Raw genomic sequence first — 71526 nt, 5'->3', positions numbered from 1 at the left:
AAATGCAAATTTATGGGATTACTTTAAGTTTTTTTTAGTATTAGTGGTGGATAATTTAGTTGCAAATTTAGGTGGTTATTTAAAAATATTATTTATAATGGCATGGGTGGGTAATTTTGATGAAGATTTGGGGTTACTTTAGTTAATTTATATAATGGCAGAGGTGGGTAATTTAGATCTAGATTTAGGGGGTTACTTTAGCGTTATTTTTCTAATGGCATAGGTGGGTAATTTTTTAGAGAAAAATGAAGATTCGGGGTTACTTTAGTTAAATTTATATAATGGTAGAGGTGGGTAATTTAGATCTAGATTTAGGGGGTTACTTTAGCGCTGTTTTTCTAATGGCATAGGTGGGTAATTTTTTAGAGAAAAAAATAAATTCAATGGCTATGATGATTTGATTCTACATATTGATGGCGAGATGTTTTGCTTTTTGTGAGAATTTATAGGATTTCTCTCTTTTTCTAGAGTGTCCACCTAGGAATTCTAGGTGGCTTCACCTGAAGGCTTCAAAAGGAGCCTCCAATTAGTAATAGTAAGATGGTAGCGTGAGTTTAAAGAAGTAGCTCAACCGCCAAATATATAGAAAAAAATTGGATAATGCTCTACTCGGGTGACATACTCCCTCCTGTCCATAAATATAAGCCTTTTAGGGCATTGACACGATCTTCAACATGCTACTTATCTATAAAATAAATTATTTCAAATAGAAACCATTACATAATAGTTGTTTTCATGATGAATCTCATAACATCATTTACATGTTAGTAATGTTTATGAATTTTGTGCTATTGATAATCAAAGTTTAAAAAGTTTGACTTCTGAGAAATTCATAAATACTTATATTTATGGACAGAGGAAGTATGTGCATTTCTCTAACGGTGACTCGCTACCAACGCATCATCAAGGCATGCTCCCACATGGACTTGTAATTTTACAAGACATAACTAATAATTAAATGGCTTGTCTTACTCTTTCTCATCTCTCCCTTATTACATATTCTAACTGTTATCGTATAGACACACATACTTATCTTTATTTGGTTGTGGTAGGATTTAGTCAGCAATTGTGCTATATTTTATTATCCACATTTCATTTTTTAAAACTTTGCATCACACATTTATATCTATATATGTTTGACAACTGCCCATCAACCCTTTGTTTGAGCTAAATGTTTAATAAGGAAATTAAAATTCTCATCAATTTCTTGATACATGTTGTCTACTTGGTGAAACACATCATGCATTACAAGTTAGTATTTTTACTAACTATGGCTATCGTCGGTCTAGCATTTTCAGTCAAAATTTTGAGCGAGTCGATAAGCAAGCCTACCAAAAATGGTTAAAATCTTTGCCAAAAGTTTTAAAAAATTACTAAAACTTGAAAATATGAACAAACTATATCCGAACAAAAAACTGAAATTACTAGTATATATATTAGTGGTAACCGCTAGAAATGAAATTCACCAGGTGAATTTTGGCCAAAGTACCAAACATTGATAATAGTAGAAATAGATAATTTAGAATCCTATATTGCTCTATTTTAGTATATATTTGATAATGGTTGTTGTAGGTAAGATGTATAACATATGTTACATTGCATTCTAGAGAAATTTTAGAGTGCCTGAAAAAAATGAGAGCTATTCATCCGGCGAAATCGAACGGCGGAAACAAAGGAAGTACAATGAAGTACCTAAAGAGAAGTACCAAGAAGTACCAATTTGGTGGGACCATGTGCAAAATAGTGAGAAATTACTATGTGTAACAACTCTACCTAAATTAAGTGCTTTTAACTATAAACCAGTAGTTAATCCCTAATTAAAGAGGTGAAATGACCATTATAACCCTAAGAAGCTCTTTTTGGAGTTTGAAATAAAACTTGGAATTTTATATACAAACTTAAGTTTATGCCCAAATAAGAGTTGCAAAACTTTTTAATTCAAACAACTTTTGTTCAAGGCACTTTGACTAATTCGGAGTGGCAGGAAGTTAAAAACAACAATCAAAATCGGAATACTAAAGAACTCTAAAAACCTCTTAAGTCCTGGAGTTCGAGTTTTCCTCCAACTTTGCAAGCTTTTATCTCACGATTTCCTATCTAAACTCAAGTCAGGACCTTAATGAAAGTTGTAGTAACTCGAGTGTGTTCCAACTTTATTACACTGACCCAGGTCCAAATCGGGCCAGAACCTGTTCAAAACCTCGGTCAAAGTGAGGTAAAACAGTCAACTCACCCCTGATGCCTTAAAATCCTAAGTCTGGAAAACTAAGCAGAGTACACCTCTTGGCGAGGGTGTGTGGCGGATCCACTTCGGATTTGCTTGATTAGTCATGATTAAGCCGCTTGATACGTGACGCTCATGCCTTAACCAAGTAAACACGAAGTGCCGTCGGATTTCATCCGATTTAACCACTTGAACAGGACTGAATAGCAAACCCACACGAAGGTGTGCGATTCCAGAGAAAACAACAAGTCCACCGAGTTAACAAATTAACCATTTAGTTTGGCCATAAAACAACATCAGAGTTTACAAGGTTCAGAAGAAAAACAACAGAAGGTAAAACAACGCGCGGAAGCTACTTCATCGGGGTCGGATATCCCTGGTGAGGCCAACCGGGACATCAGTGATCCCTCTCCTCGCTGTCCGAGGAGGGATCCCACTCAACCGTCCAACCCGGAGGGAGTTAGGGCGGCCAAGTGCCAGTAGAGGGAGGCTCAGAGGAAGCAACTTCACCTGAAAAAGAAGAGCCACAACAAGGCTGAGCTACTAAGCTCAACAAGACTTAACCGACAGGGAGTACGCTACTCCACCACTTCTAGACATGCAAGGCTTTTTTGGCTGAGGGGTTTGTTTGCCAAAAGCGCTAGGCGTATCCCTACTTTCAAGTTTTAGCTCAGGTTCTAAGTTCATTATCCGGTCTAGGTTTGCAATCTACTCTAAACAGACATAGAACCAACCAAGGTATATACATCATCATCAAGACCATGTCATCATCAGATTCGTTTAATTACTCAGGGTGACATAGCGAGCAAGCAGTCTCAAACTGTGAGAGGCAGACGAATCAATTCGAGTTTCTTAACCATGCATGGCGAACCTAATCTCACGACATCCGCGCACCACAAGGGTCGCTTCCCGTGTCGGCCGTCCCCATCAATTCCCAGGCGCGTGTCAGGTCCAAACTTCCCTTGGCATGCAATGCTCCACAGTCCCGGTCTCTACCGTACTGTGACCGCACTTGCACCCACATGATGCACCATGGGAACCTCGTTCCAGGGACAGCAGGGGTATAAGCCACGCCCTAGTTCAATCAGGTACTAGGCTTCCCCATCCCATACTAGGTATGAGATTAGTACTTTCAAACACTTGATCACGAACACCACCACTGTCGGGCCTTAGCAAGTTTTGTAGACAGACGGGGCGATCAGCCGACCACCAAAGAGTTACCCAAAACCCTGCCCCGTCCATCGTCCTTATAGTTACAACAGAAGAGGAAACAACCAACTCCTACAACTCGCGAGTGACAGGGAATCACTCGGCTTTTACCATTTCCTAGTTAAGCAAGGCATCTACTCAGTCCAACAGCTAGTGATCAGATCAAGGGATCTAAGTTATGCATCTATGGTTCCAAACAACTCCTATACGTAAATGCACAAGCATGTTAAAGAAGGCATGCGCAAGTTTGGTAAAACATAGGGGATTCATGCATCCGGGGCTTGCCTTCGAGCAAGGAGGAGGGAAGCTGCTCGTCTGCTTGGGCGGCTTCGGCTTCTGGAGGCAGGAGCTCGGCTACACCTTCGTCTTCTGGCGCCGGGTGCAGCTCGTAGAAGCCGTCGGCGAGACGCAGCTCTACACGAATGCAATGCATTGGTTAGCATTTAGACGGTTATTTCAACAGCAACACTTGCAAGTTTGAGCCCAGAAACTTGCGGCAAGTTACAGGAGGGTGGGGAGGTTCGATTGAGTCGGTGGAGATCACGATATAAGGGTCGGATGGGGAGGAACTTATGATCTGACCCTTAATCTAGAGGAATAGATGTGCTAGGGGTCCTCAGACTCAACACTGAAAAGTCCCCAAGTTTTACACATACACCCTCGGTTCAAGGAAAAAGGTACAGCCGAGCCCTCGGGTGAGGTGGAGAAAGGTCGGCGGAACAGACAGGGTCGGGCGGATAGGAGGGGTCGGACGAGGCGAACAAAGGGTCGGTAGCTTACCTTCATCTTACAGATGAGGCTTGGGGTCGGGAAAGAACAGGCTTGGGTGGAAAGACTAAGGCTTGGGACAGCGGCGAGGATGTCCGGTGGTATTCCGGCGTCGGCGGTGCTTCTTGTGGATCACAAGCAAGCTCTTATGCAGCACGGGAAGCAGTGGTTGGTGGATTGGGGAAAGGTGGTGTTTGAGCGGGGAGGAGAGTTCCTCAGACTTAGGCGGTGGCGCTATGAGCACGAACAGGGAGCAAGAGGGAGGGCAGCGATGGCAAAGGGGGACTCCGGCGGGGCTCCGGCATTCCCTTTTTATAGCTGCGCGGAAGAGAGAAGGGGGAGCGGCACGAAGGCCGGGGAAGAGCGATGGAGTGCTCTGCCGGGGCGACGATTGAGCGACGAGGGCGGTGGAGCAGGACTTCGGGGATGACACCGGCGGTCATTGGGCACCGATGTCAGGGCGGCGCAGGCACGGGTTTGCCGGTGGTTGAGATTTGGCGGAGGTGGGCGTCGTCGTGCGGTGGATCTGATGGAAGTGACCGGGGAAATGGCGCTAGAAATGAGGGCGCACAGGTAAGAAGACAGGCGGCTGTGGTCGCGTGGGCGAGCGTGGAGCAACAGATTGTCGGGGCGGAGCTTCTGACAAGGCGGAAAAGGAGCTGTCGCTGCCGCGGTCTGGGTTGGCGGAGGAGGAATCGTCGCGTAGCGAGGACCGGGGCGGCACGACTGTGGAGGGGTGACGGAAAAGATGGGCGGCATCGGGCTCTGCAGCCGGGATCTGGTGATGTGATGATGGGCGCGGGCGGTGAGGTGCTGCAGAAAGGGTGGCAGAGGAGCTTCCGCCGTGATTGGGGAAGGGGGCGCGAGAATCCATCCGGTCGTGGCCGGCGACGAGGCGGAGCGGCGGGCGTCGGAGGAGTTGAGCCACACGGCTAGGGAACTCTGAAGCGGGCATGCAACTCGAGTGCGCCTGTCGCGGGAGATCTGGAAGAAAGATCTCGTGGGTCCACCGGTCAGTCTCGGTGGTCCACGGCTCAATTTGAAGGGAGGCGTTGTGGGAAGACTTAGAAAGATACGACGGTGGGTTGGGGGTCGGCGGGGTCGGAACTGGGGGAAACATGGTGAGGGGTCAGATCACGGGGGTCGGGAGATCTGGAGGTTGAGCACTTAGGCTTGGTAAACTGAGACAGGTGATCAGGGACTCGGATTAAGATTAACGCGAAGGATTTTAATCGAGGTCGTTACAGGGTGTTCCTCCAATTTTCTGAACTAAGCTCAAGAAATACCCTAAATAAAAGTTGAAGTCCTCAGTTTGTAGAGCAACTCTTTCAATAACACCTTGGTCTAATTCGACTTGTAAGCTGCCCAAAAATTGACTCAAACATAGCTAAGTCCCTGCAATCCTACCTCTCCGGCCAAATTCCAGATTTTTAGCAAACTTTGGCACAAGATATCTTCAAATTCTTTCACAATCTAAACTGACACATTAAACAAAGTTTGAAGAACGTCCAGAGTTGAGCAAGTTTGTTGAAAAGAGTTTTGGAAGTTGTGTTGAAAAATCTGGAGAAAGATCTTCCCAAAGCTGGTCGGGCTTGCTGCCCGAAGGGAGCCTCGACACCCACGCGTCGGAGCACGTTCGCTCGCGCGCCGCGCGCCGCGTGGCCACCGACCACCGGCAGCTCGCCGGCACCCTATCACCGGCGCGACAGCAACAGGGCGAGGGCCACGGCGCCCAACCCGCGCTTGCGACAAGACGGGGCGAACGCCGGGCTAGCCAACCGCCAGCCGCGCGCGTGTCGTCTTCCGTCTGCCACGGCTCTGCTCCGCCAACCCCGTTCCGCCCGTCTGCCGGAGAAGCTGCCACGCCCACGGCGTCCCGCACCTCCGCCTGCTCGCCCAACCCCCACGGTAGCCCTCCGCCTCGCCCGCCCGACAGACCGGAAGCCCCGGACGCGTGTCGCCCAAGGCCAATCGCCGCCGGAGACCACCCGGAGCTCCGCCTCCTCTGCCCAATGGTGCCGCTGGCCAATGGCCACCTTGCCCACGCACCCGCCGCTCCCGGCCTTATCCCTCCCCCACCGGAGCCCCGCCTCGACCCTCCGCTCCACCACGGCCCTATAAAAGGGGCCCCCTCACCGGCAACGCCACCCCTTTGCCACCGCCTGCACACGCGCCACTGCTTTCTCCTCTGCGCCGCCGCTGAGCTCCCATGGAGCTCACCCCTCCGCACCACCCCGCACTCCGGCGACTTCGCCGCCCGCTTCGTCACCTCTCCGCGCACGTCTCCGAGTAGTCCGTCGCCTTCCCGACGTCGCCGGTGCGCCGGAACGCCGCCCGCACCGCCGCCAGCCGAGCTCCGCTGCCTCCGCCGCATTACGCTTCCCACCAGCCATCTCCGTCACCCCAACCCTGCCAAACCGAGCTCAGGTGAGCCCCCGCGCCCTCCCGACCATTTGTTGCCCCATCATCGCCGGCGAACCGCCGGGAATTTTCCCACCGCCGCCGCGCGCGCCCCGGGGGACTGCATTGCTTCGTCCCCATTCTTTCTAGGGGCCTGGGCGCAAAACTCAGGGACCTCTGCGTAGTTTAACCTTAAACCCAGGGGCTAGCTTGCAAGTCTGCCACGACTTTTCTTTTAATAATAGGTAGAAAAAAGATTTAACTTTGGAAATGCCCAGTAAATCGTAGAAAAATCACAAAAATACCAAACCACTTTTGTTGGAATCCTTGATCTGTCTAGTTTCTAAGAGAAATAAGTTTGCACATGTTACTGTGGTAAATAATATCCTATTCTTTTAATCTGGGTTTAGGCCTTTTAAATCCTAGTAAATAGAAAAAAAGTATGAAAAATATGAAACCAACTCTGTGATGCTTGTTTATATGTGTAGAAGCTCAAAAAAATGGTTAGGGCTCTGATCTAACACTTTAAGTCACTGTTTTGACTTAAAATTGGTAATCTAAGTATAAATCTTCCTTTTTGCATATAATTGTTCCAAAGCTCAGAAAAATGTGAAACTAGTTGGGGTAATTTTGTTTTGCTGAGAAGTTTGCAAGAAAAATGTAAATTGTTATGCAAATCAGAAAGAAGAGCACCTTCCTCATTAAGCATGTGTAATTACAAAGGAAATAGACTAAATAGTTAATCTTCTCCAAAAATTTTGAAAAATTCACCAATGCTCCTGTAATCTAACCTTAATACACTGGTTAAGTTTCACCCCCTGTTGCACAGTAACTTTAAGGATAGAAAAAGATAAGTTCATTTTACCTTAAATAAAGAAATTCATATAACTCCTTTTTAAGTCGTCCGTTGGCCCCCAAACTTTTACGGTGACCTAGTGATGGCTTATAAGAGATACGGTAATTCTATCAATGTTTTTAACTACTGTTTGAATAGGATGTCATTTTTTGGTTAATTAATCGACCTAAAAGAATAAGAAGGAAAGCACACACTCTAATACGATAAATGAATGGAAACCGAAAGAGGTACATAAAAACATTCAGAAGTAAGTAACTATGCTAATGCACCCAAACCACCCAAATGCGACCCTTCACTCTCTTTATGCAACTCTAAAATGTGAGAAACTATATATGTACACAATCGCCATTCAACGCGAACTCAAGTTTAAAGCGACCACTTCCGTTGAAGTTAAAAGAAAGTAAACCTCGCCTTGTTATGGCTGTTGTAACTCTTGTTTTCAGCTTTGTCTTGTGTCATTGTTTAAACGCGCGAGTCCAACTAAATGTTTGCATGTGCATATCGTATAGAAGCAAATCTCGCCGACGGAACTTACGAGCTCCACCCGACACCGGAAGAAGACCCCGCTGCGGAGCTTCACCCCTTTGTAGGCGAGCCCGAACCGGAGCAAGACCCCGAGGACCCACTAACTTTTCCTGAAGGCAAGCCCCAGTGCATGAATTCCCTGTTTTACTCTTATGCCAATTGTGATGCTTATGATTATGCATTTACGTTTGTAGGAGTTGATTGAAACCATAGATGCATGAATTTAGTCCCTTGATCTGAATACTAGTTGCTAAAGTCGAGTAGTTGCAATGCTTAATAGGTTCTGGTAAAAGTCGAGTGATTTCCTGTTACTCGCGAGTTATAGGAGTTGAATGTTTTATTTATGTTGCAACTATAAGGTCGACGGACGGGGTCGGGCTTATGTTCGACGCTTGGTGGTTTCCCCCGTCTGTCTAAATGAAATTGATCTAAGGTCGAAACGTGTGGGCGTTCGTGATCAAGTGTTTGAAAGTACTAATCTCATACCTAGTATGGGATGGGGAAGCCTAGTATCTGATTGAACTGGGGCGTGGCATACCCTCCGGCTGTCCTTGGAACGTCGTTCCCATGGTGCATCATATGGGTGCAAGTGCGGTCATAGTACGGCAGAGGCCGGGATTATGGAGCATTGCATGCCAAAGGCAGTTGGCCCTGACACGAGCCTAAGGGATCGATGGGGACGGCTGACAAATGAAGCGACCCTTCGTGGTGCGCGGATGTTGTGAGATTAGGTTCGCCATGCATGGTTAATAAATTCGAATCGATTCGTCTGCCTCTCACAGTTTGGGACTACTTGATCGCTATTCTGCACTGAGTAACGATGAAACATGATTATGAGGGTAAGTTGATGCTTGTCATAAATTGCTTGGAAACTATGCTTGCTTAGAATAGTTGCTAATCTAGACTGGATAAAGAACGTAGAACATGAGCTAAAATATTGAAAGTAAGGACCGACTATAGACGCTTTTGACAAAGCAAACCCAAAGCCAGAAAGCCTTTCATGTCTAAGTTTTGGTGAAAATAGCTATCACCCGACGGGTCAGTCTTGCTGAGTATTAGTTGCTCAGCCTTGTTGTGGCTTAATCTTTTCAGGTGATGTCAATAGTTTGGTTGCTGGTACCACCTGGCCTACCCAGCTCCCTCCGGGCTGGACAGTCGAGTGGGATCCCTCCTCGGACGGCGAGGGAAGGGATTTTTCATGTCATGATCGGCTCCGTCGTGATGTCATGTATCGACGTTTAGCTTCCACTTGTTTTATTTGACTTTTCAAACCTTGCATCTTATTTTGAATTTCAGAACTCTGATGTAATAATTCGAGAGACTAAGTTATGTGATGGAATGTTGTAACCTCTGTGCTACTCACCTTCTCATGAGCGATGCTTCTCGATCCTGTTCATGTGGTTAATCGGATGAAATCCGACGGTCGACCAAGTTGACTTGCTTAAAGTGCATGTTAGGTGACTTCAATGCATTTTAGTCAGGTTAATTTGGGTGGTTCCGCCACACTATGATGCCCTTTTAATTATGTGTAAATCTATTTAATTCTTTTTTGGTAGGAAGGATAAGAAAGGAAAGTACCTGCAAGTACCGGTACTTTAAAAGCATTGTAACAAAGCTCTTATTTCTAATGTGGATAATTTAGATCCAATTTAAGATGTTATTTTAAATTATTTTTATAATTACATAAGTGGGTAATTTAGATGAAAATTGAGGGGTTACTTTAGGATATTTTCAATAATGGAAGGGATGAGTAATTTAGATAGGGATTTAAGATGTGAAAGTGCATCTAGGCTGCTAAGGGGGTTTTGGTGAGTTAAATAGCAAAGCAATAAAAGCAAAAACTTGTTTGGTAAAACTTTGACCATGAATTTAGTCAATTATTTGATGGGTCATATTGATATATGCAAGTAAGTGTGTGATTCCATAAAGCAAAATAATGAACGACAAGCAAATTAAATGACTATGAAAGAAAACATTATTATCATTTCATCTAGAGTAATATGTGTATTGGATGGTCATAATAGTGTAAATCCTTGTTGTTGATTCATGGGATATCAAATTGAAGATAATGACCTTAATTGAAGAAATGTGAGTTCCTATATGACAAAAGGAAGAAAAAGTAGCAAGCAAATATACATGGTCAAGAGACTTGGGTTCATGCTTTGTCGATGGTATCATAAATTGGAAGGTTTATTGACAAGTCATGAAATACTAAATTGCGAAGCAAAAAATCAAAAGATTGATCGAATAATGAAGTTATGGAATCCAGTGGATTTTTTTTATTATTGATGTCAAAGAAAGGTTTACTCAAGTTGGCAAGATTGGGTGAAGAAGTCAAACCAGGGATTAACGACGAGGTTCTAAGAAATGGTAGTTCAAGTGACGAATGCTTTACTGTACTTGGAGATACTAATGTAGTGAAGCAATGCAAAGCATGAAATCTTTGCGGGATCAAATGATGAAGTGGTTTATGTTATGGATGAAAACTGTGAACTGATCATATATGTTGGTAGATTCTAAGCATATATATAACAACAATCCACACCTGTGATTGAACCGGTGATGCTAGTGGTTCACCAGTTTACTGGTCTGACCATTTGGTCTACCGGTCAAATAGTTGTTCACTAAAAATTATAGTTCATGTATACCCTCGCCATTCACGTTTGGAATCTATACAATATTGGTACGAGAGCGGGATTCGGAGTAACCAGGCAGGGTCCAAACCCGATCGCTCCACCTTTCTCCTCATTTTCACTGAGCTTTCTAGTTAGAACCTTGTAGTTGCTCCATAGGGCCAGCTTTCAGCCCAATATGGCATATAATATGCCTTTTGGATCCAATTTTTTACTCGGAGCGAACCGGCAGAGTCGCCAGTGTTCACGGTTTTTCCAGTCCTCCCGGTGTCCCAGTTTGGTTTTTTTAACTATGGTTCTAAATCACTAGCTCAAGGTGGATATCAAGATATGCTCAGGTTTTATGCAATATTGAAATCCCTAAGGTTGAGAATGGTATGGTCAAGTATCGACATAAATGAAGTCATACAAGCACAAGTGGTCAAAGTGCTATTTTTATGTAATCTTAAGTATAGATATGCCATAATATTAAGAGGGATGCAACATTTGGATTACAAAACCAAAAGTGCCGATAGTCGACCTATGTGAGATAGTCATCAAGTAAACCCCTTCTTAGGAGACAAAATGTGGCTACTTGGCCAAAATTGGCGTGATCAGTTTCAGTAGGGTTTCTTGGGTAATTGCTAGTTGGTTTAAAAAACTAGCCTGGCCGGTTTGGGAAATTGGTGTGGCTAATTTTGTTGACTTCCAATGATTAGTTTGCTGTCTTGAAATACTCCTTGGTCCCTTCTTTGGTGGATGGGTGGTTGTTTTTGGTTCTTGCTCATCCTAGACTCTTTATAACACTAGTGGGGCTCTCCCAACCTCTCTGTGTGAGACTTATGTGATTTGAGTGAAATATTTGAGTTAGGCTGGGAGAGAGATTATGTTCTATAAAGCCTTGAGGTCTTGTGGTTGAAGACAAGCAACCCATTAAGCATTTTCACTCTTGGAGGTGAAGCCTCCTAGATGGCTAGACATCACCTAGCAAGCTCCCAAGCTTGTGGTAAGCCGTGGGCAAGTTTGTGAGGTATACGATCTTTCCTACACAAGGAAAAAAGGTCAACTAGTGGATTCAAGACATAGCTTGACCCTTGGTTCGTATAAGCTTCCTTAATGGAATTGTAAAGTTTGTGTAGTGTTCAATTTGGTTTGCCTTATTTGTTCATTTCTATTCATTACTCGAACTTTCGCTTCCATCTACTTGAGTATGCTTGTCTTGTGTATGCAAGGACCTAGTGAACCTACTAAAAAAACATGTACATAAGCTTATCTTTAAGTTTGTTTTGGGTTAAAACTCAGAAAGGGGCTTGTGCATATTTTGTTGGGTCTCCTGCACAAAACCATAAGTTTTTTAATTGCAGGAATTTTCCTATTCATCTCCTATAGGCGACATCTCAATCCTTAACATTATACCTACTAATTTACAGCGCTAAATTGTTGACCACTAGCCTCAAGCGCAAGGTTTGTGCCATAAACTCACCATAACTATTAGAGTGTGCAGCGGAATCCCGGCCCGACCCACTATACCCATGAGCTGGCGTCCCACCAGGCTTAGGTCCATCGGAGCTCACAACAACAAGGCCTGGGCCTAACTCAACCCAAAAGACTAGCCTAATGGGTGAGGGATGGCCCCACCTATATGTTGTGCTCCCCCACTATCAATTTTCGATGGGGGACTAAACCTAACAATCTCCTCCGTCACACATCGGGCCCACTCTTCCATCACATACAACCAATGTGATCTCCTGAAGAGGTTATCCCATGCCCCGAATCCAACTCTCCAATCACATCAACACCGTGTGACCCTTCAGAGATGTTCACGGGCTCCCCCGTCACCATGTGACCCCGGAGATGTTCCAGGTTTTCCAACCTTTGGCCTGGATGATTTTGGCCTAGCTCGCTATACCCATGAGCCGGCACCCCATCAGGCCGAGGTCCACCGGAGCCCACAACAACAAGGCCTTGGACCTAACTCAACCCAAAAGACTAGCCTGATGGGTAAGGGCTGCCCCCACTTATATATTGTGCTCTCCCACCATCAATTTTTGATGTGGGACTAAACCTAACAATAACCCTATGGCCTAATAGGCTAACATGTACGTTGTCATGCTAGTAATATTTGGACCCTAAATATACCAATTCACAAGTTGTTGACACAAAATGAGCAGCTTATAGTGTAGGACCAATTTACACCCACCTACCAAATTGTTGTATGCTAGGCGCAATTGGCTCAATAATAAGTCTTATGAAAACAACATCATACATCTCATTGAAAGTACGTATTCTTTAGGAAAACAAGTTACATCTCACTTAAAGCATGGATAGTTGGAGCAAACACATGATGATTTGATTGATATAAATGTTTAGTACATATACATAAATGTTGAATGAAAAAGGATCACCAAGCAGCAAATGTTTAGTACATATGCATAAATGTTGAATGACAAACAAGCACCAAGCAGCTAAAAAGGAGGAAACCACCCTAGCCTAGTTTGTTGCCTCCTTGACATGATCTGTATCCAGCCGATCCGATCCATGCAGTATGATGTAGCATTACCATTCGATGACTTAGGAGTGAATATAATGTTGCCGCATACTGATGTGGCATGTAAGGTAAGGGAGCAATAACAAAACCCTAGGAACCAATGTCACGTTATTTCAGGTATGGGAATAACGTTAATAGGATCACATATGAAAAAACCACGTTACATGTCACATGGGTTACCAAACATTAGATCTAATTGGATTACATATGAAAATTATATCTAACTAATACGAAGATATTTCCCCAATTTATCTTACTTTTGAAACAAAAAATGTCAATAAATATTTAAATAGTAGGTCATCATATCATCCATCCATATCTAACCACATGGACAGTCCACAATATCGTAGTAGGTGTATAGATATTGAATCCTACACACGTCTCCAGTTTGTATTCATTAATCTTGAAGTCATGCTTTTGCTTTTACTACTTTTTTGAGAGAAATATATCATGATTAGGAGTTCTAGTGGTGAATGAGGGACTTATACAACCAGTTATCAAATTTAAGTACCTACATGTATAAGTCAACATGGTAGTGAGCCTCTACATGAGGAGTATGTACGACAATATGAGTTATGAAACTTGGCACCTATATATAAATCAACATGGTAGTGAGCCTCTAGTTCTGATACTTGGATTATTGCATGAGGGATTTAATATTTAATAAAATCAAATATAAAACTAGTGAATGTAAATAGAATGAACATAAGAAGATGCTCTCTTTAGAAGATAACATTCATGTATTAGAAGCCAACACAACGATAAACAACAGTTTATATCTCTTAGAAGAAACTGCTCTTTTCAGCTATGCCATGAACCATGCTCGGCTGGATTTTGTCTCTTTGCCAAATATCCCATATGCAACTGGATACATCAACTTGTGCCCATCAATTGAAATTGTTGTAGCTACCTGTCCTTTATACTTCCTAGTTAGGTGAGTGGAATCAACCCCAAGGAAAGGTCTGCACCTAGCCAGAAATCCATCAACACAAGCTCTAATAGCTACAAACATCTTGGAGAAATGCATTTTCCCATTATTCTCTTGCAATCAATCTCAATAATGCTTCCTGGACATGAATCTTCTAGTGCTGATTTGAACCTACATAACATTTTGAAGCTCTCCTCCCAAGTAGTTGCAGACGTGCTGCCATACCACACTTTATAGTATGACAACTGAATATTGTAGTGCTTCTCAAATCTTTTCTGTAATTTCTTTGCACCCAAAGTATGATCTTATTTTACAACATCTTTCACCAAGCTATGGAAGCCTCTCGCCCCTTCATCTTGCTTGTACTGGAACAAGTATGCACATCCAATTCCGAGAGTTTGGCCACCTGAAAAGAAAGAAGCAAAAAAAAAATAGTATAAAGAAATGCATTTATCTAATCACAATTTCAGATATGTGAGGGAATATAGAAGTTAAAAAGAAAGAAAAATGACCATGAATGTGTTACCACCATGTAGTTTCTTTGCAAATACTCTCCATTCACAATCTTCATCTGCACCTTGCCCTGTACCATTCCCTGTTACTATGTTCAAGCCTAGTCTCAAACTCATTTCTGATGGCATACTATTTGATAGTGTGGATAAAAGCATCCTTGTCTACAATTGTGTCTCCCACCTTAATGATTGGATTCTCTTCATCATGTGATGTGCGAGGCACAATAAAATCATCAAGAACAACTTCATTATTAAAGTCTCTAATTTGTTGAATAGGTCTTGCCCTCTTTGTTTTCTGCACCTCAACTTTAAGATTTTCAACTGGATCAATAACTACATGATCAACACTTTTAAAGTACCTTCACTCTTCATCTCCTCCAGCAAGCTCATGTCCATTAGGATCGCACCCACCAATGATGAAGTGCTCTTACTCTTCCTCTTCATGCATTGGTGGACCTGCAGTTGTTTCACCATATTCAAGTACTTCTGCCCATGCAAATCCTCCATCTGAAACATCCAAATCATTGTACATCAGCAGGTATCACCTGCTCTACCATGTTCAATGCAGCAGGCATCACCGCTCCCATGTTCAAAGCAATTGGCATCTGCTCTTCTCCAATGTTCACTGCAGCAGGCATCTGCTCCTCGCTTACATTGTGTTCACGTGTCCCGACTACCATGAACAACTTCAATACTCTATATGTCCTTAACAAGTCAAGAAGTTGCGCATCTGAAGCCAAATTGCATGTCATATTACCCCCTATTACAACCCAGAAATTTGCCTGCTGATTGCTACCCCATTTAAATTTAGAAGCAATATCTGTCTCTAGATCAATGATTGAGTATGCTTCTAAATCAACAACAAAGCTTACTCTATTCCTTTCGACCATCCCTTACAGAGAAGTAAGAGTTGACAGAGATCTCTACTCTACATGCACTCTTCGGATCAATACTGCAACAACAACGACAAACACATGGAACGGAGATCAAATGTAAGTACCAATCGATAACAATTTCAATGCTAATCCACTCATTTATTCCCTTTTCAAGGCTATCTGTTCACCCCCTCCCCCTCTCAAACCAACAAATTAGGTACAAATTGGAAGAAATTGCATAGATTCAACCGAGAGGAAAATGTTATTACTCTTCAAGAACCTCAGCAGGATCCATATGTCTCAATTTTGGATCGATTCCTAAGCACTACGAGAGAGAAGAAAACTCTAGGGTTTATAACTTTCAAAGTAAGGGAGGAAGAAGAGGAGGGAGATGCATACCGTGGAGGGGGGGGTGGAGGAGGCCACAACCATTTGGGACCCGAGTGGCCGCGGGGGAGTGCGCCACCAGGAAAGTTGTGGGCGAGCGCACCACTGGTCGCCTGCCCTGCTCCTTTCACGCATCGCGTGCGTGTGGGTGTCGCTGCTGTGGACCGGGCTAAGGAGTGGGCATGAGGGAATTGGCCAAGGGAACAATTGGAATCCTGCAACTGTTAATCAGTAAAAAAAAAGAAAGACTACTAATCCAACGAACGGAAGCCAACGGAATGCTACAAAGTTGTAACGTGTAACCTTTCCTTGGTAAATATCCAAGTCCGATTCTTTTGATGGTAAATACCCATATATTTTTTGTTTTGATGGTAGATATCCATTTTTACCAATTTGACAACTACAATACATGATAGTAGAAAAATCTATCACACACTTCAGCTCACTATGCAATCCAAGATCAGCAAATGATCAAACGTTAAGTATCCAACCTAAAATTGCATGGTGCATCTTGGGAGAAGGCAGCGGTGGAGGCAGCTGGGGTGGCGGTAGTGGTGATGGCACGTGGTCGCAGTCACCTCTATTGTTTGGTAGACTAACGTCTTCCCCCACACTGTTTGTAGAAGTCCCAAATCACACCCACATCTAATTTTGAGACCACCATGTTTTCTGTCTCTACCACAAAGCACAAATAATTTTTGCCTCCATGATCTAGCACACTTGTGAAGCATCTAGGAGTTGGAATTCTCATGTTTTGATGACAATATTGCATCAATTCATATGCAAGTAGTGTCAGTTATGTAAAGATGAAAAATGCATGAGTAGATGGTGTAGTCAAAGCAATTCTTCAAAAATCATCTCAACTAGACTTGGTTCAAATCAGATTAAGATAATCTATAGATGACATCAGCAACCTTATAGCTAGTTTAAGCTAACAATTGGACACCCTCTCATAAGCTAAGAAGGTTGTCATTCAATGTCGCGTGTGTGTATGGTGAATTTGCCAACATATACTGGTGCCTTTTGGAGTAAATAGAAGATGAAGTTTGTCCATTGATGTTACTTCCCTATATTCACACTATCATCTATTGTTAAACTAAAGATTTCTCCCGCTCAACTCCAGCTTCAAATTCAACCAGTCTGCCTAAATACAGAGCATGATTTGAATCAAAGCTACTTGTTGAATCGAATCACATAATCAATTAAAGCCCATATTAATCTGATCGCATCATCCTTGATTGAAGCACCCAATGTTTGCAAAGTAATAATTACAAGAGGAGCATATGTGAGGGAGGTTCGTACATGTTTGCTCTTCGTTGCTCGTGGAGAAGTATGATTGGGGGCGCAGGGTGATGATAGAAAGTAGTGGACCTGCAGGAAACATTCGTTAATGGCTTTGAGAATAAGATTAGAAAGCAGGTTGGGTACACAGACATCTCCCAAGCTCCAAAACTGCGTTACTTACCTAGATAGGGGGGCAAGGTGGGCACCATTAGTGCATAGTCCTTGACAGCCGGTGTAGAGCGACATGATGTGGGAGGCATTGAGGCAGGCGAGGAAGATCTAATGCTGCGACGCCACATGGCAGAGGTAAGGGATGCTGTTGCCGTTGTTGACAGACGCAACGACCCGCTCACAGCAGGGTATTGTGGGCATGTCAGAGTCGGATGAGCAGAAGCAGGCTATCTCGATGGTGAGGTGGTGGGTTCGCACTACTGTGTGGTTACTGCTGCTTCGGAGAGGAGGATGAGCAAGAGCAGCGGTGGGATGAGGTGGTGGTGGAGGCCCTCCGTGCCTTCTTGTACACTTGTGGTGCCACGAGACATATAGCTGGATGGAAGGCATTGGAGATGGAGAGGGTGGTTGGAGTGGGGGAAGGAAAGGGGGTGGCCATTGAGCTGCGTAAGGAATGGGTTGGGTCGGGTCGGTGGCGTGGCTTGTCATCTGGCTGGACGAAGATTGTGATGGGCTCCACCATTTTATAACTCTGAGCCCATTCGTGGGAACTTCTTCGAAGCGTATGGGCCAAATTCATGGGATTTCCTTAGCGCAACATTAGCTTCGAGCCTCTTCTCGGTATACCAATTTTATACTTGCACTATCTCTCTGCCAAATTCAGCAACCCATAGTCCCACACTGTGGTATGTAGATGATTAGCATATGTGGTAATTTTGATGCAAATTTAAGGGGTGACTTTAAGTTATTTTTTATAATGTTAGTGGTTGGCAATTTATATGCAAATTTAGGAGATTATTTTTTTATATGGAGTTAGTGGTTAATTTAAAGGAATATTATGGGTTACTTAAGTTTATTTTATATAATGATAGAGGTGGATAATTTAGATATATATGTATTTAGAGGTTACTTTTGGCTATTTTCATAATGGTAGCACTGGATAATTTAGATATAGATTTAGGGGTTATTTTAGACTAATTTTATAATAGCATAGGTGGGTAGGTTTTTAGAAAGTATAATAGATCCAATGACTATGATGATTTGAGGTAACGAATTGATGGCTAGATGTTTTACTTTTTTTAGATTTTCTAGGATTTTTCTCTTTTTCTAGAGCGTCCACAAAATATTCCTAGGTGGCTTTACGTGAAGACTTCAAAAGGAGCCTCTAATTAGTAAGATATGATATGATGATTTGAGGTATCGAATTGATGGTTACGTGTTTTGCTTTTTTGAGAGAATTTCTAGAATTTCTCTATTTTTCTAGAGTGTCTACATAGAATTCCTACGTGGATTCACGCGAAGGTTTCAAAAGAAGCCTTGTAAGTAAGATAAGATTCTTCCGGTGCAGCCTAGCAATTTTAGTACCACTGTCATGCTTGTCCCCTGACGATTGGTCTCAGAATAGCAGATGCACTTGTTTGGAAGATGATTTGCACTACAATTTTTAACTTCGAACTGTATGTGTCTTAAGAATTCGTATCCCTTTCTAAACAAAGCTCACATGTCACATAAACCTTGCATATTCAAATCAGGCATACAGCGATTTGAGGGCATAAGCATGTACATTTCTGAAAAAATTTCTGCAAACACTATTTCCACAAAATATCGGCAATTCATGGTATGAAGAAAACGACGCCATCGAAGTACACCCTAAGCTACCTGAAGCTTGCTTGCACTTGCACCCTTCTTGGCGTAATCATCACCATTGCCACTGACACAGTCGAGCTCCACCTCCTTGTCATCCCCGGTCGTCTCTAATGGCTTGCATGTATAGTACTTGACGCAGACGAAGTTGTAAACGAGGTTGAGCACCTGCAATGCCACGACGAGCCAGTAGTCGTTGTCAAGCTTCCCTCGGTTGAGGTTGTCCTGGAGCCACTGCCCGCTCCGCCGCGTCTTGTCGTGCACAATTGTAACCAGCAGCGTGCCGAGGTAGCTCCCCACTGAATTGGTCAGCCAGTACAGCGCCGCCGCCGTGCTCCGCAAGCTCTCCGGCGCCTGGTCATACAAGAACTCCATGCGGCCGACGTCCATGAAGGCGTCAGCCACGCCGTGGATGGCGTACTGCGACACCAGCCACAAGACGCTCATCGGCACGGTGGCCTTGGGCGCGTCCAGCAGCTCGCTCGCGGCGGCCACGGACCTGCGCCGCCGCTCCACGACCGCGGCCACCGCGTTGGCCAGCATGGCAAGGGTCATACCGACACCCGTGCGCTGGAGGTGGGTGGTGCCGGTGGGGTGGCAGGTGTAGCGGCGGAGGACGCGGACGAGCACGCGGTCGTAGAAGGTGAGGGTGAGCAGCATGGTGATGTTGGTGAAGATGAGCATGGAGGCCGGCGGGATCTTGAAGCGCGGCGTGATGCCGCGGTCCATGGTGCGCGCCTGCTGGATCGCGAAGCTGCCGTTGTGCGACCCCGAAGTCATCAGGAGGATGGTGGCCGCCCAGATCGGCAGCATGCGCATGATCGACTTGAGCTCCTCGACGCGGTGCACGGTCGACAGCCGCCATAGCTTTGGTTCGCCGGACGGCAGCATGTCGCCGGCCGTCACTATGGCTGCCTTGTCAAAGAACCTAGCGAGCACAACTGCACAAGTAAAGTAGCTACTAGCTAGTCAGCTCGTTCAAACAAAACAAAACAACCGACCCTTATTTTCATCACGTTTGAGTTGACACATGTAATAAGAGTTTAATTTAGCTTACTTTAGTTGATCGGTGTGGAGAAGGCGGCCGGTGGTAGAGATGCCGGCGTCGAGCTCCTTGTCCTGGTACAGGAGGCTCGGGTCCGGCGCGACGGCTTTCCGCTTCCTGAACGCCGCAGCGGTGACCTGCGCCAACCGGACCAGGGGGCTTCCGCCGGGCGGCATCTTGACGTACAGCGAGTACCCGGATACGAAGGCGATCACCGCGGCGAGCATGGTGATGGTTGGGATGCCGAGCCCCCACCCCCACCCGACATTCTCCTGGAAGTACACCACGGCGGTCGCGGCGGTGAGCTTCGCCAGCTCGATGCCAAAGAAGTAGATGTTGAAGAAGCTCCACTTGGGCTTGGCCTCCCGGGGCCTGCCGTGCGCGTCCAGCTCGAGCTGGTCGGCGCCGAACGCCATGATGCAGAGGCGCGTGCCGCCGGTGCCGATGGACGTGCAGAGCAGCGACAGGTAGAGAACGGTGACCTGGGAGGACGACGCGCGCGGGCAGTCGGTGTCGTCCTTGGCGCAGGGCGGCGGGCTGAGCGAGGGGACCACGGCGGAGAGGGTGAGGAAGACCATGCCGAGCTGGTACATGACGGAGCCGAACGTGATGGTCCAGAAGCGACCGGCGAAGGAGTCGGCGATGAGACCGCCGATGAGAGGGGTGAAGTTGGCGGTGCCATTGAAATTGGTGATGATGTTGGAGGCCTCGACGAGCGGCAGGTGCAGCTGGAGGGTGAGGTATGAGATCAGGTTCGAGCTGAACCCGACATTGGCAAGCCGGTCGCAGAAGTCGTTCGCTGTCGTAGTGTAAAGACATGGTGGGAAATGTCACGCATATATGAGTACTCCTTGATTTGGTATCTTGCGAAGTACTTCTTGATTTGAATTGGTTTAATAATCAATACCTTCATTTTGTTTAGTGGTTATTGGACCAAGATTTTCCTATTTGTTTTCTAAAAAGAACACAGCTAAATGCCTTTTTTTCATATTGGATAAGCTTTCAAAATGTGTGTGACTTAGTTTAAGATTATGTGTCTAGGCACCTAAGCACGGGACATATTCATCCAAGATCCTTTTGTCTTTCTCTTTTCTATCTGCCAATTTCATATGTAACATAAAGTTTGACCTCGAAAGTATACGTGGTTATACAATATCGCCTCCTTGATCTCCTAGAAAGGTTTTTAAGCATTTATTTCCCCAGGGATAAGGCATGTTTTTCTTTGTTACAAATTTGCACTCCAAAGGTAAGTTGACAGACTGCAGCAGTGATATCATTATTAATCTCTACATCCGATCCATAGTTGATGCGCCTAATATCTTATCAGCATGTTAAGTTATTATTTCACAGCATGACCCGTGAAGGAAAAGAGTTTGGGAAAACCACATCTGCAGGCACCCAGCTCGAGAAACAGAGAACGGATGGAGTAACACAAGGAATCTAAGGCCGGGATGCAAGAAAAATGGTCGTCTAGGTTATGATTGTGATTTTCATTATTGAATGATAATATTATCATTGGAACTAATATGTGTATCAAGAATAAGCACTTTTAGGATTTTATAGGTTTCATAGATGCATCACAAACAAAGATACCAAAGCTGGGACAAAAAGAGGAATGAATTAGACTTGTCCCATGAATAATTATTTTTGAGTTGATCAAATAGCTTGGATTTTTATAGAATCATGTATAATACTTCACAAGCTTTCCATAGAGTCCAAAATCATAAAAATTGGATTCCGGAGTAGAAAGTTATGCCTAAAATAAGATGTGCTGAAAAATAGGCACCGGAAGTTCCAATGGTACCATCAAACTAAAAACAGGAACATCCGGTGCTTACAAAAATACACTTAATGGATGATTTGATGAATATACAAGAGCATGCATCGGATCATCCAATGCTACCATCGGAGTTTGCATATTTATTTTGTCAAAATCTCCAGAGAGGTTGACAAATGGGTGAGGGGAGCACTGGAAGGTTCGACGCTTGAAAATATGCATGCGTCAGACTTTTAGGTCATTCACCCAATGCTAAAAGTTGATCAAAAGGTCTGGATTTTTTCTAGAATCAAGTGTATAATTTCATAAGCTTTCCTACAAGTATAAAATCATCAAAAATGGAGTTCGGAGTAAAAACTATGACCAAAATATGAAGACTAGCGACGTGGTGACCGGAAGGTCCGACGGTACCGTCTGAAATTTTAGCATTCATCTAGTGCTCAAAAAGTGATTGAGTGGTCTGGATTTTTATAGAATCTTGTGTAAAATTTCATAAGCTTTCCAACAAGTACAAGTTCATCAAAATCGAAGTTTGAAGATGGAAGTTATGGCCAAAATATGGAGGGGCATACGGTAGCACTACTTATTCCGATGCCAAAAAATACATACCATCGGAACATCCGATGGTACACTTTAACTGACCGTTGGAATAACGGCTCTTTGATGTCTTGTGCTATTTATACCCCCTCCACTCGCCCATTTAAAGTTGCTAAAGTGTGCAGGAGTCCATTGGAGTGCAAGACACATCAAGGACACATCCAAGCCACCAAAAGTGTATAAATGATTGATTAAAGGCTTAGCACAAGTTTAGAAGAGTGATTAGTGCTAGGATAGGCCTAGAGAGAAGAGAGTGTAAGGTGTGCCTGCCTTGTGATCGGTTCAAGGAGTGAACCACAAGTGTGCAAGGTGTGCCGGTACCTTGGAGCCTTGGTGGCTCGCCGGCAAGTCTTCAACCCTCCAACTTGGTATGGAGCAGCATCAACGACCGTGTGCGGGGGACGAGGAGACCCCCTTCCTTCGTGGAGAAGCTCTGTAATGAATACGGTGTCATGGTAACTGGAAGAGAGTATTGGAATACGAGGTAGGCTACGCTAGCGCAAAACAAAAATTTCTACCACGTAAACCAAGAAAAAAACTGTCATTATAGATCACGGGATTACCACTCGACGCACAAGTGCGGAAGTTGTACATACACGTCAGGGCAACGAAGTTGATCACACGTCGACGCAATGTAGTCAAACACGTCGACGTTGAGCAGCTCGTCCACGTGCAGCAACTCCCTCCTCATGCCGCGGCTCGTCAGGCTCGTTGTTGGCTCGTCATCGACTCATCAAGTTCCTCGTCGGAGCTCTCGTGCAGTGGCTCATCCAAGTGCTGCAGATGCAACACCTCCAAGGTATCCACACATGCGGGAGGAAGCGTCGCAAGTCGGATTGCTAGGTCCTTGAGTTGCAACAAGGTGAGGGCATGGGATGCGTGGCTGCTGCTGGTGCGAAAAGGATTTGACCCTAGGGTGCCCCCACCCCTCAATATATAGGGGTTCCTAACGGGCCTCTGGGTCCGAGGCCCATAAGTACTACTAAACCTGGTCCAATTCATATCACATCCGAATTGGACTTCCAACCCTTTAAGTGTGTGACCCTATAGGTTCATATATGTATACACATGGCCCGAGTACTCCTACTCGGCCATACTAACTCCTATACGCACACAAAGATCATATCAGACGAACCATCACAACATCACATACATGCTCTTCCCTTTGCCTCACGATATTCGGTCTAGCTCCAAGTCGACCACTCTTTCTCGATGCTGTGATTCGGAATCCCTTTCTAGGTTAATTCTTAACCTCACGTAGCATGGCCATACATTTTCAGATCCGATCACTCAAGGGGACCCAGAGATATCTCTCTCAAATAGAGAGGGGCAAATTCCATCTTGACTGACCATGCCTCATAGCATAGTTCTTGACAAACCCGAAAGCTACCTTTATAACTACCCAGTTACGATGTAGCGTTCGATAGCCCCTAAGTAAGTCGATCCACATCTTGAGTACATGCGACAATCTCCGGTCTAAGGACAAAGCGTACACATTGTGTAAAGAGAGAACTATGTAACTCGTGTTGGGTCAGTCCTAGCACATGTCTCTACACGTGCCCACATTATTAGTTTGACATCTCCATGTCCATGACTTGTGAAACATAGTTATTAACTAATACATGTGCTAATCTAATATTCATGTGTGTCCTCAAATGAACTCCGACTAGGGACAACTTTTAGAATAAACATACAAGTAAAGAGTTTCACACACAATTTACATAATTGCAAATCAATTCAAGCAGCATTTAATGGATATTCAAGGAACACAATATAAAACTGTTGACGCCGGATTTCGTCATCAGTAGAATCGGCGCCAAGGAGGAAAGAAGTCGAAGAAGTACGGATGGGAATCGGTCAAAAGGTGCTATAATGCGGAATCGGTCAGTGGCTTTTACTTCGCTTCAGGGTGAATGCGCCAGATTCCCAATCGGCAATCCTTTGCCGATAAGAAATCGGCCGATCAGGAAGGTGGACTAAGGTGGGCCTGTATGGGCTTGGAAAGATGGAGGGATAAGGTGGAGTTCAGCCCACGAAGCGTGGGGTAATTAGTTTAGCACGGATTGTGCTTGTAGATATTTGTTTTCTGTTTGAATTAGAGATAGAGTTCTAGTCGGTTAAGAAGATTATTTGTACGGGGCTATAAATAGCTACCTTTGTAAATCTGTAAACACAACAATCAATCAATACAACAAGTTACTTTATTCTTCGTACTTACTTTCGAGCAGGCGACTTCGCCGTCACTTTTCCTTCTCACGAGTTCGTGCGGGTTGGCAGGGCTGCATCATCTTGATCTCCGGCCGATTCTGTAAGTTCCGTTTATCGAGTAATATCTAAGCTTTAACTTCCGGCGCATCGCTGTTGTTTCGTTTAGATTTATTCATCAGTTATCGATATCGACTAGATTCATAGGTTTTTACCTGTTTTCCTAGTTTTTATCATCAGTTATCCCGCTAGGAATCGGTAGTATCGGCTTTCATTACTTTCTGTTGTTAGATCCATTCGTTGCCGATTAGATCTTTTCCTAGTGCTGTTATTACGCGCTTTGTACCGATTACTTTAGTATTTTTCTGTCTACAAAGCTACAGGGATCGTGTTGTCTTATAACCGATTTCATCATCACAGTAAATCGGCCGATTTGCCGATAAGCTCTCTCGATCGGAAACTTAGCCGATCGTAGTTACTGAATTTGACACGTGTTCTTCCTTGCCAATCAACAGGTCAGATTGGCTGGCACGCCGCGCGAACCGCACTAGGGCATTCACCCGAACAGGAGCTAAGCAGATTCTCCCGGGTCGTGTGTCGGTCGCTGGGATTCGGTTGACCGATTTCTAGCACCAACACACTTTTGGCACGCTCGGTGGGACGAATACAACCGCTGTCATGTCGAAAGCTGCTGAAGTCTCCGAAGATAACGTCATCGAAGTGACGGAGGCAGATCTAAAGGACGACCAAAAAGAAGATCTGAATCAGTATTTGGAGCAAGTCCGTAAAACTTGCTTGAAATCCTTCAGTCGTTCCAGGAGCGGGGAAACTGTTAAAAAGTCTCCTTTCCCTACTCCCCGCCAGATCACAATTTCAGAAGATTCGGATAAAATGTCCGATATGATTCAACAATCTCTTCATCACGCCTTCATCAACCAATCCCCGGTACTTTCAAACATGGTGCACAATGCTGTTGTCAACTCCTTCGCCGGAGGTATACCACAAGGGTACAGGGGACCTACGTATTTTCAGCCGATTCCACCAAATCAGGCTTATCAGGCTTCTCAGCCGATCCAATCCTCTGTCGGAGGAACCGGTGCTTCTACGTCATCAACTCCTTTGGGATATGGCTTTATCCAACCGTCCTCTGCACCACTCCCTCCAGTCATCCCTCTACCCTGGAGGATGCCTTTAAACACGACCGGTTTGAATCAATCGGTCAGTCAAGGAAATCCTCCGTTCCAGACACCCTCCCAAACGGCCACTCGGCCGATCATACCACCATACCAACCTATCACTCCGGAGGTCAACAAGACGTCAGAGCTCATGCTATATGATGAAACAAGTGGTGCCTACAAGCAGCCGTCCTTTACTACACCACCGGCTTATACTCAGATACCACCTTTTCATCAACCTCCTTTTATTCAACCTCCGATTTATCAGCATGTGCCGATCCCAGCAACAACCAGATTGGTCGGCGCAAATCGCGAAGGTAATGCAAGAACAATTCGGCCTGAAGCCGAAGGTGCAAACGTATACCTACAGGACACCATACCCATCTACGTATGACTTGTTGCCGTTTCCCCATCGGTATAAAGTTCCTGATTTTACCAAATTTTCGGGGATGGATGATGCTTCTACCGTAGAACATGTGAATAGATTCATCATCCAATGCGGGGAGGCAGCTACGCAAGATGCCCTGCGGGTACGGTTGTTCTCATCATCCTTGTCTGGATCGGCCTTCCAATGGTTCACCACTTTGCTACCAAACTCAATTATCACATGGGCCGATCTAGAAAGGCAGTTCCACAAGTACTTCTATGCTGGGGTCCACGAAATGAAGCTGTCTGATTTGACTAGCCTCCGGCAAAGAAGTGATGAGCTGATACCCTCGTACATACAGAGGTTTCGGGAAATCAGAAACAAATGCTACTCCCTGGCTCTAACCGATGCACAGTTGGCTGATATAGCTTTCCAAGGCCTGCTGCCACACATTAAAGAAAAATATGCTTCACAAGAGTTCGAGAGCCTGAGCCAGATTGTCCACCGATTGTCCGGGCAAGAGGTGCGTCCATTCGATCCAAGAAGGAATTTTCAGAAGAAAGTGGCATTCCTGGAAGAAGTAGAGGATGAAGAAGACGCCGAAATCGGACTTGCAGAGTGGATTAAGGGAAAGAAGCCGATATCATGCCCTTCGGCAAGAAGGAGCCGGAAGCATTTGGTTTCGATACAACTAAAGCTGACAAAATCTTCGATCTTCTACTCCAGGAAGGACAGATTAAACTCTCGCCTTACCACACAATACCCTCTGCCGAACAATTGAAGAAGATGAAGTATTGCAAGTGGCACAATGCCACGTCACATGATACCAACGAGTGTAAAATCTTCAGGCAACAAATACAGTCGGCCATTGAGCAGGGCAGACTCAAATTTGAAGTGCCGGCAAAACCGGCCAAACCAATGAAAATCGACCAGCACCCTTTTCCTACCAACATGGCTGACACGGGGAGGAATTCTCTCCAAACAAAAGTGCTGACGTCCGAGTCGGCAAAAAAGAGTGGCGCTATCGATCCCAGGAATCAAGTTACGTCTGAAGACATAAAGGGAAAGCGACGAATGGAGGCCGATGATGGTGAGTCAGAAGGACCACGCATTACTTCCCAGTTCCTGCTCCAAAAGTACCAACGCCAACATCAACAATCGAGGTCCCGAGAGGAAGCGATGCGTCGGCACGAGGAGCACTGGAGATGCCCATTCTTCATCCATTGTTGGGAGAATAACCTCAGGCTACCATCGGCCGATACCTGCCCAGAGTGCAACGGTCCCTATCGAAGCAATCGGCCGTTCACCAGGTCTCGCTCCAGAGATGGAAGGCCAGAACCGATCAGCAGGAATCGGCGCAACCCAGATGATCAGCGCCCTTCCATGCGTGATCGGCTGGGGGGCAGAAGTTACCGATATGATCGGTCAGAAGGTAGAAGCCATAATAGGCAGGGGGGCAGGACCGACCGACACGATCAACCAAATAGCAAAGCCAGCATTCACAGCCGGCTCGAAGACATGGCCGATGCTCGGGTAACAGACGAGAACCCGTTAGGACGCGAACCAGAATGGGAACGCGCCGGGAAAGAAGGGAGGCCAATAAACCCCAGATGGTGTCCCGATGGTTTAACCAAATCACAAAAACGAAGAGTCCAACGCCTCCGCCAATGGGAACTGCAAGAAGAAGAGAGCGCGATGGACAAGAAGGAAGGGAGACCTCGGGTATGGCGCCCCAAAAGAAACGACAAGGACAACGATGAGTCGGCGGGTGATGAATCGGCAGCCGAAATCGGTATGGTTTTCATATTGCCGATGGAGTTCATGACCCCTGCCGATCAACAGGACGTGTCGGCAATAGAGGAACAAACAGCATGGTTGGCTTTAGAACCAATGATGGCCACGTTCGAAAAGCCCGAAGACGACGAACGACAACATATGAAGGCATTGTTCCTTAAAGGGCATGTTGACGGTCGCCCCCTCACTAGATTGATGGTCGACGGGGGAGCTGCCGTCAATATCATGCCGTATGCCGTACTCCGAAAGCTGGGAAAGAGCGACGATGACCTAACCAGGACGGACATGATGCTCAAGGACTTCGAAGGCAAGGTGTCAAACGCTCGCGGTTCCCTCTGCGTCGACCTCACCATCGGCAGTAAGACCCTTCCTACCACGTTTTTCGTCATTAATGGCAAAGGGTCCTATAATATGCTTCTTGGCCGAGACTGGATACACGCAAACTGCTGCATCCCGTCAACTATGCATCAATGCCTTGTACAATGGGTCGGCGATAACATCGAGGTGGTCAAAGCCGACTCCGCGTACAGCATCGCAGCAGCCGACGCACAGCAATGGAGCTGCGAAACCGTCAGGTGCATATCAGGTAGGGTGTGGGAAACCGATTTCCTGAAGGTCACCAATTTTGGCCTACAGCCGATCCGAGCAGTCGGCTCCGAAGAAGCGCAATAGATGGATCAGTTCGCCCGAGAAGACGGGAAGCTGGGACACGGATTCACGTCGGCCGATTCATTGGAGATGGTAGATTTAGGTGACGGGACCAAACCAAGGCTGACTTTTATTAGTGCAAATTTAGATCCAGAGTACAAGTGTAAATTGACAAATTTATTAAGAGAATTCAAGGATTGTTTTGCTTGGGAGTATCACGAGATGCCCGGATTAGATCGGTCTATTGTTGAACATCGGCTACCCATAAAGCCAGGGTATCGGCCGTACCAACAACCCGCACGGCGATGCAATCCTAAAATTTTACCAGACATAAAAGCTGAAATAACTCGGCTAATTGAAGCAAAATTTATTCGGCAATGTCGTTATGCCGAGTGGATTTCTAATATCGTACCGGTGTACAAGAAAAACGGGAAGCTGCGCGTTTGCGTTGATTTCAGAAATCTTAATCAGGCCACACCGATGGATGGTTACCCCATGCCTACGGCCGATGTACTGATCGACGCTGCCGCGGGGCACAAAATTATTAGCTTCATGGATGGAAACGCCGGATACAATCAAATACTTATGGCCGAAGAGGATATACCCAAAACGGCTTTCAGATGTCCAGGCCATCTTGGTCTATTCGAGTGGGTGGTGATGACTTTCGGTTTGAAGAATGCTGGTGCTACATATCAGAGAGCCATGAACTACATTTTTCACAAACTCATTGGCCTCCTGGTGGAGATCTACATCGATGACGTTGTGGTCAAGTCCAAAAGCCACGAGGAACACCTAGCCGATTTGCGACAGGTGCTAGAGTGTACCAAAAAGCATGGTCTCAAGATGAATCCCAACAAATGCGCTTTCGGCGTCTCCGCCGGACAGTTCTTAGGATTCATGGTGCACGAACGAGGTATAGAAGTCAATCAGAAGACCATAGCGGCCATCAACAAAGTCGTCGCTCCACAGAACAAAACTGAGCTACAGTCTCTAATCGGCAAGGTAAACTTCATCAGAAGGTTTATATCTAATCTATCTGGACGGATTCAGGCGTTCACACCACTTCTGAAGTTGAAGCCAGACCAGGAATTTATATGGGGAGAAGAACAGCGCAAGGCGCTAGAAGACATAAAGCGGTACTTGGTCTCACCCCCAGTCCTGGTTCCCCCTCAAACGGGTAAGCCGTTTAAACTATATTTATCAGCCGATGAAAAAGCTATTGGGTCGGCTCTAGTCCAAGAGTTTGAAGGCAAAGAACGGGTAATTTATTACGTTAGTAGAAGACTCCTGGATGCCGAAACAAGATATCCTCCAGTGGAGCGTTTGTGTTTGTGTCTTTACTTCTCGTGCACCAAACTCAGGCACTATCTACTGTCGGCAAAATGTATAGTCGTATGCAAAGATGATGTAGTAAAATACATGCTGTCACTGCCAATATTGAAAGGACGAATCGGTAAGTGGATCTTAGCTTTATCGGAATTTGACCTACGGTACGAATCGGCAAAAGCCGTCAAGGGTCAAGTCATGGCCGATTTCGTCGCCCAGCACTGTGGGCCGGGGATCGCCTTCGTGGAACCAGCGCCTTGGCAGTTATTTTTTGACGGGTCATCATGCGGAGTCGGATCAGGAATCGGCATCGTCCTCATATCACCTCGGGGGGCAAGATATGATTTTTCTCTGCCGATAGAAACCGCCGCCACAAACAATCAAGCGGAGTACAGAGCTGTATTAAAAGGCTTACGATTATTAAGAGAAGTCAAGGCCGATTCTGTTGAGGTCTTCGGGGATTCGATGCTAATTGTGGATCAACTAACCGGAAGGGCTGAGTGCAAGGATGACATATTACGAATTCATCACGAAGATTGCTTACAGCTTTTAAAAGAATTCAGATCGGCAGTAATCGAGCACGTCCCAAGAGACTACAACGAGGAAGCAAACAAACTCGCTCAACACGCATCTGGGTATCGGCCGATTCCGGGCGCCATGGCCTTAGAGCTTGCAGCCGACGATTGGCGTAAAGAAATTGCCGATTACCTGAAGGATCCGTCTAAAAAGGTGGAGCGACGAGTGCGCTTTCACGCTACCAAGTACGTACTGCTCGAAGATGATCTGTTCTACCGAACGATTGATGGTGTTCTTCTTAAATGCCTTGGGACAGAAGAAGCCAAGACTCTAATGGGAGAAATCCATGAAGGGGTATGCGGAGCTCACCAATCAGCACATAAGATGAAGTGGATGATCAGAAACAACGGGTACTATTGGCCTACGATCCTCGAAGACTGTTTTAAATATTACAAGGGTTGTCAGGAGTGTCAAAAGTTTGGAAATGTCCAACGTGCACCCGCGTCGGCCATGAATCCCATCATCAAACCATGGCCGTTCAGAGGGTGGGGAATAGACCTTATCGGCCAAATTTATCCACCATCGAGCAAGGGGCACAAGTTTATTCTGGTTGCTACTGATTACTTCACCAAATGGGTGGAGGCAATCCCACTAAGGACTGTGACTTCGGCTATCATGGCCGATTTCGTAAGGGATCATATCGTCTACCGATTCGGTATCCCTCAAACTATAACAACCGATCAAGGAACAATGTTCACATCGGGGGAATTTGAGGAATTTACGACCGATATGGGCATCAAGTTGTTAAATTCTTCTCCATATTACGCGCAAGCCAATGGTCAAGCAGAATCTTCCAACAAAGGAATAATCAAGTTGATCAAAAGGAAGATTGAAGAATACCCGAAGAAGTGGCATCTATGTTTGACCGAAGCCCTGTGGGCATACAGAATGGCCTGTCATGGGGCTACCAAGCTATCTCCCTATCAGTTGGTATACGGCCACGATGCAGTACTTCCATGGGAGTCGAGGGCAGGATCAAGGCGCATTTCACTTCAGGACCAGTTGTCAGCCAATGACTACTCATCTCTGATGAAGGAAGAACTTGATGATTTGGCCGGCCAACGACTAAGGGCTCTGATAAGTATCGAAGAGAATAAGAAGAGAGTGGCCAGATGGTACGATAAAAAGGTCAAAGTCAAGCAGTTCTCCCCCGGAGACTTGGTATGGAAGTTGGTATTACCGATCGGGTCGAAAGATCCTAAATTCGGCAAATGGTCTCCTACCTGGGAAGGGCCGTATAGAATCGGCAGATGCGCTCCAGGGAATGCCTATATCTTAGAAACGATAGAGGGAGAAGAATTCACTAGAGCTCTGAATGGGAGGTACTTGAAAAGATATTACCCAAGTATATGGGTCGGTGCCTAAGGAATCAACACGATTATACATGACCGATACGATTCGGTTTTGAAGACACACATGAAGTCGACCGGAACGGCCGATTACGTTCATTCGGTACGGACGACGGGTTACATGGCCGGCAAAACACTAAGTCGCCCTTAGAACAAAAAACTACAAAAAAACAAACTAATTATCCTTCTTTTGAGATGATTCCTCATTCCGCTCCAAAGCACGAAGACGCGAGGCCTCTGCCGCCGCCAGGATGACGGGCCGAGGAAGCAGACGGACCCTAGCGGTGGGAGGCCGCGGGCTGCCGTTCCTTTCCAGGAAGTCCAGGATCGTGCGGGCCGTCGAAGTGATGTCATCTCCGGGAACGTCACGATGACGACCCCTCATGACTGGCGATCGGTGACAGCTTCCGTTCACCACGGCATCCAAGACTACACGAGCATCCGCAGTAATGTGGTCTTGGAGCTCTTCTTGATGGGCCAGAATCAGAGCCTTGTCCTCCGGGGTCAAAGGGTCTTCGGAATGGATACGCTCGATGGCACGCACGAGCTCCGGACCAAGGCGTTGAGGCTGAAACAAAGAAGGAATAAGGTGGCGCATTCTTTTCCTAAGATCTAAGAGGAGAAGGCGGAACGTCACCTGGTTGACAGAAGAGGACGACGACGAGACCATGACAAAGTAGTTGCGCCGATGAGAGGAAGAGGAAAGGCAAAATGGGAGCCAGATCGATGCTATCGGGAGGAGGCGCCGAGGTCGATATTTATGGGGAGAATACGTGGAAATCTGATGAGGCCACGTCCCATCGGTAATAAGGAAGGCAGTAAATAGAAGGCATCGCGAAGGGTCGGTCAAAGAAGGCAGTAAACGTTCGTACAAAGCGGTCAGTGTTTTACAGATTACCCAAAAGGGTATCGATAGCCGTGATGGCCCGACGCCGGATCTGATCGGCAGAGTCAAGAACCCGTCGGTCTTCTTCTGCCGATCCAGGGACCTCCGATGCGTTGCGGTGGAGTCTCAGAGCCTCTTGAGCAAAACGCTGCCTCTCCCGTGTCAAATCTGCAATAGCAGAGGGTAAATCTTGAAGCCTGTTCTCTTCGGCGCTGATTGCTTTGGTCACTTGCTCCATCTCTTTAGCAAGTTCCGCCCTCCGTCGTTTGAGGCGATCTATTTCACTAATGATCGCCGGGCGTGAGTCTTCTAGAACATGGATACGCCGATTCGCTTCTTGAGCCTGACGCTTAAAGGCATTTTCATCTTCACGAATCTTGGCCAGTTTCGCGCGATCGGCCATGTGACGGAGGGCTCTAAAAACGGGAATCCTCATGGACTCAATAAAGGCCGCCGGTGCCAAGGCCTCTTCCGCTTCCTCTGGTACTCGTCCGCTGACGTCACTAAAGAGCTGCCGAATCGGCGAAGCATCTTCTACCAGTCGGCCGATATCCCCTTGAAGGAGGGATCGGATGTTGGTGAGCTTAGCCCGGACGTCGTCAGGAACGGAGCTTAAGGCGACTTGGCGGGATGAGGTTTCTTCATCATCAGAGAGAGCGACCGCGAAGGAGAAAAGGCTGTTGTTGGGGGAGTCTTGTTCCTGAGAGAATAAAGAAAAAGGGTGAATCGGCAGGGGAACAGAGCAAATCGGCTGGTCGAAAGCTGGTTTAAGAATTTACCGTTTTAAAACGAATTTCTTCGTGCTGCGCTTGTAAAGCCGTTGTGTCCTGATCAATGGCCTGTACCATAGGTTCATCCGATGAAGAGGACTCCACAACAATCGGCACGGTGCTCGGACCAGCTCCCTGGGAAGAAATCGGTTGTCGAGAAACGCGTGGTGTGCTGATGGTCTGCATCGAGGAATCGGTTGAATATGTTATGCAAATACCCGAAGGGAGTCCATAAGATAAGTACCGTACCTCAATGGATGAGGGCAAGGGCGCGTTGGTATCCGGTTGAGTTGTTGCCGACTGTGGCATTTCCATGGAAGAACTCTACGAGATACAAAGTTAGGAGGAGTTAATATCAAAATGACAATCGGAAATGGTAAAGCTTGAACTCACTTGTAAGGCTTCCAACAATAGTGAGGCGGCAGCCGCTCCGGCTTGTGTAATGGCTTGAGTATCGGCAATTTGTGTGGCCTGGGGCGATGCAGTTAAGGTTTCTGCCGATACGAGCACAGGAGGATCCGCCGACGCCGTACGAGCCCGGACTCGGCGACTGGTTTTCTTGACAACCTTCTTATGAACCTTCTTCGATCGGCCAGCAATCATGTCAACTGACGGAGCGTCGTAGCCGATAAGAGGATAAGTGGTGTACGGATAGCTCTCCATTAGCCGACCACTGCGGCTGTGCGTTGGAGGGGCTTGACTCTCAGCCTAAAGAGACAATGAAATCATTAGTGCTCAATCATGTTGAAAAGAATAAAAATCGGTAATCAGAAATACCTCGGCGTTGGGATCAATGTTGGCCGGGTCTAGAAGGTTGCAGTATGCCGATGCTGAGTTGCAGAATAAGAATTGCTTCCATTCAGCCCACCAAAGCTTGAACGGCTGGATGGCAAATGGACATAATAGCCATTCATTCAAATTAATCATACTGGAGTCCGGAATTCGGTCTCGCAGCCGACAATAATCCAGGCCAGTTTTAAGCGCTTCTCTGAACTTGATTCGGCCAGCAAAATACACCCGTATCGGCAATTGACCCATGCCGAATTGTCGTGCAGCAGTAGATGGGTTGTAGAACTCATATGTAGGGGCATCTTTCCCCGAAAAGAAGTTGGCCGGTAAGAGTCCTGGTTTGATCAATTCTTCATAAAGGTTTTCATCAAATCGGCCAGAGGTCGAATCGAAGCAGGAGGGGAGTTCGAAGACTGGGATGTCTCGCTGGTATAGAAACCAGATAGTTGCGTCCTCATTAAATCCATTATAGAAGCACCGAAAGTACTCGGCTACCTTTGTAGCGGAATACGCACAACCTGGAAAAGCTGACGCTGCTTCACCATAAGACATGCATCGGCGACGCTCGGTGGGGTCTTCCGCCGATTCGATATTAGGAAACATCATGTGGTCCACTGGCTGCCGGGTGATCCTGTTCATGTAAAGGTTCAACCATAGATTGACGAACCACCAAGGCCCACCTGGGTTGCCGATTGGTTCTCCCTTGGAGAGTTTTGTGCCGATTTGATGGAGCATATGGTACACGGCACCCAGAAGATGTTTCCCGAGAGGGACGTGGTTTCCTTTGGACAGTGCTTCAGCTAAAGATTGGGTGTTGGTTGTTGGGCCGGCGGCTCTTCCACAGAAAAGGTGTTTTTCTAGCCACATCATTAGGAAAGCGGTGTGCTCCCTGTTATCAACAGTACCGGTCTTCTTGTTATTACTAATAAAGCCCTTCCAGCCGCCGATTCCTCTTGTGTCCAACCGATGCGACGGTACGGTCAGAAGTTGGAAAGGCGTGTCAGGGGAGGATATGTCCAGGCCGGTCAAGAGGACCACATCGACCAGAGTGGGGGTCATAGGACCGTGACCAAATAAGAATGCATTAAGTGCGTCAGACCAAAAATAGGAAGCTGCCATCACTAGCGGCTCATTTTTCTCCATTTGCGACAGGGAAAGGTTGATACATTGGCCGATTTTGAGCTCATCCCATGAGACGCTCCTTGACGCGGCCACCCGTTGGTACCATTCCCTCCAACCTGGGGTTTCATTCGGCCAGGATCTAAAAGTGCTTGCCCATTGATCTAAGTTCATATCGGACCGTTTGAAAGGTATCCGATCAGTTTCCAAATCTATAAGAATCGCCGGATCTGGGTCTCCCATGGGACCAAGGCAAACAAGGCCAGGACTGCCCGTGAGGTGAATAGTAATTCTATCTCTAACCGCCTAAAAAGGAAAAGGGGCATAGGAATGTAAGGAGTAGATCTAAAATATTGCCGATAAGGGGAGGATTCGGTACTTACCTCCGGGATAAAGTTCTGAGTAATCGGCGTGGTCGCCGACGCTGGCGCAGATGATGGGGCTGTGATGGGGACTGCCATTGGGATTTCTGATGAAACCCTTGCATCTGTTGAAGAAGTGACGGCCGTCGCTACCTCCACCGGGGGCATTGTCCCTGGAGCATCGCGTGCGGGGGAATTGCCGGGAGGAGTCACCATTGAAGGGAAAGGGGAAGAAGTGATAGGAGCTGGAACTGGAAGACTTCGATGGCAAGGGAGAAATGAAGAAAGAAGGATGTGCGCGCGTTGGAAAAAGAGACGTGAGCTTGAAGATGAGCTGCGGTGAAATGTTATTTATAGGGTGCCTGAAGAAAGGGTAAAGATGGAATTTTCACCGCGCCGGCGCGTCGAGTTTTTCGGGGTAGTGGCTGTCGTGGGCGCCCGTTTCAAAAATTGCAATGATCAGCCGGGAGACCGCGAAACGGAAGGATATTTTCACTGCGGCCGTTTCGGAGGGGAGGTTATAAAGAATTTCGAAGTAAAAGACTATGTTTTACTCCGAAACTGGGGGGCATGTGTTGACGCCGGATTTCGTCATCAGTAGAATCGGCGCCAAGGAGGAAAGAAGTCGAAGAAGTACGGATGGGAATCGGTCAAAAGGTGCTATAATGCGGAATCGGTCAGTGGCTTTTACTTCGCTTCAGGGTGAATGCGCCAGATTCCCAATCGGCAATCCTTTGCCGATAAGAAATCGGCCGATCAGGAAGGTGGACTAAGGTGGGCCTGTATGGGCTTGGAAAGATGGAGGGATAAGGTGGAGTTCAGCCCATGAAGCGTGGGGTAATTAGTTTAGCACGGATTGTGCTTGTAGATATTTATTTTCTGTTTGAATTAGAGATAGAGTTCTAGTCGGTTAAGAAGATTATTTGTACGGGGCTATAAATAGCTACCTTTGTAAATCTGTAAACACAACAATCAATCAATACAACAAGTTACTTTATTCTTCGTACTTACTTTCGAGCAGGCGACTTCGCCGTCACTTTTCCTTCTCACGAGTTCGTGCGGGTTGGCAGGGCTGCATCATCTTGATCTCCGGCTGATTCTGTAAGTTCCGTTTATCGAGTAATATCTAAGCTTTAACTTCCGGCGCATCGCTGTTGTTTCGTTTAGATTTATTCATCAGTTATCGATATCGACTAGATTCATAGGTTTTTACCTGTTTTCCTAGTTTTTATCATCAGTTATCCCGCTAGGAATCGGTAGTATCGGCTTTCATTACTTTCTGTTGTTAGATCCATTCGTTGCCGATTAGATCTTTTCCTAGTGCTGTTATTACGCGCTTTGTACCGATTACTTTAGTATTTTTCTGTCTACAAAGCTACAGGGATCGTGTTGTCTTATAACCGATTTCATCATCACAGTAAATCGGCCGATTTGCCGATAAGCTCTCTCGATCGGAAACTTAGCCGATCGTAGTTACTGAATTTGACACGTGTTCTTCCTTGCCAATCAACAGGTCAGATTGGCTGGCACGCCGCGCGAACCGCACCAGGGCATTCACCCGAACAGGAGCTAAGCAGATTCTCCCGGGTCGTGTGTCGGTCGCTGGGATTCGGTTGACCGATTTCTAGCACCAACAAAAACATGAACACAATGGAATATCATCATCTCTATGATTGCCTCTAGGGCATACCTCCAATAGAGAGGGAGTGGTGAGCCTTGCCTTAGTGGCAAACTTCTCATCCGTCTTGGCACAAGCCTTTGTGGCGAGTCCAAATCCTTGACCGGGAGAGACTTGATGACCGGGAGCATATCCTTGGTGGAGTTCCAACGTGGACTAGGGGTGGTATTTGCATATTGATACCGCGAGATAAATCATCATGCCAAGTTTTCATTCTTCCTAACCCACTCATTTACGTTTCCGCATTTCATACTTGCAACTTGAGTGCTTTACTTTCTAGATTAGTATCTTGCTAAGATTGACTCTAGGTTGCAAAACTTGTTTTGGGTGGAAAGAATCAATAGATCAACAATAGATTGCACATCTAGATAGCATGATCTAGTTTATGTTTTGAAGCAAATAGTTGAAGCCATACATTAAGGATTTTAAATTTTCCTAATTCACCCCCTCTCCCTCTTAGGCTACGAGCACTGATTCCTTACAAGTGGTATCAGAGCTAGGGCTCACATCTTTCACAAAGAATCGTCAATTCTATTGGCAAATTGTGAAACCAGTTCAATGGAAACAGTTAGGCTTCACCGCCTAGTGAGTTAGCTCGATAGGGGTAAGGGATGGATTCAACAGGTTTGGTTCCACGTTTTGATGGCATGGTTTACCAACGTTGGAAAGTTCTCATGGAAGCATTTCTTCAAGCAACGGGCCTTAATGTTTGAAGAGTCACTAGTGAAGGTGTGAAAAATAATGGGCAATAAGAAAAACAATATGATGTGATTTCCAAGAGCATTATTTTATCCTCACTTAGTGAAAGTGTTTTCTGTGTTTACTTGTGAAAATGCTAACAAGCTATGGATGACTATCAAAGAGAACAATGAGGGCATGGAGGATGTGTCAAATGAAAAATATGATGTTCTCATTGAAAAGCTCAATAGCTTTAAGCAACTTGAAAATGAGAATGCCGAGACTATATATTCACGTCTAAATATTCTTGTGAATGAGATCAATTCTTTAGGTGTGAAGAAGATTGGAGATGCGGACCTCAATCGTAAGATCCTCCATAGCCTTCGGAGGTCGGACTATAATTTGGTGAAAGCTATCATCTATGAGAAGAAGCTCACCAACTTCACCCCAAACAAAGTCCTAAACAAGATCATGACATTCGAGATGCGACTATTGGTCAAGTCCAAAGAGCAAAACCAAGAATCATCTTCTCCAACCTGAAGCCTTGCCCAGGCAAGCAATCAAGAGAAGAAGTTGAGGAAGATGGCCATTCGTGAAAACTCAAGTGAAGAAAAAGAAGATGATGATGATGAAAGCTCCTCAAGTGATGAAGAAACCAAATCCATGGTTGAAGCTTATGCCAAGAAGGTCTTCAAGTATATGAAGAAGATCAACATGTTCGGGTACATGGTACACTTGAGAGATGGATGTCATCATCAACAAATAAAGATTACAAATACCAAGCATGAAAGAATGAAGAAGAAGAAGAAGGAGAGGAAGCCCAAGCATGAAGCATTCACTGCCGTCCAATGGATAAGTGGTGGAGAATCAAGTTCTTGTAGCTCAAATGATGAATCAAGCAAGAACTTCACCACTCGCTTCAACATGCAAGGTCCCTCATCATCATCACCACACTTTTTCGTAATGGCCTGAGGTACGAAAAGCGATGTAAGTGATGATGAATCCGATTCTCCTTCCATTGATGATCTTGTTGAATTGAACCATGAGCAAAAAAGGAATCCTTAAGAAACAATCTAAGCAATTAAAACAATTCAATGCTCTCAATAATCTTCATGCTACCCTTGCTACAAATTATGAAAATTTGTTGTGCAAATTCAACTTGCTTAACAAGGAGCATGAAGAGCTCAAATCTAAAATTGAGAGAATTGATAATGAAACTAAGAATTCCTTGGAGCAAAATGAATCATCTATCCTTTATGCAATTCCCATCTCTAAGGTAGATGCTTCAACTTTTTGCAATGATTTAATTGAGGAATCTAGCTCACCCCCTTGCAATAAGAAATCCTTTGAGAATGTTGTTGTAGAATCTTATGATGACCTTATTGCAAACAAGAATGATGAGCTCAAGCAAGAAGTGAAATGGCTCATGGGGCAATTGGCCAAAATGAAGGGCAAGGACAAGGTGGCAATTTTGAAACTCCACAAGACAAGAGAGTAACATTCAACCTTCTCAAGATAACCATGATCACATGGTGAGTAAGTTTGAGAAGGGAGCAACCGTGACTTGCTTTAAATGTCATCAAGAAGGCCACAAGTCCTATCAATGCCCCCAAGTGAAGAAGATGAGCAAAGATGAGAAGAAGATGAACTTCACCATCAAGAGCTTCCTCATCTACACCAAGTTCAACCGCAAGAACAAGACTAAGAGCAACTCCTATGTCATCAAGAAGAAGACCAAACTGCAAGGTGGTTGCTCAGAAGGTTGGGAAGAAGGAGTGGGGTTGGAACTGACCGATTTGGGTGCCTAAGGAAGTCATCACCAATATGAAAGGGCCTCAAATGGTTTGGGTTCCAAAGGACACGTGAAGCCCATGATCAGCTACGGGGGATTTGGAGGCTTGACTCACAAGAAGATGAGAAGGTTCAAGTCAAGAAGCCAAGCTTGGAAGATTGGACATATGGTGCCCAAGTCCCCCATTCAAAGGTAATGGCAGCTAGAACCCAACTCAAGCATCATTGTAGCTCCATTTCCATGTATAGGATTGCATTGTGTTCTCATATGATATATGTTGCAATGCCTAGTTATTTTTCATATGGTAGGTTGCTTGTGTATCTCTCTCTCTAACCCATGAGCAACCTACATGGTTTGACATGTGTGTAGGAAAGCTATACTTGTTTCTTTCATGATACATGCTCTTTCATATGTTATCCTTTGTATCATGAGCACAAGCTATAGGGTTAGCTTCCCTTTTGTTGTCATAAACAATGTGCATACAATTAATTTGTGATTCAAACACTAAATGCACACATTTAGGAGGAGCTCATCCTATGGTTTGTGATTTTGGAGACCAACTTATTTTCAAGCTTATCTTATGTAGTCTCTCCATCTGGTGCATCACACTTAGATGATGTTATTCACTCTCAATGTGAACTAACAAACCTATAAGAGTGATAATAACATTATGAGCGCTTTCATGCTTATTGAGTCATGTCCTTGCGAGCTTACATTTCATATATAAGTTCAAAGGCAATGTACTTATACATTCCCCATCCTTGTGGTACCTCATGTGTTTCTCTCTAAGCCTCTTACAAGTGGTGTCATTTTTAAGTGATGTCATTTACAAGTGGCTCATTTCAAGTGGTGCCATCAAGTGGTATGCTTCAAGTGGTGCCATCAAGGTATATGCCCCCGGAGGTATGCAAATGCTCAAGCTTTTACAAATGGTATCATTGTCAAACCCTTCGATCTTTTAAGCGATCTCCATGCATGATATGCTCTAAGCTTCCTTTGCTCTTATATCTAGTTGTGCACTTATTTTTTACACTATCTTGTTGTGCACGCATATAGGGGGAGCTTTGCTTGTACATGCTAGTTTCATGAATTGTTGATCCATCCTAATAGTCTTACAAGTGGTATCTTCATTGGTATCATCTCATATGGATCATGGTTCATGGAACTATCTCCCTAGGCTACTAACATTTTCCCTCGAGCTATGTTCACAAGGTCTTTTTGGATTGCAAGTATTTGGAATTACCTTTTAGGTGATTTGATTCCAAAGGGGGAAAAGTGTGGAAACAAAGCAAGTAAGGCATGGAAGTGAACATGCATAGGGGGAGAAATTCAAGAAAGAGAGAGAAATATATAAAGGGGGAGAGAAGTGAAGCAAGATGAGAATGAACAAGGGGGAGATCAAGTACAAGTTGGATGATGGTAAGCATCCAAACAATTGTAAGTGGTTCAATTGATCAATTCTTACAAATTTATGCTTGCTTTGATTGTGTTGTCATCAATCACCAAAATGAGGGAGATTGTAAGAAAAATGGTCCTCTAGGCCATGATTGTGATTTTGGTGATTGAATAACAATATTATCATTGGGACTAACATGTGTATCAAGAATGAGCCCTTTTAAGGTTTCATAGGTTCCATGGATGCATCACAAAGAAAGATACCGAAGTCGGGACAAAGAGAGGAATGAATTGGACTTGTCCCATGGATAATTGTTTTTGAGCTTATCAAATGGCTTGGATTTCTACAGAATCATGTATAGTACTTCACAAGCTTTCCATAGAGTCCAAGATCATTAAAATCGAACTTCGAAGTAGAAAGTTATGCCCAAAATAAGATGTGCTGAAAAATGGGCACAGGAAGTTCCGATAGTACCATCGGACTAAGCAGAGGAACATCCGGTGCTTACTGAAATACACTCAACGGATGATTTGATGAACATATAAGGGCATGCACCGGATCATACGATGCTACCATCGGAGTTTGCATATTTACTTTGTCAAAATCTCCAGAGAGGTTGACAAATGGATGAGGGGGGCACCAAAAGGTCCGACGTTTGAAAATTTGTATGCGTCGAACTTTTAGGTCATTCATCCAATGCCAAACGTTGATCACAAGGTCTGGATTTTTGAGAATCGTGTGTAGAATTTCATAAGCTTCCCAACAAGTACAAGATCATCAAAAACAGAGTTCGAAGCAAAAAGTTATGACCAAAATACGAAGAGTAGCGACGTGGTGACTGGAAGGTCCGATGGTACCGTCGGATTTTTTAGCATTCATCCGGTGCTCAAAAAGTGATTGAATGGTCTAGATTTTTAGAGAATCTCATGTAGAACTTCATAAGCTTTCCAATAAGTACAAGTTCATCGAAATCGGAGTTTGGAGTTGTGAGTTATGGTCAAAATACGGAGGGACATATGGTAGCACCCCTTATTCTGATGCTACAAAAATACATACCATCAGAACATCTGATGGTACACTTTAACTAGCCGTTGCTGGAGTGTGCAGGAGTCCATTGAAGTGCAAGACACATCAAGAACACATCTAAGCCACCAAAAGTGCATAAGTGATTAATCAAAAGCTTAGCACAAGTTTAGAACAATGATTAGTGCTAGGATAGGAGAGAGTGCAAGGTGTGCCTGCCTTGTGATTGGTTCAAGGTGTGAACCACAAGTGTACAAGGTGTGCCAGTGCCTTGGAGCATTGGTGGCTCGCCAGCAAGTCTTCGACCCTCCAACTTGGTGTGGAGCGGCATCGACGACCATGTGCGGGGAACGAGGACACCCCCTCCTTTTTGGAGAAGCTCTATAGTGGATACGGCATCAAGGTGACCGGAAGAGAGGGAGTGGTGAGCCTTGCCTTAGTGGAAAACTTCTCATCCATCTTGGCACAAGCCTTTGTGGCGAGTTCAAAACCTTGATCGGGAGAGACTTGGTGACCAGGAGCATATCCTTGGTGGAGCTCCAACATGGACTAGGGATGACATTTGCCTACCGATACCATGGGATAAATCATCGTGACGAGTTTGCATTCTTCCTAACCCACTCATTTACATTTCCGCATTTCATACTTGCAACTTGGGTGTTTTACTTTCTAGAGTAGTATCATGCTAGGATTGGCTCTAGGTTGCAAAACTTGTTTTGGGTTGGAAGAATCACTAGATCAACCATAGATGGTACATCTAGATAGCATGATCTAGTTTATGTTTTGAAGCAAATAGTAGAAGCCATAAGTTAAGAATTCCCTCTCTTAGGCTACGAGCACCGATGGGAATTAGCTAATCACATGAATCACTTCCTTATGAGGCCCCGTTTATTCATTAAGCACATTTGTGAAGCTCAAAAATTTGTAGAAGCATAAGGAGGGAGTCAATCTGTCACCTAGGATGAAGGGCATGCTCCTGAAACCGCCCTTCTGCTTCGTCTTCTACTGCACTGAATCCGTCTCCTTGCCCCTTCCATCCTCCGCCGTTGCTCTCTTCGTCCTCCTTCAGAGGAGAAGCTAGCAGCCGGGTCTCGCAATCCCTTGAGATGGGAGATGTTGCCTGTACGCACGGCATTTATAAAAGGCACAAGGCAAGACTGGTTTTGGATTCTATGCCTCGTGGACAAGCATCGCGGAATGGGAAGCTTGCAGCTGCCACCTCAGGACGGGTGATCGGGATTGAATATATTACTCTAAAGACCCCTCAAAGTCATTATAACTCCTAAATGTTGATTGAGGTATCATTGAGGCATGAGGGTCGCCCAATTACTCTCGAGCGGTCGAGATATGATATGACGCCATTGAGGATCTCCATCCACTGCAGCAAGATAAAATGGCATCTGAATGTAATGTTGGTTGCTGCTTGATGACCACTACGTCCATTGATCGAGTTCTCCAAATTCTGTAAATTTTAAAGCCTGCCATGAAATGGGCAATCTTAGCATGTGTAGCCATTTGTTGAGCTTTCTTTCATCTTCAGCAGCAGCCGGACCGGATTTTTCTTGGGTGTCTTTTTGTGACCTTTGATCGCCTGGCATGCTGGTTTTAACTGATATATCATGATTGCAATTAATGCATATCATTCAGACCATAAGTCAATTCATGAGCTAGGCAATGATAAAATAAGACCTTGGCCTTGGCTGGCAGAAGGTATATGTGGGGGAGGGTTCAATCATGGTAGCATTTTTTCTGAAAGCATGATAGCATTTTGTAACATTCAGGAAGAATATCTATCCTACTATGTAATGTGCATGCTGGGGCATTGAAGAAACGGATCAGGCCCCTACGTCGCTCCAGGGGCGACACGGGCCGACGGGCGGCGCTCCCGTTCCCTGCCGCCACGGTCCTCCATCATCGCTTTTACTCAGCCGCCACTACAGCAGAAAGTCAGAAGCCCGACGAGCTGCGAGGATGGTTGTGGCGGGCCTTTCTCCGACTCCGTTTAATGGCCAGGCGTGGTAGCAAGTCGCCAATGGTGATGCACGGCAAGGCCTCAAGACAGTGCGCGAGGCTCTCAAAGCCTCTCCTTCCAGTTCCCCCTCCCCCTTCAGGATCTTCAAGTGTAGATTTGCACTCCAGAGGCATCAGCCATGGGGTGGATTCCATGTGCTGGCCTGCTGCGAGCTGATCTAGCGACCGGCACCCTCCTACATGGACCTCGTCAGATGTGCGACAGGCTGGTGGCATGGCGGGCTTGGCATGGCATCATGGTCGAGGCCTTGGCCCTAGTACGGCGGGCGTGAGTCGAGGTGGCGGCGGTTGGCTCTTGATAATTATGGCTGGTAATCGTGGGCGTGCTCGGCACCATCAGCAGCTCAGTGAGGCACTTTTGTGCTTTTCTGCCCAACTGCTGCTAGCATGGCGTGGTGAAGGTTTGGGCAAAAGGCTGGTCGGTGACGCCTTCAGGTGCCACTTTCTCCTTGGAGGCGATCTCATTTTCACTTCACTGTTATATGACCATGTTTTGAATCTCCGGGTGTAAACCCAGCTCTATACTTAGGCTGGCGATGATGACGTCATTGCGTCACGTTCTTCCTGAAGATGTCATCTTGGATGTCCATATGGTGTTTCAGAATTCCCTGTTCATGCTCGGCTGCTCGTGGGTGATCTTCCTACATTGCTTTAGAGGTTACCTAGGGGAACATATTGACTATGATTTATCAATGCAGCGTGAGGACATAAGGAATACCGTCCATTCGACGAGCAAAGCAATGAATGGATAAGTAATATTAGACATTGCTTATGATTATTTTCTCTTCATGTGGATTCTTTCTCTCTTTTTTTATGATCAGCTGTTGAGCTGAGAATTTGGCTGCGAATGTTTATGGTAGAGGATGGATATATTTCCATTTTCTAAAAAAATGTAATTTGTGTGCTGTCCTTAACTAAAATCCTAGCTCTATCTATGATTAAAAGTGCGAATGCACCGTTGCAACATAATGTTAATGCTCTATAATTAAAAACATAACAGTACTACTTTAGGCAACTACGACAGCACAAAGTGATGTTTAACGTTATAACATAGCATCATGAAAATAAATATAAGCCACTCCTTTTTCTCTATTTATTTTTTTACTTCAGTCTTTTCTGATTAAATACCTGAAGCCCCTCTCATTTTTATTTCTTTTTTTGATGGATAGGATATTACTATCTGCTCAATATCCCATGTGATTTCATATCTATTTTTATATGAATTTTGTTGGATCGATAGTCCAAAGATTCTTGTTTCATCCCCTAATTTTTCTTCTTTTATATATGAAATGAGTTGCCTCGAATTTTATATTTTGCAGGGTTTTCTTTCATTTCACTGACTTTCTAAAGTGGTCTTTACTCTCCATGCTCTTGTATTAGTGATGTATAATGTTACAGATCAAAATCAAGCGTAGAAATCTGGGAATAAACAGATACTCCTGCATTTCTCGAACAATTACCTTACACAGTGTGCTACTGGTAAAGTTCTTAGAATCGGTAAGATTATGGTAATATGACAAAAAGGTTATCTAAATACCATTATTTCATCCCAGCACAAGTCTTCTAGTTGGGGATCATGGTCGAAGCAACCACCAAGCTACTTGAAGCTTCCACCCTGCTTCTTGGCGCCATCGGTGCCATTGCCACTGCCATGGTAGAGCTCGACCTCCTCCTCTCCTCCGACCGTCTCCAACGGCTTAAAGGTGTAGTACTTGACGCAGACGAAGAAGTAGACGAGGTTGACCACCTCCAGAGAGACGACGAGCCAGTAGTAGTTGTCCAGCTTACCTCGGTTGAGGTTGTCCGGGAGCCACTGCCCGCTCCGCCGCGTCTTGGCGTGCACGATGGTCACCAGCAGCGTGCCGAGGTAGCTCCCGATCGAGAAGGTCAGCCAGTAGAGCGCCGCCGCCGTGCTCCTCATGCTCTCCGGCGCCTGGTCGTACAGGAACTCCATCCGACCGACGTCCATGAAGGCGTTGGCGATGCCGTGGATGGTGAACTGCGGCACCAGCCAGAAGACGCTCATCGGCAGGGTGGCCTTGGGATCGTCGAGCAGCCCGCTTGCGGCAGCCACGGACCTGCGCTGTCGCTCGACGACGGCGGCCACCGCGTTCGACAGCATGGCGATGGTCAAGCCGACGCCCGTTCGCTGGAGGTGGGTGATGCCGTTGGGGCGGCCGGTGAAGCGGCGGAGCACTCGGACGAGCACGCGGTCGTAGAAGGCCAGTGTCAGCAGCATGGCGAGGTTGGTGAAGATGAGCATGGACGCTGGCGGGATCTTGAAGTGCGGCGTGAGGTCGCGGTCCATGGTGCGCGCCTGCTGAATGGCGAAGCTGTGGTTGTGCGACGACGATGTCACCAGGATGATGCCGGCGGCGCAGATCGGCAGGATGCGGATGATCGACTTGAGCTCCTCGACACGGTGCACCGTCGAGAGCCGCCACAGCTTCGGCTCGCCGGACGGCAGCACGTCGCCGTCCGTCACTATAGCCGCCTTGTCGAAGAACCTATTGAGATTTGAGAAACGACAAGTCAGTTCGTACGTGCACCTCAAATTCCGAAGCACTTCGTCCAAATTTATTCAACTTACTTTAGCTGGTCGGTGTGAAGAAGGCGGCCGGTGGTGGAGATGCCGGCATCGAGCTCCTTGTCCTCGTACAGGAGGCTCGGGTCCGGCACGGTGGCTTTCCGCTTCTTGAACGCGGCGGTGGCGACCTGCGCCAGACGGACCATGGGGCTACCCGCCGGCGGCATCCTGACGTAGAGCGAGTACCCGGACACGAAGGCAATCACGGCGGCGAGCATGGCGATGGTGGGCACGCCGAGCCCCCAACCCCACCCGACGTTCTCCTGGACGTACACCACGGCGGTCACGGCCGTGAGCTTGGCGAGCTCGACGGTGAAGAAGTAGAGGTTGAAGAAGCTCCACATGGGCCTGGCGCCCCGGCGCCCTTGCGCGTTCAGCTCGAGCTGGTCGGCGCCGAACGCCACGGTGCAGGGGCGCGTGCCCCCGGTGCCGATGGACGTGCAGAGCAGCGACAGGTAGAGCACGGCGATCTGGTAGGAGGACGCGCGCTGGCAGTCGGCGGCGTGCTTGGCGCAGGGCGGCGGATGCAGCGAGGGGAGCGCGGCGGAGAGGGTGAGGCAGACCATGCCGAGCTGGTAGACGAAGGAGCCGAACGTGATGGTCCAGAAGCGGCCGGCGAAGGAGTCGGCGATGAGGCCGCCGACGAGCGGGGTGAGGTTCGCCGTGCCGTTGTAGTTGGTGATGATGTTGGAGGCGTGGACGAGCGGCAGGTGCATCTGAAGGGTGAGGTACGTGATGAGGTTCGAGGTGAAACCCACGGAGGCAAGCCGGTCGCAGAAGTCGTTGGCTGTGTGTCGTCGTGCACAAGCATGGCGGGAAACGTCAGTTCAAATTCGATGAAGATGGTACTGCTGATAGAATCGTACTAGCATACTGTGGATTTGAACTTACGAGGTCTTTATTTGGATATTTCGTAATTCTCCCCACTCCATAGGTATTAGGAGGGATTGGCGGGAAGAGTAGTTCATTTTTTCCACCGTAATTCTAACCCATGTTTATTTGGAAGAGAGGGTGCTCCGTTGACGGAAAAGCTTGGTTTTCAAGCAACTGAAAACAAGAGCCCTTATTTTTAATAGGGAAAGTTGCAGTGGAACCAGAGGAACCTTCACATCTCCTAACATAGGCTCAACCGCTCAATGGTGTATCCTAATAAACTCTGAGCTCCTTTTCAGGTGAGATTCTGTATCTTTATGCACCCATATATTTCTAAAGCCTAATTTTGGGCCTGTTTTGAATCCAGCCCAGGTTGTTGCCTCACAAGCTAGTAAAAGCTACGATGAGGTAGCTTGTGTGATTGAACAATCTAGGGTTGGTAACATGGTAGATTGTAAAAGCTGGACCATAATTACTTAATTAGTATGTTTGGACTTTGGATCACAAGCTGGAACTTAAAAGCTGGATCCTCCAATAGTGGAAACAAACAGGCCTTAATGTGGTTATAACTTTAGCATATCCCCCGCCTGAAGCTCTACAAATAAAAACTCGACCCGAGAGGGGTAAAACAGCTCCCGGATTTTTTTCAAAGAAAAAATTTTTCTCACGCAGGGGATTTTTTTTTAATTTTTAAACCTAGCCTGAAATTTGCTCCCACGAGAAGTCGAATCTAGGACCTGAGGAGTGCTACTGAGGCCATCTAACCAATTCAACTGGAGACCCCCTTTCGCTCAAGCTCTACAAATACAAGATCACATTCTTTTCATTTGGATATGATCAATAAACTGCAGCTTTTTCTGAAGACCTGAAGTCCTGAACTCATATTGTAGGCTTAAGGCTCTCGTTCTTTCAAAGCTACTCCCTCCATCCTAAATTATAAGTCATTTAGCTTTTCTAGATGCATAATTAAATATTATTATGCATCTAGACATAAGGTATATCAAAGTGCATAACAAAGTCTATAAATCTACAAAAGTCAAAACGGCCTATAATTTAGAACGGTGGGAGTAGTATAATATTCACAACACTGCCATAGTGAAATTATTCAAACAAAAACCTCAAAACGTAGAGACATGTGCAAATCAAGGGATTTTTCTTGTGTGTCAATAGAAACATTGTTACTTCAGCTTTAATTTTTTTTAAAAAACTAATACACTTACCAGCAGTTCAGCCTTACATTGTTACTATCAACATAGGTTCCTAAATTGATAATTATAAAGGTGTTCTGATTCCTAAATTATTAAATAAAAAGGTGTTCTCAACTCACCTAAAAGATAGCCAAAACATGGTCAATAAGGTCATTATGGTTGATTGATCGCCGCCACTGATAGCTACAGTTTGGCAGTTTAGAATTTCATTACTCTTAAAGGAGATCCTTGATGCTGTTCTTGGCTGAATCATCGGACGTAAATCCAAAGACATCAATTTTTTAGTTGCCCATGTCGGTCGAGCACAATAGACTGGTTTGACCCAGAGGGAAAACAACAAGGACTGGTGCGAAAGGAGGAGTGCCGTATATGCGTGGACTGGCGTGCTCTGTGGTATCGTTCAGCAGCGTGTTCAGACATGCAGCGTCCGTTCCCGTTGCAGCACCGAAAGGTGGCGTGCATGCAGGGACAGTATTGGAATGAAAGTTCAAAAGAAAAGTACTTGCAAATTGCAACGAGAGATTTTGGTAACGTTCTTTATTAGTTCAGTTCCCATGCTATCTTCTGATGAGCAGTTACGATTTCCCCCCAACAACAGGTTATGAATTTTGGCGATGAAAAATGGAGACTAATTAATTGCAGAGGCACCCAGCTCAAGAAACAGAGGAAGAATCTGAAGGACAATCCAGTCGAGTAAAAGCAGGATTCTAAGCAGAACAGATCAGATCAATTGATCAAAGCATATGGAGTAAGCAGAGGACTTGAAGGAGTGAATCACTCACCTAGGATGAAGGGCATAGTCCTGAACCCTCCCTGCTTCTTCGCCTTCCTCGCGACCGCCGCTTCCGCGCCCCTCTTCTCCTCTCTCCCATCCTCAGCCGCCATTGCTCCCCCACCTCCTGCTCCGTCAGAGGAGAAGCAGCCTCAGGGCGCCCAGTGGAAGAGCTATTAGTTAGCTACAGTTAGGCAGGCACTGGGTGCCGGCACGCAACACTTGTTACGCGTGTGGGAAATGGAGACGGGGGGATGCGTTGTACGCACGCTTTTAAAGAGGAATCGGGTTAAGATTGGGTTGGAATAGATACATGTACGCGCAAAGCGGTCCGGGAACGGGATGTGTCCCGGGCACCACTGCACCCCACTGGAATCCATCCACTGCAGTCACATCAGGAGGTGGCAGGAGCACGTATGGTGGATTGCTAGTATTTGGTAATCTCCGGTCACCACTCGGTGCTCTAGATTTTGCGAACCGTATCAACTGCAGCCAACAAATATACGTGGGGCTTTCCTTTTAAATTTGTCAGAATTTTATAATGTTTTTAAATAGTTGTAGTGTTGTACACGTGGACGTTCACATATAATTTCAACAGTTTACTAAAATGCGAAGTGTTTACTAAAATGCGAAGTCTTGAGGCTGACGAAGAAACCGTAAATATCTTTTTATTGATAAGTCGACTAACAACCAGACGAATATAGTTTGAAGAATTGTACCGAATTTGCAAGTTCCATCAAAGTAATCTAACAAACTAAGCAATATGCGCCCTCGGGTAACTTTTCATGATTGTTTTGCCTCTCGTCATAAGTTGTATACTAATAAGCTAATAAAGTCTCTAATAATTATAGGAGTACTATTATCTTTCTTAATTATTGGCAACAGAAGGAGACCCACTTTTACTCTTAAGGCCTAGGCGTACTCATTTGAAGAAAAAACAAAGTTACTCACAGCTCTTACTAAAAGAAATAGTTATGTTCAAATTACATACATATTTATAAACCTATCACTCCCATTATGCAATAACTAACAAAAAGGCGTATATATTCATCAATAAATTACCGATCAGTGTTACCCTTGAGAGCTGAGACGGCTAAAGAGCATACCGTTCTTCCGTCCATTGACTTTTGATCCGTCATGTGCCACTGACAGGTGGGGCTCAGGCCCTACCATAATCAAAACTCCTAACCCCACTCTTAGTACATTTTCTTATCAAATACATCCAGTGTTCATGTACACAGCCGTTTAGCCTATTTACATGCTGCACAGTGTCTATCCATGTCCATTTAATCATCCGTTTAGCCTGTTTAATGAACGTTTAACCCGTTTAATTGATCGTTTAGTCTGAATAAAGAGCTAAATGGTAGGTGCTGGCTGTTTAGCGTTTAGGATTTAGGTAACATTGAATACATCACACCTCTCTTAAAAACTTGATCAAATAAAACTCGTAGCTCGCAGAAAGTAGGGCCACGGAAAGGAGACATCGAAGGTAGGGAGCATATTGGGAAAGCCATGAAAAAGGGATGGGCAACGGGTACTCAATGTCATGGTGATCTGGCTTAACAGGAACGGAACATCACAGCCACCAACAGCCATGCTAAGTCTCCCTTGCCCTGTCACCAACCAAATGGAGTCTCCCTGTCCGCTGCACCGAGTCTCCCCTCGCCCTGTCGCCAAGCGGATCTAGTCTCCCCTCTTTTCCCCTTGTTTACTTCACCCCCAACTCCTAACTTTGACACTATGCAAAAAGAAGATTCCCCATCACATCAAACTTGCGGTACATGCATGGAGTACTAAATGTAGACGAAATTAAAAACTAATTGCACAGTTTTGTTGTACTTTGCGAGACGAATCTTTTAAGCCTAATTAGTCAATATTTGGATAATAATTCATAAATACAAACGAAACGCTACAGTGTGCTACAGTGCTGTAACAGTAATTTGGCACCTCCCAAATTTGCCAAGTAAACAAGAGCGATATTTTTTTATTTTTCTCCCTTGCAATATATGTACTAGTATTTATAAATTACCTATCCTTCCCATAATGAAATAATTAACAAAAAGACATATATGTTCATTTATAAATTACCGATCAGCACTACCCTAAGACACCCTAGAAGATAACATGATTTAAACATAAAGTTTGCACATTGTATGCAATAAGATATCAATTTTTAAATTCGCATTAGCTTTTAATATAAATAGTAAAAATAGAAACATAGCTTGGTAAAAATGGGAAAAAAGAGATAAGATGGGCTTCGAGAATATGAGCCAAACGCTCACAGTGCACATACACACATTCATCCTTATAAAACCACACACACTACCTCTATAAACACCTTCGAGAATATGAGCCAATATATATTGAGATTGACGAAGTCATACAGGCGTTCCGATGTCAATAGGCACATCACCAACTACTAAAAAAATAATAATTAGTAAAAATATGAGCACTCGTACTGAGTCGGAGACCCAAATGTATATGCACAGGTTCCATCGTGAAAATTCTAACAAAGTTGAGCTATGTTTGCAAATGAAAAATGCTATTATGATAGCCCTAGACTTGAATTTTTTATATCATGAAGAAAGCATAGTAGCTATACAAAAAAGTGAAGGTAAAATAAAATATAAATTGATGATAAAGTTGGGATTACATGTACACCTAGATTGCAACTAGTATTAGACTATTATTCATAAATTATGGCTTTGGCATGGCACTGAAGTGGCTACATGGGACAAAGACTGGCACAATTCTTTGTTGATCATAGTGCAAATTTAAAATATTCATCTAAATTTATAAACTTCAGTGCGCTTGTGGAGAAAATGTATGATGCATTTTTGGGTGTATATTATCTAGCAAAAACTTGTTACTCACTTTGTTTGAAATTGTAAGTCGTTTTAGTTTTGTATTAAGTGATCGAGCAAGTTTATAGAACAATATACAAATATCTACAACACCAAGCTAGTTTTACTAAATAGATCATGAAATATACCTTGATAGTGTATTCATTTGATATTGTAGATATTAATATATTTTCAAACAAACTTGATTGAAGTTATATAAATTTGACTTAGAATAAAAAGCTAAACTAACAATTTGCAACGGAGAGAGTACTAAATTGGATTACGAATCATCGGATCCCAAGTGTCAATAAAATTTATTTTCTTTATTTTTTTGTCTCTTTTTTCTTTTGTGAATTAGATCGAATCTCATCAACAGGTAATGGTCATGCTGTTGAAACAAAAAAAAAGATAAATGTTGGTGCGCAAATATGGCTGTATCGGATTTAGTGATCGGCAGTCCACTAGGGGTTACCTAGGTGGTAGATTTGTAGACGGGGAAGATCGTAAGATGAAGAACTCGAATGGTAACACAGGGGTGTAAGGTTTAGACAGATTTGGACCTCCGGAGAGTAATACCCTACATCATGTGTTCTAGTTTATTGTATTGCTAATCGCAGGTGCGAAGAGTTAACGTGCGTTGGGTTCTCTATCCTAGGGGGTGTCCCTAACCGCCTTATATAGGCTGACGACCTAGGTTTACAAGTCGAATAGGATCTAATCCTATTCAGTTGTTACAAGGAAATAAATCTGAGTCGGTTTACAACATGAATCCCATGATATCCAGGCTGAATTGATTCGCCCGGCCTCCTAGCTTGCGCTTCACATGTCTTCATGCCTTGGCCCACACGGCATGGTTGGGCAGGCCCACCTGTCAAAGTCGACGAGTATCTTGGTCGGTGGGGACCCGTGGGTACCTTTATCCCTTAAGCCCCCGAGCGATGTGGAATCGAACAGGAGTTTGGTGGATGTGCAACGAAGCTTGTAATGCACTCGACTGAAATTGCGGTGTCATCATAGTGATGGAGAGGCTGCACAGTGCTCAAAAAAGGAAGAAAAATCGAAGCTTCCACAGGCGTATGACCAAATGCACATGGCTATGCAACTGCCAAGCTCCGGGATGTCTGGCATCCTGTAGATCGAAGGAAAGCACATGGAGGACGTTGCAAGACGCACTCCATATGGAGTATCCCCCAAGCATTGAAGCGATTAAAGTAATCGGTTCAATGGTTAAGAATCTGATGTATTATTTCCGTCATAAAACGAATCCAAATATAACACCCAGCCCCCAAGTATGAGGACTGGCGGAGCCAAGAGGCATGCCAACCAGAGATATGTGCCCAGCCCCCAAGCATGAGGATTGACGGAGCCACAAAGGCATGCCGACCTGACATAGGCGCCCAGCCCTCGATCACGAGGGCTAGCGGAGCCAAGGAGGCACGCCGACCTGAGATAGGCGCCCAACCCCCAAGCGCGAGGCATGCCAACCTAAGATAGGCGCCCAACCCCTGAGCATGAGGAAGGGTGGAGCTACGAAGGCACGCCGACCTGACATAGGTGACTAGCCCCCAAGCGCAAGGACTAGCGGAGCCAAGGAGGCACGCCAACCTGAGATAGGCGCCCAGCCCCCGAGCGCGAGGACTGGCAGAGCCAAGGAGGTACGATAACCTGAAATAGGCGCCCAGCCCGCGAGCGTGAGGACTGGCGGAGCCAAGGCGGCATGCTGGCCTGAGTTAGGCGCCCAACCCCAGAGCGCGAGGACTAGCGGAGCCAAGATGGCACGCTGACCTGAGATAGGCGTCCAGCCCCCAAACGCGAGGACTAGCGAGGCCACTGAGGCACGCTAACCTGACATAGGTGCCCAGCCCTCGAGCGTGAGGACTGGCAGAGCCACGGAGGCATGCCGACCTGAGATAGGCACCCAGTCCCCGAGCGCGAGGATTAGCGGAGCCACGGAGGCACGCCGACTTGAGATAGGTGCCCAGCCCCCAAGCTCGAGGACTGGCGGAGCCACGAAGGCACGCTAACCTAAGATAGGTGCCCATCTCCCGAGCACTAGGACTAGCGGAGCCACGGAGGCACGCTGACCTGAGATAGGCGACCAACCCCCGAGCACGAGGACTGGCGGAGCCACGGAGGTACGCCGTGAGATTTAACGGAAAACCCGTGGCTTCCATCCATCGCATGTGTCGTAATGGGGGATCCGCGGATTCCAGTGCTAGGTTTACGCCGTTAATGCCTTCAAAAGCCGAAGAGGCGCATTTTCATTTTCATTGCCCCACACTCACCGTCAAGCACCGCCACTGCCAATGCTATCATCATCGCGCCTGAGAGCCCTAAGTCATGCCGCCGCATCCACCACTCCTCCACCCGAAGGTTGTAGCCACCGCCTCTGCGCCGCCTGTCCCCGCTGTATGCAAACCAAGAGACCCGCCCACATTAGATCTGCATCACGAGGGGTAGAGACTAAAGTGATAGCGGTGGAGCAAGCACTGGACCCTTCCACCTATTGGGTGAAGTCCGTGATGACCGAGGAGCGAATCTAGGCCCTAGTCAACCGGGGTCTCCTTGGGCCCAACATGCTGCTGGAGTGGAAGGTGACCGCCGGCCAAGACTTCCCTACTGAGGACAGGACAGAGGCTGTTGTCTTCTCGGTGTTCTTCAAGCGTGGATTTGGGATCCCGACGGGAGATTTCTTCTGTGGGTTGCTAAAGTACTACAAGATCAAGTTAGTGCATCTCAACCCTAACTCTATTTTGGAGATCACAGTTTTTATCCACCTTTGCGAAGCTTTCCTCAGCATTCCTCCCCATTTGAATCTGTGGAATATCTCTACCAATTGAAAATTGTGTTGACCAAGGAGAAGTCGAGATTGATCTGTGGTTGTGGATTTTCGCTGAAGCTCAAGGACTCGAACAAGGGGTGGTACAAGGAATGGTTCCTTATCGACAATCAGAAGCCCAAGCTGTCATCCCACCTTGGATATGCACCCTTGACAATGCCGGAGTGGTCAAACCAGTTGACCTCTGCGGAAATGGTTTAGGTGAAGCAGCTGTTGAAGGAAATTGCCAACCTAAAAGGTCGTGGGATCACAGTCGGGGCTGTCAGCATCAACTTTTGTCGGCGGCTGAAGCAGCCGATCAAGGACAGGGTCCACCCGGCGTATGAGTACTCAGGGCTACTGGTTCCGACCCGAGAGGTGCAGCGAAAGGTGTCGAAGGAAGAAGTTTCCAACCTTGTATGTGAGTTCTTCGGTGGTGTCATCAAGAACAAGTGCTACCCCAAGACGTACTCCCTCAAGAGGCTGGTGGACACAGTAAGATCTTAATTACATCGTTTGGCTTTCCTACTTTACTTTTGCATTTTCTCTGACCGATCTTGTTGATTGACCAGAGCCGTGAGCTTGAGTTCTTCTGTATGGCATCGCTTCCCGGAGGAGCCTACCAGCAGCATCCCAAGATCCACCCGACCACCGAGTCTGACCAGCTGCCTGTTGCCCTTGATTGGGAGTCGGACTCCTCCATTGAAGGGTCGGATGAGGATGCACCAAACGAGGGCAGCAGGGCTGAGGACTCCGTGCCAGTTGGATGCCGGACACGGCAGGCCGTGAAGAAACTTCCCGCCTCTAATTCTCAGAAGCTGAGCAGTAAGAGGAAAAAAGTGGCCGGGAGGAAGGAAAAGACTGCATCGAGCACTGCCCCCACGGACGGATCGACCAGCAAAGTGGATGAGGAGTCCGACTTGCCAAGCCCGGTCGCTAAGAAGATGAAGGCCGAGCTCCTTGAGATGACCACGGCCGATGCAGAGCGAATCAAGGAGAAGCTGAAGGCGGAGGTTCGGGGGAGGGAGGGAGGAGGGACACCAAGCGAAGACATGTTGGTGCTGCCACCACCCTTTTGTCCCAAGTTTTGAGTGAAATAGAGCACCATGTAAGTGTAATCTAGTTATATTATCCACCTCATGATTCTTTTGCTGCATGTCTTTCTCATATTTCCTTTTGCACCAACAATACAGGAAAAACGTGCTAGATGATGAGTTTGGTACACAGCCGACTGTTGGTTTGTGTCATGCTGAAGGAGCGAGCGGCCACATCCTTCAGCACTCCTCACCTCCAGAGGCCGGTGAGGACCAAGATCGTCGGGTGGGAGGAGAAGCAGTGCAAGTTCCGGTGCCAAAGTAGGGCATGGTCGAGGATGCTGCGGCTTCAAGTGCGGTTGCTATGCACGCTACTGCAGCCAGCTCCGGGGCTACAGAAGTGACTGGTGAAAGAGCTGGAGCTACATCCCACCTGGAGGAGCTGCCCAGGGATGATCCACTGCTAGAGAGGTTCGCCGAGGATGCCGACGTGGATATGCAAGAAGGAGATAGCCTTGTTGGGGACGTGTTGGAAGACAAGAAGGACCTTGCTGAGCTACAGCAGACGTCTTCCAAGGTCTCTACACTGTTATATGTAAGTATGCCAACTACCATTGGAGATCTGCATTTGAGGTTTCATTTCTTTCCAGTGTGCTGAGTTTAGTGTGTGGGCAGAATCTAGCCGTGCGTGCGCACAAGAAGGTAGACACGATTTAGCGAGCCGAGGAATACCGTTGTAACACCCGTAAAATCTACCAACTCAAATCACCCGCTAAAAATTGTTTCCAAAATCTTTTTACCGTTGAGCACCCGAAAATCTAAATCGTCCCGGCGATTTCGCCATCCCGGCACCCGAAGCCGACAACCATCCTTTTATCCTCTCCGTAAATTTCGCCGCCTGCCGGTCGACAGACCGCCGCGCATGCTCCGACCGCATTCTGCAATCACCGCTGACTCTCCCTTTCTTTTTTCTCTCTCTCTCCTATTTCCTTGTTTTCTCTTTTCTTTTTCTTCCTTCTCTTTCTTCTTTCTTCTTCCTTCTTCTTCTTTCTTCTTCCTTCTCCTACCTTCTTCCCTGGCTGGTCACGCACGCCACCCTCCAAGCTAGCCCCCCTCCTAGCGCCACTTCCTCTGGCCGGCCCCCCTCCCTTCTCTCCTCACCACCGGCGTGTGGGGCCCATCGCCCGCGCCTGCGCCCCTGCGCCCCCCCCTTTTTTTCTCTCGCCTCTCACGCAGGGCCCATGCCCGGCGCCCCCTGCTTCCTGGCACGCCATCCCCGACCCCGGCCGGCCGCGCCTCGACGACCGTGCTGCCGGCTTGTCCCCCATCGGCCCCCGCTCCGCCACCGCGCCTACCCGGCCGTGCCTCCGGCCCCCTCTCCACCACCGCGCTAGCCCCGCCTTGCGCCGGTCGCGGCGACGCCCGCCCCGTCCAGGCCCCCACCGGCAGCTTCCTTCCTCGCCGCCTATAAAAGCTGCTAGAGCCCCGGCCTTGCCTCGTCGCCCCACCATCACCTCACCGAGCAGCCCGCCTTCCCCCTACGCCCGACCGCCACCGCCTCCTATCCTCCACCGGCCGCCCCTTCCCAACAACCAAATCCCCAAGGTAAGGGGCAAAACGGAGTCCCCACGGCCTCCTCCACCTTCCCCCGCCGCCCAAGCTCGCTGCCAGCGAGCCATGGCCGGCCGCCCCCACCGGATTTCCCCTCCTCTCTCCTCTCCAAGTCACGGTTCAAAGGAGGAAGAAGACCCCCCCCCCAATTTCGATGTAACCTCCTACTTCTCTCTATTCACGAAATAACCCTCCCACCTCTCTCATACTCTTTCCATAGATCAACCCCTCCGCCTCCCAAAAGTATTTACAAATAGGTCCCTGGTTTCTCGCAGTTTAGTCCTAAAGCCTTGTTTTGACCCCTAAATACACGGTTATCTCATCATTTCATGCGCCAAACTTCCTCCAATTAATCCCAAATTCGACCACGTCATCCTCCAATATACTTCCGCCAAGTCATATCCAAATTTCATGGAAATACTCATTCCTTCTACTTTTCGTTCGCGTTCTCTGTTCGAAGCTCAACGGGTAAAATCTTATTTTCTTTTATTTATTGTGTGCTCGATTGTGTGTGCCCTAGGTCGTGGAGTACCCGAGGAAGAGTTTGACCGTGAGCCCAGGCCCGAGGACCAGCACCGCGAGCAAGAACCTCCGGAAGGCTTTGAGGACGGCAACTCCAATCTCACCCTTTGATGCATATTTATTCCTAGTTTTCAAACACAACCTATTGGCCTGTTTTACAAAATTGTATATTGTTTTACTGCTGAAATACGGTTGGATAGCCATCCCTTGATTCTTATGAACATTTCTTATTTGTCCTATAATTATCTCTAAATATGATTTGCTCTGTTTGGATGATAATTACTGCTAGAATGCTTCGGACCTTGTTACTCAATTCAATCATGACCACAATAGTTTATTTAAAGGATAAATGTGTGAGTGTTTTCAAATGAGAAAATAGATTTTCGAAAATAAAGAAAGGAAATTCTTAGATGAGATGGATGGGTGTTTCTTGTGTGAAATGCCAGTAAGTTGGGCTCATACCTTTATGGTTGAGAAAGGTTGGGAGATATCCATCTTGTCACATTTAAGGACCAAGTGATGTGCCATATTGCCTAACCTACTATCATGCAACCACTCGACCGTTGTGTGGGCGGCGGCTTAGCATAAATCCCACTAGCTGGTCTATTAGTCATCAAGAGAGCTGGTGAGCAATGGGAGACCATGGAGAAGGACTAAAAACTTTGTGAACTTAAATCCCGGTTAAGACATCGTTGGAAGGTCATTAACCCTTGGTTGCTTCCATGTTGGCTAGTCATTCTTAGCTAAGGTGGGTAATGGCTTTGATAGGATCTGCACCAACACAAAGGTGATCGTGCTGCGGTACCCTACTTATAGGTAAAGTGTACAACCTCTGCAGAGTTAGAACCTATCCAGATAGCTGTGTCCACGGCATTGGACGAGTTACGGCTTGCACACATAACTAGTGTTTGGGTGATGGATGCTTTCCATGGTGTGAGTTGAATTTTGGAAGGTGTCCGGCAGTCGCGTCGTGAGCTACTGTGGACGGGGAGTCCAGTAGCATTAAAAATTGGATCCTTTGTGTAAGATCAACCCCTCTTATAGATTCGAGTACTAAAGAAAATGTTTTGTGAAAATCTCTTTGAAAAGGAACCCCTGCATGTGTGGAAAAACCTAGCTTTATGGCAAAAATAAACCTTAGCCTTATCCTTGTTATCTTGAGCATATTCTTGATTGTATCCCCCTCCATGGATGGGGTTGGACTTGTTGAGTACTTTTGTACTCACTCTTGTTTGTTGCTACAGAGGAAGACCCAGACTTCATTGCCGAGGAATTTGAGTAGGAGGTCGCTTCCGCACCCAACGCTACCTGTGGTGTTGGCCTTTGCAGAGTGCTTCCACTGCCGTGTAGTCCTGAGTGCTGTCGCTTGACAATAGCTTGACTCGCTGCTGTGATTTATTTGCTCATCATTTCGGCGTGGCTTTCGCGCCCACTCCCTTGGGAGTTGTACGGTATTTGAACTATCTATTGAATAAATGTGTTATCAGCCTCCTGGAACTGATATTTGTATCATATTTAGTCTCTGATGATGTGGGGATGCTTCAACAGTCTTAAGGCACAGCAGCTTGAGGCCGACCTCAAGAGGGCCAAGGAGGACGCCGTGAAGCTACTCAAGCAGAAGGACCGAGAGCTTGCCGAACATAAACAGATAACCAAGGAAATCCAGGGTGACCTCGATGCACTGTTAAAAGGTATGTTGCTCCGACCTGCTGGCTTGGTTCTAATCCTGAACTCCTGGTGCTTATGTGTGTTGATTCTGATGGGCAGATGCTGATGCAAGGGAGCATAGGCTCAGCCAGGACCTCAAGGAGTGCGAGGCGGCCAACGCCCAGCTCCAGCAAGATCACGATGTGGTAGTTCACTATGAGTATGCAGTGTCGTAGAAACTGGCTTATGAGGTTGGCTTGCATAAGGACACTGACCAATGCTTAGTCACCGCAATGCAAAGTCTTAAGCGTGACCAATTGGTGATTGCAGGGCTGGAGGTGGAGCTGGAAGGTCTGCGCAGGGCGGCCGGCTATGTGATGGACATGGTCCAACTGGAAGCTGACCCAGCCGGGCCGATGCCACTTCTCGATCACCTTAAGAGTGCGCCTGGCCAACTAAAAGGATTGCTAAAGGAAACCGTGATGGAGTGCACCAAGAATGTCTTGGTGGTACTAAAGATGCACTTCCCACGGATTCCTCTAGAGTGTGCTGGTGCAGGGGTCGTAGTGGACTTTGACATGAGGAAACTCCCGGAACTGGCCAAGGAGTTTAATGGTGTGGTGGAGAATGTTGTTAAGGAGCTGGACCTATAAAACAGAACTTGTGGTGTATCAATTTGTTCCAGATTATGGATAATTATGTAAATAGATGACTTGTGAAAATGGAAAGCATCCACCCTCCTTTATTGTATATGACAGGACATCAAGTGGATTAGACCTATAGCCGCTAAGTGCCCAACCTTGTTTGGCCAGCACTCTGCTGAGAGTGGATCTCGAGCTTGTAGAGGGGGCAGGTGCAAAGTTGTCTGGGTTTCACGAGCTAGGACACCGTCCACATGAGTTAGTCATATTTGCCGTGGGAGGGGAAGGAGAAGGGGTGAGACACGAAGGTCGGCACATAACGGGGGAAGCCCCTGAGCAAAATGGCAAGGGTATGGTCCGTCGATCAGGTCGAAACAACCCCCGAGCATGAGTAAGGGCTCGGGTAAGGAAGCGAGAAGGTGGTAGGTACACAAGGAACCTCTGGGGTTTTATTTATTCAATGCAAAATGTAAAAAGAGTACATAGCTTTTAGGTCTTAGGGGTAGAAGCACCGCAGGTGTTGGATGTTCCATGGTTTGGGGACGCTTGAGCCGTCCGCCCACTGCAGCCGGTAAGTGCTGGGTTGGATGACTTCTTTAACGATGAAGGGCTCCTCCTATGGGGCCGACAGCTTGTGCATGTCCTTGGTGGACTGGATCCGGCGGAGCACTAGTTCGTCGACATTGAGTAAGCGTTCCTGGATGTTCATGTCATGATAGCGTCAAAGCTACTACTCATGCCACGTATGCTGGATGAGGGCCGCCAAACGGTGCTCTTCTAGGCTGGGCACCAAAGGCTACATCTGTGGGCAGTACAGCCTCTGAGCCGTAGACAAGGAAGAATGGGATGTAGCCGGTGGCCTGACTCTTTTGAGTGCGGAGGCCCCAAATGACGTGGGGTAACTCGCGAAGCCATTTAGTGGCGTACTTGGATGCGTTGTCAAAGATAGAAGACTTGAGGGATTGAAGGACCATCCCATTCGCATGTTCGACCTGGACATTGCATCGTGGGTGAGCTACTGAGGAGTAGTATACGTTGATGAGGTTATCCTAGCAAAAATCCCAGAACTCGGATCATATGAACTATTTGCCTAGATCGGTGATGATCCAATAGGGGACCCCGAAGTGGTGTGTGATCTCTTCGACGAATTGAGCGGCTTCAGCCGACTCTATGCTGGTGACAGCCTTGACTTCGATTTACTTGGTAAATTTGTCAACCGCCACGAAAATATGGGTGTATCTACCCGGAGCAGTCTTGAAAGGGCCGACCATATCCAGCCCCCAGCAGGTGAAGGGTTAGGATGGTGGGATGGTACGCAAGGCCTACGCTGGGAGGTGTTGTTGCTTGGAGAAAAATTGGCACCCTTTACACCTCTGGACGAGCTCTGTTTTGTCAACGATAGCAGTTGGCCAGTAAAAGCTAGAGTGGAACGCTTTCCCGACCAGGTTGCCCGAGGCAGCATGGTTCCCGCACGAACTAGAGTGGATTTTATGGAGGAGTTCAAGGCCTTAGTTGCGGAGGATGCACTTCATCAGAATGTCGTTAGATGCGGCCTTCTTGTACAACTCCTTACTGATCACAACGTAGTTGGTGCTGCATCGCGCGAGCTTTTCGTGCTCAGCTTTATCCTCTGGGGACATGTTGTCGGTGATGAATGCGATGAAAGGTGCGCGCCAGTCATCCTCTGCCTCGATCATCAGGACATCGGTGGGCGTTGGGTCGACCTGAGCCTGGATGTTGCCGTTAGCTTGGTCCAGATCCAAAACCTTGATAGAGGGTTATCTCAAGTCCTAGACGAAGATGCCAACCGAGACTTGGGTGCATTTCGAGCCGAGCTTGGATAGGATGGTGGTGGCAACATTGTGTTCCCTGGGGACATGATGGAACTCGAGATACTCAAAGTGAGCCTCAAGTTTGCGGACCACGGCGCAATAGGCATCCATGGTTTCCTAGGTGCACTACAAGGACTTGTTGACCTGCTCGATGATAACCTTGGAGTCACCAAACACCAGGATGCACTTAATGCCAAGCGAGACCTCGATGCGAAACCCGTGTATGAGGGCCTCATACTCAGTGACGTTGTTGGTAGCCTTGTATTGGATCTAGAGAACGTACTTAAGCTGCTCGCCTTTCTAGGATATGAAGAGGACTCCCGCGCCAGCTCCTTCGAGGTTGAGGGTGCCGCCGAAGTACATCATCTAGTGCTCCGACCTCTCCAGGGAGGGAGGCTCTTGGATATTAGTCCATTTAGCGACGAAGTCAGCCAGGATCTGGGACTTGATCGCATGACGTGGGTAGAAGTCGATGTCAAATTTGCCGAGCTCCATAGACCATTTGACCACTCGACCGTGTACATCCCTGTTGTGCAGCATTTCATCGATTGGGTAGGAGGAGACCACTTGGATCTTTTGCAATTGGAAGTAGTGACGCAGCTTATGGGAGGTAATCAAGATTGCGTAGAGCAATTTCTGGACCTGCGTGTACTGGACCTTGGAGTCACTCGGGATCTCGTTGACGTAATATACCAGCCTTTGCACCATGTGGGTATGGTTGGGTTCTTCGCGTTCTACAACTAGCACCGTGCTCACAACATGTGTTGTCACAGAGATGTATAGCTGTATCATTTCTTGGTCGGCTGGAGCTGTCAGGATGGGAGGGGTTGAGAGGAATGTTTTAGGTTCCTTGAGGGTCTTGCGGGCCTCGTTGTCCCACTCGAACTTGTCCACCTTCTTGAGCAGCTTGAAGAAGGGGAGTCCCTTTTTGCCAAGCTTGCTGATGAAACAGCTAAGGGCCACCATCATGCCTGTAAGCTTCATAATGTCCTTTTTTCTAGCCGGCTGCGCTATGTTCCTGATGGCGTCCACTTTGACGGGGTTAGCTTCGATGCCGCGTTGGTTGATCATGAAGCCCAGGAGCTTTCTGGACAGGACACCGAAGACACATTTGCCCGAGTTGAGTTTCCATCAATAGGCCCGGAGGTTGTCGAAGGTTTGGGCAAGGTCGGTGATGAAGTTTTCTTCATGTTTGGTCTTGACAACCACATCGTCGACGTAGGCCTCTATGTTTTTGCCAAGTTGTTTCGCGAGGCAACTCTGGATTGCCTCTTGGTAGGTGCCGCTGGCGTTTTTTAACCCAAAGGTCATGGTGTTGTAGCAGTAGATGCCATACGGCATTATGAATGTGGTCCTATCCTAGTTGGCAGGATTGAGGGTGATCTGGTGATAGCCCGAGTAGCAATTAAGGAAGCACAGTAGGGTGCAATCGGCCGTGGAGTCCACGACTTGGTCGAAGCGTGGAAGAGGGAAGGGGTCCTTAGGGCAGTGCCTGTTGAGATCGGTGTAGTCGATATACATTCTCCATTCACCAATTTTCTTCTTTACAAGGACTGGATTTGCTAACCAGTCAGGGTGCTTACATTCACGGATGAAACTGGCAGCTAAGAGCTATTTATTTCTACCCTAATGGCCACCTTGAGATCTTGAGCGAAACGGCAAAGCTTCTGCTTGACCGGCCTTACTATCTTGCTCAGCTCCAAGGAGTGCTTAGCCAGTTTTCATGGGACACCAGGCATATCGGATGCTTTCCACATGAATATGTCCGAGTTGTCCTTGAGGACACTGGTGAGCATGTCTTCCTATTTAGGGGTGAGGTTAGCCCCGATGAGGGTCGTCTTGGAGGGGTCTTCCAGGCCGAGGCTGATCTTCTTGACTTGCGGGTCGGGCTGCAGTGCTATTGGTGTTGCGTCCACCTCTAGGAGCATTAGGTAACTTTGGTCCACCTTCTTGGACTTGGCGAGCATCATGATGGCGTTGGTCGATTACTCCAGGGTCTTGATGAGCTGCACAGTTTCCGTGTCGCACTTGTAGGATGTTTTAACATTGCCGAGATGGAGAGGATGCCATTTGGAGCCGGCATCTTGAGAATGAGGTAGGTATGGTTGGGGATCGCCATGAACCTCGCCAGCATTGGCCTACCAAAGGCAGCATGGTAGGAGGTCTTGAAGTTGGCAACCTCGAAGGTGAGGTGCTCGGTGTGGTAGTTGTCAGGGGTGCCGAACGTGACCGGCAGGACGACTCTCCCGATAGGATAGGATCCTTTGCCGGGTACTATGCCGTAGAATGGGTCTTCGCAGGGAAGGACCGCATGAAGTTGAAGTCCATGCGCTTCAGGGTCTCGGTGAAGATTATGTTGAGGCCGCTGCCACCGTCAATCAGCACCTTGGATAGGAGGACTCTGTCTATGATGGGGCACACCACCAATGGGTAAGACCCGGGGTCCGGGAGGTGCACCCAGTGATCTTCCCTGGAGAAGGATACGGGCATCTCCAACCAGCGCAGATACTGGACTGGTGTGATGGAGACAAAGTGCACTTCCCGTCTTTGCAACTTGTACTTGCGGTTGCTATAGAAAACTTTAGGGACACCGATGCTGGTGTTAACCTCCCGCTTGGTGCGCTGGAACTCGCCGTTGTCATTGTCGGTGCCCTAGTTGGTGTCAGGGTTAGGCTGGTCACGGTGCTCTTCTCTGCGTTGGTCGTCGCGATCATCACAGCGGCGGTTGTCGTGGTCGTCGCAGTAGTGATTGTCGCGGTGGTTGTCTTCCTTGCGGTAGTCATTCCAGCGAGGCCGCTTGTATTCCACCAGGGTGCTTAGCTCTTTCTTGATGACCGTGCAGTCCCGAGGATTGTGGCGTGCGTCCTTGTGGAAGGGGCACAGGGCGTTCAACGTATCGTCAAACTTCTCCTGGAGGAAGGTTGTCTACCTCACATGGTCAGCTATAGCGGCGAGGACCTCAGGGGCCCTCTTTCAAGGTTGGGAGGGCTCCGGCCGGGGCTGGGGGCTGATGGTCTTGATGGGCCGGTGGTTCGTAGTCGTTGTTGTGGCGGTGCTTGCCGTCCTTGAATTGGACATTCTCAGCCTCATCTGTGTCGACGTGAAGATTGACGATCTGCATCATGGCTCTGACCATCTTGGGAGCAGCCTGGAACATGGTGTGGAACATCGAGCGATTCTTGAGGCTGGTACGGAATTACCAAATGACATCGCGATCTTAACCGCTGGCCAGCCTATTGCAGTTGTCAAAGAAGTGGTTGACGTACTCGCGGAGAGTTCCGTTCTTCCGCTGGCAGACTTGGCCAAGGTTCTCCATGTTTCCAGGTTGGGTGTAAGTGGTCTGAAGGCTCTAGCGAGTTGACCCCAAGTGTCGATGCAGCCTTGTGGGAGGTTCTTGAGCCATAGCAGAGGTGCGCTTCCCATCACCACCGGGAAGTAGGCGGCCATCTAGTCGTAGGTATCATTCGCAGCCTTGACCATGGTGAAGTATGTCTTCAGCCAAATCGTTGGGTCAGAATGACCATCGTACTTCTCGTTGATGGCTAGCTTGAAGGTGGGCGGCCACTGAACAGCCCTGAGGTGGGGGGTGAATGCGGCGAACCAGGCGGTATTGTACCGGTAGGGCCCTGGGGTGTTGTAGGCTTCGCCAGGGGTGCCGTAGCGACGGTCATACTCATCGTGGCGGCGCAACTCCTCCTCCTGGCGGTTGCCAGCCTCACACTCTGTGTCGCGATTTGGCTGGTTGCCAACCCCTGGAGCGCCGAAGTCGTAGTCATACTGGGTGTGCCGGCGAAACTCCGCCTTGTCCCGCTCACGGTGACGGTTGTTGAGCTCACCACGGAGGCCACGGAGGTTGTGGTCAGGTTGCTGGCCAGGCTAGCCACGGCGTTCGTGGTCTCCTCGTCCATCGGGGCGATGGTTGTCGTGGTGGTGGTTATCTAGTCGGCGATCATCGTCATCGGGGTTGTGGTCGTTGCTTAGAGACTAGTCTACCTCCTCCTCTAGAATGGGTTCCAGCCGACCTCCCCTGCGGCGGTCATTATCAGCTCGACTCCGATCGGATCTACTCTGGGTAGATCGGCTATGGGAGTGCCAGGTAGATGTAGATTTAGAGTGCGATGACCGGCTTATTGAGCATTCTAGGACCTGGGTCCTTTCCTCAATCTGGGCGTTAGCGATAGGGAGTCGTGCCCGGATCCGTTGCAGTTGCTCTAAGTCCGGAAGGTTTTCCAGATTGGCAAAGGCAGCCCCCAGGTTGGCTTGGGGTGTAGCGAAGATGTCGTGACCGGCTTGTTCTAAGTCGGCCTATATATTACGAGCATGCAAGGGGTTAGGATGCCTCTGCTGACCTCCTGCATCATCCTGGGCACTGATGACAGTGCCATTGGGTGCCAACGGGACGGGCGATCTGTCGACCACTTCGGGGGTGGCAGGCGGCTGATGAGTTTGCTCGGCTCTTTCCTGTTGGCAACACCTACTGCGGTCTCGATTCCTCTTGTTGCGCCCTTCCTCCTGAGAGGAACTTTCACCATCACGAGGGAGTTTGTCGACAGAGACAGCGAAGACTTCCTAATCTTGTGTCGTAGAGCTTCCATCATCACCCTCTCCGTAAGGGTTTAGGGTTAGGATGAGACGAGGGACCTAAACTCGCCATGGTCCAAAAATTGGGTGGGTTCGAGTGGGTCATCAGATTGGATCTAGAAAGACTGCACGACTTTTTTGGAAAACACGACAGCCGAGTTCTTTATGCCGAAAGGGGCGCAAGGAGAGCCCTGCGCCGACCTTCCGGGGCGTAGTGCCGCCACGGAGAGGTTGATGCACTCAGCAATGGTGTTGATGATGCGATCTTGCCTCACGATTAGATCGGAGGGCGTGGGTGGGCGGGTTGCCACGAGGATCTATGGGGCCCTCTCTGAGAGAGAGAGAGACCACCGACTTGCTGGGTAAGTGTTGGCGCTAGAAATCGGTCAACCGAATCCCCAGCGACCGACACACGACCCGGGAGAATCTGCTTAGCTCCTGTTCGGGTGAATGCCCTGGTGCGGTTCACACGGCGTGCCAGCCAATCTGACCTGTTGATTGGCAAGGAAGAATATGTGTCAGGTTCAGAAATCTCTATCGGCTATGTTCCGATTTCGAGAGAATTTATCAGCGAATCGGCTGATTTACTGTAATACTGAAATCGGCTATGAGACAGCCTGATCTCTGTAGCCTTGTAGATAGGAAACTGCTAAAGTAATCGGTACAAGGCTATGATAACAACACTAGGAACAGATCTAATCGGCAATAGATGAATTTATCAATAGAAAACAGAGAAAGCCGACACTACCAATTCCTAGCTAGATAACTGGTGATAAAGGCTAGAGAAATAGATAAAAACCTATGAATCTAGCAATTATCGATAACTAGTGAATAAATCTAAACGAAACAACAGCGATACGCCCGGAGTTAAAGCTTAGATATTACTCGATAAACGGAACTCACAGAATCGGCCGGAGATCAAGATGATGCAGCCCCGCCAACCCGCACGAACTCGTGGAAAAGAGAAAAGTAGTAGCGAAGTCGCTTGAAAGTAAATACGAGGAAAAAAGTAGCTTGTTGTATTGATTGGTTGATGATTACAGATTTACAAAGGTAGCTATTTATAGCCCCGTACAGATAACTTCTTAACCGACTAGAATCCTATCTCTAATTCAAACAGAAAACGAATATCTACAAGCACAATTCGTGCTAGGTTAGTTACTCCACGCCTCGTGGGCTGACCTCCACCTTATCCTTCCATCCCTTTCTAAGCCCATACAGGCCCAATTAGTCCACCCTCCTAATCGGCCGATTCCTTATCGGCAAAAGATTACCGATTGGGACTCTGGTGCATTCGTCCTAAAGCGAGACAAAAGTCGCCGGCCGATTCCGCACTATAGCACCATTTGGCCGATTCCCAACCGTGCTTCTCCGATTTCCCCTCTTTTTGGCGCCGATTCTACTAGTGACGAAATCTGGCGTCAACAGTAAGCAACGTGATGATTCTTGGGTGAAGACCTTGCTCCGTCGATGCAGATCCGACGGGTGATGAGCTGGCGACAGACGCCGACTCGGTGAAGGATGTGGTGGAATCGGAGTCCATCGGCATGCTCCTGAAGCGGAGCTGGATTGGGTTGGCGAGGAAGTCCTTCATGCTCTCAGGGAAGATGATGCCGGAGCGGGATGCCATCGAGCTCGCTGGGGAGGATCTCACGGTCACCCCTACCTGGCGCGCCAACTGTCGGATTTAGTGACCGGCAGTCCACCAGGGGGTTTACCCAGGTGGTAGATTTGTATGCGGGGGATATTGTAAGACCAAGAACTCGAATGGTAACACAGGAGCGTAAGGTTTAGACAGGTTCAGACCTCCGGAGAGTAATACCCCACGTCCTATGTTCTGTTGGATTGTATTGCTGATCGCAGGTGCGAAGGGTTAACGTGCGTTGGGTTCACTATCCTTAGGGTGTCCCTGGCCGCCTAGGCTGACGACCTAGGATTACAAGTCGGATAGGATCTAATCCTAGTCGGTTGTTACAAGAAAATCAATCTGAGTTGCTTCACAACATGAATCCCATGATATCCGGGTTGAATTGATTCGCTCGACCTCCTGACTTGCGCTCCACGTGTTTTCATACCTTCCCGCACGCCACCGAAGCTGACCCGTGGATACCCTTATCCTCATGCTGTTCACGAGAAATCATTCTTGATGCACCAAAGATTACCGATTGGGACTCTGGTGCATTCGTCCTAAAGCGAGACAAAAGTCGCCGGCCGATTCCGCACTATAGCACCATTTGGCCGATTCCCAACCGTGCTTCTCCGATTTCCCCTCTTTTTGGCGCCGATTCTACTAGTGATGAAATCTGGCGTCAACACATGCCCCCTAGTTTCGGAGTAAAACACAATCTTTTACTTCGAAATTCTTTATAACCTCCCCTCCGAAACGGCCGCAGTGAAAATATCCTTCCGTTCCGCGGTCTCCCAGCTGATCATTGCTATTTTTGGAAACGGGCGCCCACGACAGCCACTACCCCCGAAAAACTCGAAGCGCCGGCGCGGTGAAAATTCCATTTTTACCCCCCCCCCCCCCTTCAGGCATCCTTTAAATAGCGCTTCACCGCACCTCATCTTCAAGCTCACGTCTCTTTTCTCAGCGCGCGCGCATCCTTCCTCTTTCAACACTTTTCCCTTGCCACCGAAGCTTTCTAGCTCCACCTCCTGATACTTCTTCCCTCTTCCCTTCCAATGGCGGCTCCTTCCGGTAGCTCTCCCGCACGCGATGCCCCAGAGATAGCGCCTCCGGTGGTGGTGGCGACGACCGTCACTCCTTCCACAGATGAAGAAGCTTCATCAGAGATCCCAATGGCGATCCCCATCGCGGCTCCGTCGTCCGCATCCGCATCGGCGACCACACCGATTACTCAGAACTTCATCCCAGAGGTAAATACCGAATCCTTCCCCTATCGGCAATGTATTTACCTTAGATCTGTTTCTTACATTTCCATACTCCCCTTGTTTTTTAGGCGGTTAGACATAGAATTACTATTCACCTCACGGGAAGTCCTGGCCTTGTTTGTCTCGGTCCTATGGGAGATACAGATCCAATAGATCTTATAAATTTGGAAACCGACCGGATACCCTTCAAACGATCTGATATGAATTTAGATCACTGGGTGGGTACTTTTAGATCCTGGCCGAATGAAACCCCAGGTTGGAGGGAATGGTACCAACGGGTGGTCGCGTCCAGGAGCGTCTCATGGGACGAGCTCAAAATCGGCCAGTGCATCAACCTTTCCCTGTCTCAAATGGAGAAAAATGAGCCGTTAGTGATGGCGGCTTCTTATTTTTGGTCTGATGCACTTAATGCGTTCTTATTCGGGCACGGTCCTATGACCCCCACACTGGCCGATGTGGTCCTGTTGACCGGCCTTGACATATCCTCCCCGGACACACCCTTCCGTCTTTTGACCACAACGTCACATCGGCTGGACACAAGGGGAATCGGCGGTTGGAAGGGCTTCATCAGAAGTAATAAAAAGACCAGGACCGTTGAGAACAGGGAGCATGCGGCTTTCCTGATGATGTGGTTAGAAAAGCACTTCTTTTGTGGAAGAGCCGCCGGTCCAACAACCAACACCCAAGCCTTAGCTGAAGCACTGTCCAGAGGAGACCGTGTCCCCCTCGGGAAACATCTATTAGGGGCTGTGTACCACATGCTTCATCAAATCGGCATAAGATTATCCAAAGGAGAGCCGATCGGCAATCAGGGCGGGCCTTGGTGGTTCGTCAATCTGTGGTTGAATCTTTATATGAACAGAATCACCCAGCAGCCGGTGGACCGCATGTCGTTTCCTAATATTGAATCGGCAGAAGACCCTACCGAACGCCGCCGATGCATGTCCTTTGGCGAAGCGGCGTCAGCTTTCCCAGGTTGCGCGTATTCTGCTACAAAGGTAGCCGAGTACTTTCGGTGCTTTTACAATGGATTTAATGAAGATGCGACCATTTGGTTTCCGTATCAAAGAGACGACCCAGTCTTCGAGCTCCCCACCTGTTTCGATTCGGCCTCTGGCCGATTCGATGAAGACCTTTATGAAGGGCTGATCAAACCAGGACTCCTACCGGCCAACTTCTTCTTAGGGAAAGATGCCCCTACGTACGAATTCTACAACCCCTCCGCTGCAGCAAGACAATTCGGCATGGGTCAGCTGCCGATTCAAGTGTACTTTGCAGGCCGAATCAAGTTTAGAGACGAGCTCAAATCTGGCCTGGATTACGGCCGGTTGAGAGA

At 47.1% G+C, this 71526-nt stretch overlaps 3 protein-coding genes and 1 pseudogene across 4 annotated transcripts; all 4 read right to left on the bottom strand.

Moving 5' to 3' along the window:
• Positions 1-14712: 14712 nt before the first annotated feature.
• Positions 14713-15752, bottom strand: LOC101775930 (annotated as a pseudogene).
• Positions 15753-18949: 3197 nt separating this feature from the next.
• LOC101775514 (protein NRT1/ PTR FAMILY 3.1) lies at positions 18950-20596 on the bottom strand. The gene is made up of 2 exons (XM_022825247.1): positions 20001-20596; positions 18950-19871 (listed from the first exon to the last, which is right to left on the bottom strand). The coding sequence occupies exons 1-2, from the start codon at positions 20579-20581 to the stop codon at positions 18950-18952; spliced, it is 1503 nt and encodes a 500-aa protein (XP_022680982.1). The 5' UTR covers positions 20582-20596.
• Positions 20597-45676: 25080 nt separating this feature from the next.
• Positions 45677-50019, bottom strand: LOC101779968 (protein NRT1/ PTR FAMILY 3.1). 2 transcript variants are annotated; one of them, XM_004962038.3, is made up of 3 exons: positions 49777-50019; positions 46917-47700; positions 45677-46833 (listed from the first exon to the last, which is right to left on the bottom strand). In XM_004962038.3, exons 1-3 carry the CDS (start codon positions 49877-49879, stop codon positions 45924-45926), a joined length of 1797 nt encoding a protein of 598 aa, XP_004962095.1. In that variant the 5' UTR covers positions 49880-50019; the 3' UTR covers positions 45677-45923. The 2 variants fall into 2 exon arrangements, with proteins under 2 accessions (XP_004962095.1, XP_022681110.1); XM_022825375.1 differs by lacking the exon at positions 49777-50019 and adding an exon at positions 47805-48742.
• Positions 50020-62390: 12371 nt separating this feature from the next.
• Positions 62391-62825, bottom strand: LOC101774709. Its single transcript, XM_004963717.1, has 2 exons — positions 62691-62825; positions 62391-62648 (listed from the first exon to the last, which is right to left on the bottom strand). The coding sequence occupies exons 1-2, from the start codon at positions 62823-62825 to the stop codon at positions 62391-62393; spliced, it is 393 nt and encodes a 130-aa protein (XP_004963774.1).
• Between the last annotated feature and the right edge of the window lie 8701 nt (positions 62826-71526).

This window comes from Setaria italica, chromosome III, assembly GCF_000263155.2.
Source record: "Setaria italica strain Yugu1 chromosome III, Setaria_italica_v2.0, whole genome shotgun sequence".
Lineage (NCBI taxonomy): Eukaryota > Viridiplantae > Streptophyta > Magnoliopsida > Poales > Poaceae > Setaria > Setaria italica.
This window is presented reverse-complemented; position numbering and strand designations above follow the sequence as displayed.

Bases quoted from the DNA above. Each gene is read 5' to 3' on its own strand.
- LOC101774709 (XM_004963717.1), bottom strand. From the start codon at position 62,825: ATGGATGCCTATTGCGCCGTGGTCCGCAAACTTGAGGCTCACTTTGAG. The intron at 62,649-62,690 runs GTTGGCATCTTC...CCCTCTATCAAG, and splicing joins CGAAATGCACCCAAGTCTCG to GTTTTGGATCTGGACCAAGC.
- LOC101775514 (XM_022825247.1), bottom strand. From the start codon at position 20,581: ATGTACCAGCTCGGCATGGTCTTCCTCACCCTCTCCGCCGTGGTCCCC. The intron at 19,872-20,000 runs GTAAGCTAAATT...TGTGCTCGCTAG, and splicing joins CTCCACACCGATCAACTAAA to GTTCTTTGACAAGGCAGCCA.
- LOC101779968 (XM_004962038.3), bottom strand. From the start codon at position 49,879: ATGGCGGCTGAGGATGGGAGAGAGGAGAAGAGGGGCGCGGAAGCGGCG. The intron at 47,701-49,776 runs GTGAGTGATTCA...GACGACACACAG, and splicing joins GACTATGCCCTTCATCCTAG to CCAACGACTTCTGCGACCGG. The intron at 46,834-46,916 runs GTAAGTTGAATA...AAATCTCAATAG, and splicing joins CTTCACACCGACCAGCTAAA to GTTCTTCGACAAGGCGGCTA.